The 71,401-nt window shown below is 34.7% G+C and overlaps 6 protein-coding genes and 1 long non-coding RNA gene across 10 annotated transcripts; 4 read left to right on the top strand and 3 right to left on the bottom strand.

Annotated features, from left to right (window-relative positions):
* Positions 1 to 602: 602 nt before the first annotated feature.
* LOC107619652 (protein IQ-DOMAIN 3) lies at positions 603 to 3,763 on the top strand. Its single transcript, XM_016321943.3, has 6 exons — positions 603 to 747; positions 1,288 to 1,371; positions 1,460 to 1,819; positions 2,170 to 2,397; positions 2,561 to 2,677; positions 2,782 to 3,763. Exons 2-6 carry the CDS (start codon positions 1,303 to 1,305, stop codon positions 3,499 to 3,501), a joined length of 1,494 nt encoding a protein of 497 aa, XP_016177429.1. The 5' UTR covers positions 603 to 747; positions 1,288 to 1,302; the 3' UTR covers positions 3,502 to 3,763.
* A 273-nt stretch (positions 3,764 to 4,036) lies between these two features.
* LOC107618844 (pentatricopeptide repeat-containing protein At4g18975, chloroplastic) lies at positions 4,037 to 7,354 on the top strand. Of its 4 annotated transcripts, none has more exons than XM_088499600.1 (8): positions 4,037 to 4,619; positions 5,314 to 5,597; positions 5,710 to 5,795; positions 5,892 to 5,975; positions 6,049 to 6,159; positions 6,245 to 6,388; positions 6,470 to 6,682; positions 6,862 to 7,354. In XM_088499600.1, exons 3-8 carry the CDS (start codon positions 5,763 to 5,765, stop codon positions 7,057 to 7,059), a joined length of 783 nt encoding a protein of 260 aa, XP_088355726.1. In that variant the 5' UTR covers positions 4,037 to 4,619; positions 5,314 to 5,597; positions 5,710 to 5,762; the 3' UTR covers positions 7,060 to 7,354. The 4 variants fall into 4 exon arrangements, with proteins under 4 accessions (XP_088355726.1, XP_016176505.1, XP_088355725.1 ...); XM_088499599.1 differs by having other exon boundaries at positions 4,086 to 4,619; positions 5,051 to 5,597; XM_088499601.1 differs by adding an exon at positions 5,051 to 5,202 and having other exon boundaries at positions 4,086 to 4,619; positions 5,314 to 5,795.
* A 2,048-nt stretch (positions 7,355 to 9,402) lies between these two features.
* Positions 9,403 to 15,480, top strand: SAMTL (mitochondrial substrate carrier family protein). The gene is made up of 7 exons (XM_088499602.1): positions 9,403 to 10,977; positions 11,866 to 12,283; positions 13,156 to 13,300; positions 13,451 to 13,566; positions 13,686 to 13,764; positions 13,936 to 14,169; positions 14,866 to 15,480. The coding sequence occupies exons 1-7, from the start codon at positions 9,855 to 9,857 to the stop codon at positions 15,187 to 15,189; spliced, it is 2,439 nt and encodes an 812-aa protein (XP_088355728.1). The 5' UTR covers positions 9,403 to 9,854; the 3' UTR covers positions 15,190 to 15,480.
* Positions 15,481 to 15,664: 184 nt separating this feature from the next.
* On the bottom strand, positions 15,665 to 20,759 carry LOC148546760 (uncharacterized). Its single transcript, XR_015899813.1, has 2 exons — positions 19,770 to 20,759; positions 15,665 to 19,717 (listed from the first exon to the last, which is right to left on the bottom strand). It is a non-coding gene; the product is annotated as an uncharacterized LOC148546760 (long non-coding RNA).
* Positions 20,760 to 21,031: 272 nt separating this feature from the next.
* On the bottom strand, positions 21,032 to 23,427 carry ATPQ (ATP synthase D chain). Its single transcript, XM_016321046.3, has 5 exons — positions 23,110 to 23,427; positions 22,531 to 22,612; positions 21,558 to 21,622; positions 21,379 to 21,465; positions 21,032 to 21,304 (listed from the first exon to the last, which is right to left on the bottom strand). Exons 1-5 carry the CDS (start codon positions 23,278 to 23,280, stop codon positions 21,203 to 21,205), a joined length of 507 nt encoding a protein of 168 aa, XP_016176532.1. The 5' UTR covers positions 23,281 to 23,427; the 3' UTR covers positions 21,032 to 21,202.
* Positions 23,428 to 33,370: 9,943 nt separating this feature from the next.
* On the top strand, positions 33,371 to 34,109 carry LOC148546761 (uncharacterized). The gene is made up of 2 exons (XM_088498359.1): positions 33,371 to 33,460; positions 33,527 to 34,109. Exons 1-2 carry the CDS (start codon positions 33,371 to 33,373, stop codon positions 33,974 to 33,976), a joined length of 540 nt encoding a protein of 179 aa, XP_088354485.1. The 3' UTR covers positions 33,977 to 34,109.
* A 29,192-nt stretch (positions 34,110 to 63,301) lies between these two features.
* Positions 63,302 to 65,175, bottom strand: LOC107616798 (LOB domain-containing protein 1-like). Its single transcript, XM_016318718.3, has 2 exons — positions 64,806 to 65,175; positions 63,302 to 63,690 (listed from the first exon to the last, which is right to left on the bottom strand). The coding sequence occupies exons 1-2, from the start codon at positions 65,118 to 65,120 to the stop codon at positions 63,316 to 63,318; spliced, it is 690 nt and encodes a 229-aa protein (XP_016174204.1). The 5' UTR covers positions 65,121 to 65,175; the 3' UTR covers positions 63,302 to 63,315.
* Between the last annotated feature and the right edge of the window lie 6,226 nt (positions 65,176 to 71,401).

The raw sequence follows: 71,401 nt of genomic DNA on the forward strand, positions 1-71,401 counted from the left end.
TTTTTTTTAAATATTTCTGTTGACTAGTCCATCTATATTTTAAAAATTAATTTTGATACAATATATGTTCTAATTAGTTAATTTTGATACTATTATTTTAATAAATTTAATTTCAATATACTAATAATATAAAATAATTTTATATGTATATCCAATTATAAAATATCATCTACACTTTACATTGATTATATATAAATAATTATCTAAAAAAAATATAAATTGGACAATATAAAATATTTTACACTGTCTACATATAAAATTTAAATTCTTATTTTATAACATTGTCTTCTAATTATATGTTCTAATTAGTTAATTAGATATAACAAGTCTTTAACAAAGATTAGGCTGAGTTGCAAACAATGTCTGTTAGATTTTCTAAGTAACTGGTTTTGAAAAGAAGCCAAAGTTGTACGAACCAAGAAAATGACAACTTAGGAAACTGTTAATTTAGTTACATTATGATTTTCTGTCCATCTGTTTTGGAAGAATCTGTTAACTTTTATTATTTAAAATTGAGAAAATAATCAAGGTTAAAATTAGTAGTCACAATTGGGCACAATGGGATCCTAACACCAAATCCTGGCTTGTAATTATTCGTGTTTATTAACGTAAAATAGGTTTCTTTCTTCCATTTGTTGAAACTTTCTTTCTTTCTCTCTTTTTCCTTTCTTTCCTTCCCTCCCTTTTTGTCCTTTCTTTATCTTCACCTTCATTTTGCAGAGACATCTCTCTGATTCTCATGCAAAGGTGTGTTCTTTTTCCATCTATACCTTCAATTTAGTTTCAAGGTTTTTCCATTGGATTATTATATGCTATGTGGGTTCTTAATTCCCCATTTATTTGTTCATTGTGTTATTATTTTTGTTATGATTATTATTACTTCCAAAATTTGCTTCATTGCTTTGGTTTTATTGTTCAAAATTGGAAATTTTGACCTGGGTTTGATGGCTTTTTGAAATCTGTTATCTGGGTTCCTCCCACATTTCATATTTGTTCATTGAATTACTGAAATGGATGAATGCATGTCATCGGTTGTTCTTCTTTCATAATTTGTTTCCATTTTCTAATCATATTTCTGTTTCCTTATAACATTTTTGCTTGGAATTGAATTCAATCTGCATTAGATTTTATTTGGTAAGTATTACATGGTTTTGTAACGTGGTTGAATTTAATTACTTTCAACACAAGCTTCTTTTTCCGAATTCGCTTTGGTTTCCTTTAATTGATTGAACTTGGTCCTTTCTATGTTAATCAAAATATGATTTTTCCTTCTGCATTTTCTTAAAGTTAAAGGAATTGGAGATGGGGAGGAAAGGGAGTTGGTTCTCTGCTGTGAAGAAAGTTTTTGGTTCTGAAAACAAAAAGGACCAGGTTTGAATAATCTCTTCATCTTGTTTGGAAATCAAAGGAAGGTTCTAGTTTCTCAATTCTCATTGAAACCGTTTTGTCTTTGTTTCAGGAAAAGAACACAAAACCACAGAAAACCCATAGTCATGGCCATAGCCATAGCAATAGTAAGTCCAAATTAGGATGTTTTGGACACCATGATCACAATGAAGCCGGAAATGAAGCGCAGGGAATAGTAGTTGTTCCGGCGCTTCCGCGTAAGAAAGAACCAAAACAAGCAAGAGTGGCAGGTCAGAATGAGCCGAACCAGCAGGCTTTCTCTTTGGTCTTGGCTACTGCTGTCGCAGCAGGTGCTGCTGTCGCGGCCGCGGCTGAGGCTACTCGTCCCAAGACTGTGACGCCTCGTCGCCGTGAAAAACTGAAGGATGATGAAGCAGCAATCATGATTCAGACAGCCTTCCGCGGATATCTGGTATTGACTTGCATTGTTACCATCCTATTTGGATCATGTCGCATGAACAATTGATGAAGTTTGTTCATCAATTATTGGTTGAAGGGGATTATTATACATTTTGCTTTGCTCTAAGAAGTTTGTTACATTTGAGTTTTCTTGCATTCATTTGAAGGACTACTTCCAATTAACTTTCTACCAAACAAAATTTTGGTTGATGGATAATATATATTTAGGATCTGTTGTATGCTATTATTCAGTGATTGTATTGGAATGTTCATAACAATTTCAAGTAGATATTGTCTCTAACAGCAACAGCACTTTGGTTTGATTTCTTTTCAATAAAACAATCATTGTTTTGGTGGTTTTAGGCGAGGAAAAAACTGCGAGGCTTGAGAGGTTTGTCAAGGTTGAGAACATTGGTAAGAGGGCAATCTGTGAAAAGGCAATCAGCCTCTACCTTGCAATGCATGCAGACTCTTTCGAAACTGCAGTCTCAAGTTCGCGCGAGGAAGATCAGAATGTCTGAGGAGAACCAGGCTCTTCAGCGCCAGCTCCTGCAGAAACGGGAGAAGGAGCTTGAGAAGTTGCAAGCTGCTGTAAGCTGCATTTTTGTGATTTTTATGAATGTTTCTTAAGCATTCTTGATCTGGTGTTTTTTCATTATGGTTTTTGTTCTTAACAAAATCTTGGAATGCATGATATGTGATTTCAATGCTTCTTTTACATTATTTACTGATGAAGTGATAAATACTTGTATAGCAAGCTGAATGGGATCATAGAAAGGATTCAAAAGAGCAAGTTGAAGCAAAATTGTTGCACAGGCAAATTGCTACCATGAGAAGGGAGAAGGCTCTGGCTTATTCAATGACACATCAGGTATACTACATTTTAGACTAATTTTCATGTAGAAGCATAAACAGACTTGAAAGAATTTCTTTGATTTTTTCATTTATGGATAACTGAATCACTTTCTCCGACAGCAAACTTGGAGGAACAATCTAAAATCAGGCACGAACGCCTCGTTTATGGATCCAAACAATCCTCACTGGGGCTGGAATTGGCTTGAGAGATGGATGGCTGTAAGGCCATGGGAGGGACAAAGCACATTCCAACACAATGAGCCTGCACCTCTAATTAGCACAGCCAGAAGCACGCTATCAGTTGGCGAAATAACCAAACTGTATACTCTACGCGACGATGCTAACATTAGCAAGAACTCCCCTAGGGCCATAAAAACAGGCCGGTCGCGCAGCGGCCTTAACTCGCCCTCAAATGTACTCACCCCATCAAAGTCCACAGCCTCTTTTACAGCTTCCCCCACTCCAAGGAGTCTCAGGGCAGCTAGTCCTAAACTTGGTTCCTGGGGTGGTGATGGAGACAAGAGGAATGCATTTGGCATTAGGAGGGAGGGCAACCGTAGGCACAGCATCGCCATTTCGCCTGCGAGGGATGATGAGCTCCTTAACTCACCTATGAACAGATCACCAAAGAAAGCAGCAGCAACAAAGGCCTCAAAATCCTTCAATATGGCAAAGAGCAGTGTTAGCTCATCTGAGAAATCAAGTCCTGCTACTGCAGCAAAGAAGAGACTCTCTTTGTCTCAATCTCCAACTTCAAATTCAAGAAGGCTTTCTACTCCAGGCAAGGTGGGGACAATTTCCAATAAGAGCAATGCTGCTGGTGCTACTATGAGAAAGTGAAGAAAAGGAGGGAGCAGATAGATTATTATGCCATCACCATTGATGAAGAAACTAGTATACATGACTGAATTAACCATGAAGAAACTATAAAGTTAAAGGTGGTGTATATGATAATTGTATTTATCAACCTTCTTTCTCTTCTTTCAGTTCATACATTCAGTTGTTTTCATAATCAATGTATAAACAGCTTTTTTTTTTCTTGTTTTCTTAACATATATGTAGATATGATATGGTATATCACTTGTTACCTTCTGCGGTGCAATTATTTTAATTGTGTGATTTGTATTTGCATATATACATCTAGTTTCAAGCTGTGATCATGTTTGATATATAAAATTAAAAACACATTACAGAATCATAGATATGTGATTTACCATAAGAAAACATAATGTTAATCATGTGGAGTGGAGCAACTTCATTTTTTATCTATTTATAATAGAGTAAATAATTATTTTGGTCCAAAAAATTTCGATTTTAACAAAATAATTCTCATAAATTGATAACGATAAAATAACTCCCAAAAAATATTCTGTTTGACAAAATGATCTAAGTATTTTACTTAGTTAACTATTGAAGCCCTAATTGCTGAAGATCACCACCCCCAGCCCTCAACGCTCTCTCCTCTCTCGACTCTCTTTCTCAGTTTCTCGCCACTCTCTCCCACGAGTTCGAGCTCTCGTCAGCTCGTCTCATCTCCGGTCTCTCGCCTCTCGTATCTAGTCTGACAAGCTCTCGTCAGCTCAAGCACTCCCTTCCCTGCGCTCGCTTCGCCGGCGGCAGAAGCAGACAGAACTGGCATCTGGCCCCTCGGGTGGTAGTGGTCGTCGTCTTCTTGCTTCTCACTGTCTTGGTCTCGCACTTGGTCGTCGTTGTCGCTCTCTGTCGTCACCGTCTGGGCGCGCCTTCCCCGCTATCGTCGTCGCCGCGGGACTGGTCCTCATCGTCGCTCCCTGCCTCGTCATCGTCTCGCACTCAGACGCGCGACTTCCCTTCAACCTTCGTCGCCGGCAGCAGAGGCAGCAGGTCCCGGTTGGCTGGTCTTCGTTGTCGTCTTCTTGCTTCTCGCCTTGCCGTCAGCTTCTCCCTCGCCGTCAGCTTCCTTTGCGCAACCCGATTTGGTGAGTTCAACAAATGCCACTGTTTCTTTCTATTTCAATTTTGTTGCTGTATCACTGCACTCTGATTTTGTTGCTGAAAGCAATTTGTTGCCGAAAGTTGAATGTGTTGCTGAAATTTTTTACTGATTATCATGAACCTTGAATTTGTTGTTCTTAAAAGGCGCAATTTTTTCATAGATTCAGTCCTAACGTAATTAATACCAAACATTTCTTATTTTCTATTTTGGTTGAAGATTGTAGTCTTGTGAGTTTTCCGACGGTTGAAATGTGAGAATTGATATGTTGTCAGATTTGAATAACAAACTGCTTGAGCAAAGACAGAAAGAATTGCGGCAGTGATTATTTTCAATGTGATCCTCAAATTGTAGTCTATTACTTAAAATTAATAGATATTGTTATTTTAATGGCGACATGTGTATTTCTTTCTTCAGTTTCAATTGTAAAAGACACATTGTTTTGGCATCAAAGTGAATTTGGATGCATCGGTGCGTCCAAATGAACAAACTACGCTTGTCACCACATAATGCAAACATTCTAGCAGGATACCTGACTTTTATGGCGCACAGAGAACTGAAGATAAACAGTGAATTTTCTATTTTTATTATTATTATTGTTGTTAAGAAAAATAAGGTGGGTGAGATTTCATATCTCTTTAATTTGAAGCATATAGTTTAACGATGTGTTTACTTTTTAGGCTAAGAAAGTGAAGAAAGCTCTTCAGCCAGAGTGGCTTAAGTCTCTTCTGAAAAGGACTTTTTTTGAATCTTCCTGTGCAACTCATCCCCTGCTTAAGAAAGAGTTAAACCAATACTGCATAGCTGTACCGATTCAATTTGCCAAAATTGTGCATCTGGACCCAAACAGAACCCGCAATACATTCCCAAATTGCATAGAAACAGCGCAATATCTTTCTCTCCTAGCTTCGAAGATTAGAGAGTCCCACACCTACTGCTCAATTGGCAACAAGGTGACTAACAGGTAAGATTATGCTTCCAATTTGCCTCCTTAACTTTAAGACTCTGCCGCTTCCTCAATCTGCTTCCAATATTCTAATCTCCCTTCTGGGCGTGGCGGGTATCCCATTGCCAAGGTTCATTTCTTGTGTTGCTGTGTTGATCCCGTCCATCGCTGCAATTGCGAACAATGATGTGGAGGTCACCTTGCTTTTCTCATCTTGTCAGTCCCACTCCTCTCTTCTATGTATCTTGTTTGTCCAACTGAACTGAATGAAACTAGCGTGCTAAGCTTGCTTTGGATATTTATTCTCTATAGGTTACTAGATTCACTCAACTTCATCCTAAGCATGCCTCTCACCGTTACTACAACTTATCCCGTTTCAACCCCGCACAATCACAGGTACTGTTCTCACTCATCAACAATTTGTCCCCTAACTCTTAAATACTTCTACAAAATAACGCATTTCTCGCAGGCTATTTCTAATCCCCCTCCCCAACAAAAACCTACACATACAGATGCACCAAATCATTATATTGGCCACAACGTTTCTAGGAAGGATAAAAACAAGTATCTTCTCTCTACTGTAAGTATCTATCGTCATGCCCAGTCAAGCTCGTCTTTTTTCTTGAATTGCTTTTTTAAATACCAAATAATGCGATGCCACACAGCTTCTTGATCTGAACGACACTAAGGAAGCGATTTATGGTGCCCTTGATGCGTGGGTTGCATGGGAGCAGAACTTCCCTATTGCCTCTTTGAAACTCATATTGAATGCTCTCGAGAAGCAACAACAGTGGCATAGGGTTGTTCAGGTACATGATATGATTTGTTGCTGATTAAATGGAATTTAGCTTGACCTCACTTTTATTCAATAAATTACTCTGTTTCTTCAGGTGATTAAATGGATGCTGAGCAAGGGGCAGGGGAACACAATGGGAACATATGGTCAATTGATACGAGCTTTAGATATGGACCATAGAGTGGAAGAAGCGCACAAATTCTGGCAGACCAAAATCGACACTGATTTGCATTCGGTTCCCTGGCAGTTGTGTCATCTCATGATATCTGTATATTACCGAAACAACATGCTGGATGATCTTGTTCGGGTATGTTTTCCAAACTAACCATATACTACAATTTTGTTGTCTTCTACTGATGCTCATTTGATCGTTATGGACAATTTGTGCAAATATTCGATTACAATGTCATTGGACCGTCACTGATATTTTATTTTAGATTGACGCATTGACATTTGCATCGTAATTTTGTGTTCTTTCATCAACAGCTTTTCAAGGGATTGGAAGCTTTTGATCGTAAACCTCGAGATAAAACCATCATTAAGAAAGTAGCAAATGCATACGAGATGTTGGGCTTACATCAAGAGAAAGAGAGGGTACTGAAGAAATATAGCAATCTCTTCACAGAAGAAGGATCGATTAAGAAAGCTAGGAGGAACTCATCTGAGAAAAAATTAAAAAGGTAGTCTTATTTGTTGTCTTCGCACACCAGTATTTTTGTAGTTGATTGGTTTTGATTTTGGACCGGCATGGCTCCAAAGTACGGCAAGAACCAAATTATTTAGAGCTAATACATCCATATATAACTGGTAGTGTTAAATTTAGGGTTGACAAAAACACTGTACATGTTTCACCGAATTCAAGTCGTGATTGAAGCATTGCCAAAGCGAATTACCATCAACTGAAAAGAAAACATTTATAGAAACAAGTAATCTGAACATCATCAATTTTATTAGTGAATGAAACAACTATTTATGTTTTCGTGTATGCCTAACTTATTACTTTCATGTGCTAATTCACTCAACCGTGTTGTAATTGTATAACTCTGGCATTGAGATCAGAGCATATGGCAATACAGCTCAGCTTGAGACTTCTCAGTTGACTTGTCACAATATCAGTTCAAATACTTAGAAAAATCTTGTTGAGCTTCTAGAACCAATTCATCGTCATCACACTCGTCAGGGTATGACTCAGGTTGCAGCCTCTTGTTCTTAGATGCAAACTTGTACATTTCCATCCTCCATTCTTCAACACCACGAATCCTAGACTGATTAGCAATCCAGTTATCGTATTCCCACAGTCATTACCATATATAATCCCAAACGCACAATATAAGTCTTGCTAATATATATTCTTTCCGGTTCACAATATTTTCGTTTTGATGTATTTAATCATTATCATTAAAATAGAATTGGTTACGAGTCCATTGAATTTTAAATGCAATAGAAAATAAAAAGACAACTGTTACTATGAATTGGGGAAGCAAGTATATGATTTGAGACAAGCTAAAAACATTCATCGCTTTTAAGTTTTAACTTTAGAAAGCACTTGGTAATTGGCCATATTATCAGTGTAACGCTTAGAAGTGCCAGAAGCTTCAAGTGAAGAGTAGAATGCTTCAGGTCTCAGGATCTTGAGTCATTTCTTCTTTGGAAGGAAGTGCAAGGCGATTTGACAAAGCTCCTGCTATCCATTTGGTCTGCAGTTTGAACATGGGGAAGGGAACAACCTTCCAAGGCAACCCAATGGGGCCAATGCTGGTGGAAAAACATGCTTCTACAATGGTCTTACACAGTTGTCATCTACACTTACTTCCCCATTTGTTTCAAGGAATGGGAAATCATACTTGTACCTGCTAAACGAACAAAAATGGTCATCAATCATCAACATTTATTCAGTTCTCTTCTCCAATTGCAGGGTCTTGAATTAAACTAAATGGAGAATGCTGAAAATACCTTGTTCAATGTACTATGATTTTCGCACCAACTGCGTCTCCATCTTTGAAAACCACACGAACATCTTGATGAACACTGTCAATCTGCATGTGCAACAAATACCAGCGCGTAAGATAAACCATTCAAGAGAAAAGTTGTCAAATAAAATGATGGATACTAGTAATCATAATTGAAATGGAAAAACCAGATTAGATTATCCAAAAATGAAGGTGATAATCAACTAAAAAAGAGATAATGGAGGTGATATGCTAAAAAATATCAAACGTAGAGCAACAACATATTTCCACGAACCAAAGAATTTAAGCCTTGAATCCCAAAAAGGATTATGATAGTTTAATGGAGTTAGAGAGTATTAGTAGTATAGTACTGGCCAAAAAATGCTTTTGCAAATAGTCAAAAAGCAAAGGAAGCAGGCACATACTTGATCTTGAAAAGATTCAGGTGTCCTATAATTGTGGCTGTGCATTTGCTTCCCTCGCCATGCACTAATTCCCGCAAAGATTTTAAATTAAAACATGAAACGAAACAAAATATGAGCATAAATAATGAATTTCATCTCATTCTCTTGTTAATTATGAAAATTTGAGTTCCATTTAAGGGTTTGTTATTGGCCAATGAATTGCTGCATGACAAGTGAGCTGACCACTCGAACAACCTAAATTGGTTATTTTTGTGTGAAATTTGTTTTTTATTTAAAAAAAAATCCCAAAAGTAGAGCAATCTAATAACTATTTTGCCATAGTTTGGTTTTGGGCCAACTCTTGGAGTATAGCCCGTATTTTCCCAGGGTAGATTTGACATTATCACAAATATTTAGGCCCCAGAAAAACCATTATTTTTTCGCGAAATGCTTAATGCTTTCTTTCGAGAAAAAAAATAATAGACAATGTACCAAAAAAAAAAATGAGAAATAATAATAATAATTAATAGACAAATCCCTCGTAAGTTCCAACACAAATGATAACTCAAGACATAAAATTATTAAAATTTTAAATTAAGTTTAAAATAAATACTTCAATAATTATTGAAAAGTGAAAGGCTCAAATAAAGAAAATATGATTATCCAGAATAAATACTTCAATAATATATTAATATTAATGTGCTTGTGTTAATGAGTTGATGTTCTTCGTTTCTTGCTTTCTTGTTCCTCTGCCACAATATCGGTCTCAACGCAAACTCTGTCCAAAACCACCGCTTGATTCTCTCTTATCTCTTCCCAATCTTATCCTAATTCATTCTTCCCGCAAATTTCTCTTCTTACACTCTTTCTCTCTCTCACTCTGCTTCCAACACCAATAAAGCTGTCTTCTTCTTAACCCAGAAAAGGAAAAAAAAACATGGACCTTTATGTAATAAAATCTTCATGTATTCTGTATTGTAAAAAATGATTTCTTTTTGTTAATTTCTGAGCTTAATTGGTTCACCTCATTTCAATAAAATTCTGATTTTTTGTTTAGTTGTGTTGATTTGGGTTTTCTCTGCACACACACTCAAAGGCTGCGACTTTTTCAAGGGTTGATCGAAAAATGGTGTCTGGGAACGACCCAGTTGAGTCCTTCTTCAATTCCATTCAGGTTGTGAAGGAATCGCTGTCCCCTTTGGAAGTGGGTATTCGGAAAGCTGCAAAGGATCTTGAGCACTGCTTCCTGTCAGGGCACAAGAATAAGGGCACGAAAGGTGTTTGTTTGATTGCCCAGGTGAAGCAAGGTGGTGAATTTCAGATCTGCGATGTGAAGAAGAAGAAAGGGTTGTCAATGAAGGTTCCCTTGAAGGCTTTCTTGGGTATTTTCTCACAAAACCCAGTGAGTGGTAATGGGAATGTGAATGTGAATGGTGATGAGGTGGATAAGAAGGGTGATGGGTCTTCTTCTTGCACCAATTGCTTGAAGTTTGCAGTGACTTGGTCTTTGCTGGTTAATGGTTTCCTTCAGGCTCTCCCAGCTCCTTTCAAAGCTGGGAGAAAGAGGTCTCAGAAAATGGCTGGTGATGAAGATGGCAAGGTATGTTCATGCATGAAGCCAAGTGTTTCATCGAGTGAAGTGACGCAGAATGAGACCAAGGGCCAGTTTATTAGGACAGTTAAGGAAAAAGGTGTGAAGTGGAAGGATGGTAAACATGTCTCACTTGAATGTCTTATAGGTTTAATCTTTGATCAGTTGAATCAAACCATTCAGAGTCTTGATCATGGTCTGCATGGAAATGACCCTGAAAATGTGAAAACTTCACAACCTTCTATGCCACCTCAGATTGGCCATGTCAATGCATTCACAAACTTCTTGGAAGGGCACAAAATGGATGTGAATAGCTTCTTGGGAAATTTGAATTTTGCAAAGGTAGGTGGTGTGCCATCGGGTGTAGCTGGAGAAGAAAGCCCTTTATCAAGTGAAGAAGGATATAATGGTAATAATGCTAATAGTGGTAATGATGATAACAAGGAGGACGCTGGAGGGATTTCGCCGCAGAAGGTTGCCTCTAACATATTCAGTATTCCTCTAACAAATGTGGAGCGTCTAAGGTCTACACTTTCCACTGTTTCATTGACAGAATTGGTTGAGCTGTTGCCACAGCTCAGGAGAGCATCGAAAGAACACCCTGATAAGAAGAAACTGATCTCTGTACAAGATTTCTTTAGGTACACAGAGGCTGAAGGTACTAGTTTATAATTGTGCTTGCAAGGGTTGTTGATAATAAAAAATCTGTATGCTACTAGTTTCATTTTTTTTGTTTGCTGCTTTTATATTCCTAATACTCAACAGCAATGATGCATATAGGCAAATATGGATTAGTATTATCAATTTTGGTTGTCTAGTCAGTAGTAACTAATTACATCTAGTTTAATATTCAAGTTATTCCAAGTACGAACTCTTGCTCGGCTTACGTAGTATGTAAGCATCAACAATGTTAGTTATAAGTTTGTTGATAGATGAGCTGAGTCATTGATGATAGTTAGACTAGATATTTATGGAAGTAACTGATTAGTTAGTTGGTAATATATAGTCACGTGTGTATATGGCGAATGAGTGTATATGATGAATATATAATTATATATAGAGAAAATGTGCAGGAAGAAGAGAATGATGGGATTCACTCTTCTGATTTCTCCCAATAGACTCGGTATATGGTCAAAGAGCGACATTTTTTACCACTAGCATCTGCATATTAATTCATAGTTACAGAATTCATAGTTGAGCATATACCATTGACATGATATGACAGGATTTAAAGTTCCATTTCTGAAGGTTAAGATCAGTTAATAATGCAATACATCAAAAATAATTTTATTGGTCTTCTTTTACCTTAAAGAATGCAGAAAAAGCAACCAACACACATTTTCCGGAACAGTGTTTGCCATTATGACGTCCAATCCCTGCACGAACAAATTTGCAGTTATTGTTAGTTGTAGGACATCTTTTCACTGCTCTGTTTGATGTATTTGTTTACAGTATTAAGCTAATATTAACTGTTAATTGATTGTGTATGTTGTTCTGTTTGTGTTGTTAATGACAAGTTCACAGTTTTCACTTTTATTTTCTACAGGGAGGAGGTTCTTTGAGGAGCTGGATAGAGATGGTGATGGCCAAGTAACCCTGGAAGATCTAGAAATTGCAATGAGAGACAGAAAACTGCCACGAAGATATGCCAAAGAATTTATGAGCCGTACAAGAAGTCATTTGTTTTCTCGGTCCTTTGGATGGAAGCAGTTCTTGTCATTTATGGAACAAAAGGAGCCGACAATTCTTCGTGCATATACTTCTCTGTGTCTAACCAAATCGGGGACACTGAAGAAGAGTGAAATATTGGAATTACTAAAGAATGCAGGGCTGCCTGCAAATGAAGACAATGCAGTAGCTATGATGCGATTTCTGAGGGCAGACACAGAAGAATCTATTTCTTATGGACATTTTCGTAATTTCATGCTTCTGCTTCCCTCTGACCGTCTTCAAGAGGATCCTAGGTAAGATAAATATGGTCATTTGGTTATTTTATTTATGCTTTTTCATATATTAGATACGAAGTCCATCATTACTCTTATTTTTTTGGGAGAGAGAAAAAAAGGGGGGGGGGGTGTTTTGGCCTTAATATCCTTCTGTGAAGTAGCTATTCAACTTTGGTTCATGCCTGCATTTAATTCCCTATTAAAATTAAACAATGGCGTCTCTACTACATAACAATAGAAAAATAATTTTCAATCCTTTCATCAGAAAATTTGAAATGCATTTTGGAACATGAAGCAGACATGGGCAAAACAGACTGCAGAGAAATCGCCTGTTAATTCCTATGACCAAGAGACATCCTCCTTTAAGATGTATACCTCTGTTTCCAACCAAATGATTCAAAGAATTAAAGCTACATATTGCAATTTGGAATCCTGGCTTTTATGGAAGCTTTATTATAACTATTAAAAGGGCATCTCGGTGTAACGCATCCAGGGAATGCAAGCACCCAAAGGATGTAATGTGGGCAGCCTAATCTAATAAATTCATTTGTGGCTGTCATGACTTCAAGTGAAGTTACACGAAGACAACTCAACCCTTGCCCTCTCTTGTGCCTTTCCAATATAACTCTTAGAAAGTGCTTTAAGAAGGGCGTCCCTATCTTTTCAACAATGAACCAACAAAATGGTTCTTGCTAGTGCTTACAAAGATCTTTCAAAGTGTGTGTCTCCTTTTTTGTTGCAGGACTAATATTATTTCATTAAGTAGTGGTTACCTTAAAATGCAAGGAAATTACATTAAGAACATTACATATTTTAATTTCCTTATTATCCAATCTACCGTCAGTCACTGGTCATGAAATATTGTTATGTGCTTATGGCTATATATTCAGGAGTATATGGTTTGAAGCTGCAACTGTAGTCGCTGTCCCACCACCTGTCGAAATTCCTGCTGGAAGTGTTTTAAGATCTGCACTGGCTGGTGGCCTTTCTTGTGCCCTCTCTTGTGCATTACTGCATCCAGTTGATTCAATCAAGGTAAATTCTCTAACTAGATGGCTTCCTTTGTTCTTAGGAATATCATGTTTCAATAATCAATATGGACCCTTGATTCCGTATTTCTCTTATAGTTGTATGATTTGTTGTTTCCTTTGAGAGACCTCATCATTGTCTTATTTGGCATGCTAGACTCGAGTACAAGCATCAACCATGTCCTTTCCTGAAATCATTGCCAAGCTGCCACAGATTGGAGTTCGGGGTTTATATAGGGGATCAATCCCTGCAATTCTTGGACAGTTTTCAAGGTATTTTTACATAGGAGATAAGCTTCTTTAATGCTTTCAATCAATCATCGCATAATGATGTTATTTTCCTTGCAAGCTCATGTTAGTTTTATTTATTTATTTATTTATTTATACTGTAGCCATGGCCTTCGAACTGGGATATTTGAAGCAAGTAAATTGGTGTTGGTAAATGTAGCTCCTAACCTACCGGAACTCCAGGTAATTTGTATATCCTATTTGCTGTTACTTATATACTCGGCAATTCCTGATTATGCATTACGTTCTTAGTTCCATGATGTCTGAAATGCAGAGAGCATAAAGTAAATGACCTCCATTCCTTTGCATTCAGCTAATTATACTTATAAGCTTTGCACATTATCATTTATGTAGGTACAATCTATAGCATCATTTTGTAGCACGTTTTTGGGAACAGCTGTGCGGATTCCATGTGAAGTATTAAAGCAGCGGTTGCAAGCTGGTCTTTTTGATAATGTTGGTGAGGCTCTTGTTGGGACTTGGCAGCAGGATGGTCTTAGGGGTTTCTTTCGTGGAACCGGGGCTACCCTTTGTCGTGAGGTTCCATTTTATGTTGCCGGCATGGGACTTTATGCAGAATCTAAAAAGGTATGTAATTTCCGTCATCCAGCTTGCTTCATGATCCTAGCGTTTGTTTTTGGAATTCACTTTGAGAGGTTTATGAATTATAAAATTGTTTGAAGCTCTTGTATGTATATTAAAATGAACCTTCATGTTCATCCAAATAAAGAGGAACTTTAGCTGGATTATGTATAAGAATTTTGACTGTCATGAAAAAACACTTTCAAGTTATTCACTGAACTAAGCTATTACACATTTTTGTTCCCTCTTTTCTTTAGGTAAGTCAAGTCTTTCCATTTAGAGGGTCCTATATTAGTATTCATTATATGGAGGTCATTGTCAATTGTTTAAGATAAATTTTATTCATTAATCATGTTGGATGGTGCTTATTGGTCCCCCCTTTAGAGGGTCCTACAAATGAAGTAGTTGAAGTGATGTAAAGTTGGTACAACAAAAAGTTATGACAATAACAAATAGTATTTTATTGTTTAGTTATTCCATATATTCCCTACGCAACAAACTGCATCAATGCAATCACTTAAGAAGTCCCCTCTTGGCAAGTGGCAGAGCAAACCTAAAAAAAGATAAAAATAAAAGATGCTTGAAGACTTAGCCTTATATGTATCCTTATATATTTCCACACTGAAATGGTATAAATATAATGGTTTGTGGTAATTAATATTTTTGACAATGCGTCATGCTGGTATTTCATTTTGATTTTAGGGTGTCCAAAAACTGTTGGGGCGGGAACTAGAGGCCTGGGAAACAATAGCAGTCGGAGCTTTATCCGGGGGGTTGGCTGCCGTTGTCACGACGCCATTTGATGTCATGAAAACTAGAATGATGACTGCGCAGGGTCGGTCTGTGTCGATGACCATAATAGCCTTCTCTATACTACGGCACGAGGGCCCCCTGGGGTTGTTTAAAGGAGCAGTGCCAAGATTCTTTTGGATTGCTCCCCTAGGTGCCATGAACTTTGCAGGCTATGAGTTAGCAAGGAAGGCCATGAATAAGAATGAGGAGCTAGCTGGTAAGGCTTCGGAGTAATGTTAATTAAAACCGGAATTTAGCTGCAGCCCTTGGGGAATTTCTTACTGGGAAATTTTTGAGCACTTACTGAGTTAATTGCAGCTCATGCCTGGATTTTCTTTAATCTGCTGGTCATTGATGCTGCACTGAAATTCACATTTTGTTTCCTTTGTTCATTTTGTACTTTTTTTGAGTCTGCCATTTGTAGCAGCAGAATCAACAAAATTTTCTTGTACTTCCAATTGATTTCTTCATCTAATGTATAGATTTTAAATCTATCATAATCTTTCTCAGGTTTCTTCTTTTTGATTTCCTGGCTCACTTAATTGTCGTCTGATTTTGCACTGCCTGAAATCATTGTTATGATTATTATTATTATATTAGTAATCTTCACTATCAGCTTATCTTATGCACTGTATGTAGTATGTACTATGCAATCAAAATTGTTAATTAATTAACCTGAAACTACTGTGCACTTTGATAGGTTTAGAGATTAATAGAATTGGTAGGTTTTATTGATGAACTAGGAATTGCAAATCACAACCCCTTATTAGAATACACGGTTGGAACTACCAACTGTGGAGGGAGTTCAACCTCTCGAGTTCTAACAGAAAATTCACAAAACTAAAAACTAACTAATCAACTAGTATTTATAGGCCGCAGCTAGGATTAAGACTACTGCCCTCAGGGCTAGTTTAGCTCAAATAGAACAAACAAATAGCCAAATAACAGCAAGTAGGAACTAAAACTAGCAAGTAGACTATTTACCTCTCCTTGTAAACTAAACAAAACTTGTTTCTATCATTACTCCCCCTTGGACAACCACCTTGTCCTCAAGGTGGAACTCAGGAAAGGAGCACCGCAGTGCGGCAACCTCTTTCCAGTTGTATTCGCACGACAGAAGTCCCTGCCAGCGGACCAAGTACTCCAAGGAACTATCCCTTGCTGATCGAGACGCCAAAATACATGAGGGTTGCACGATTAGTTTGCCATCTGCCGCCATCATTAAGGGTGAAACCTAAGGTTGCTGTGGTTTCGGGACAATCTTCTTTAATTTGCTCACATGGAAGACCGGGTGCTTGCACCCTTTTAGGAGTGCCAACTTTTATATGCCACCACCCCCACTCTCTCAAGTACTTGAAAGGGTCCATAAAAGCAGGGACTGAGCTTTTCATTCATCCTCCGAGCTAAAGAACACATTCTAAGGTTGCAGCTTGAGATAGACCTAATCACCTAACTCGAACTCCACATCCCTTCACTTCTTATCCGCTGCTTGCTTCTTTCTGAATTAAGCTTGAGCCAAATGCTGTTTTAATTCAGCTAAAATCGCATCCCTGGTGGCTGTCAGCGCAGCCACATCCTTGACATGCAAAGGGTATGTTTTTCCATGGAATAGAATCGGGCATACACGGCCTAAAATGGCATAGTCTGGGCGGATACGTTAAAGGTTGTGTTAAACCAATATTCTTTCCATAGTAACCACTCCAACTACCACTTCGGATACCACCCACAAATCATTGGAAGTAAGTCTCGAGGCACCTATTCACCACCTCTGTCTAACCGTCGGTCTGCGGATGAAATGCGGTGTTGTATTTCAGCTTAGTGCCTGCGGCATAAAACAATTCAGACCAGAATCTGCTCATGAAACCCTATCACAGTCAAAACAATCAATTTTGGAAACCCATGAAGCTTCACCATTTCCTCAATGAAAATGCAGCCACTTCCTTCGCCAAGAAAAGGTGTGATAATGAAATAAAATGGGCATATTTGCTCAGCCGTTTGACCACCACAAAAATGGCGTCTATGCCCTTCGACTTGGGTAAACGGACCATGAAGTCCATCATCACATGTTCTCATATCCTCTCCGGAACCGGTAAGGGCTGCAGCATCCCTGCCGGCTTAAGAGCGGCACACTTGTGACTTGCCTTGTTGGCAAGTAGAACAAGTTGCAACATAATCTTTCACACGTCGCCGCATCCCTTACCAATAGATAGCCACAATGAGTCTCTTGTAAGTTCGAAAATATCCAGAATGTCTTCCAACCCACTGTCATGATGCTCGGGCAATAAGGAGGGTATTTGAGCAGAATTTGCCGGCAAAATTGCTCTTCCCTGATAGAAGCAGAACAACCTCCCCTTCTTTAAGGAATAGCCTGAAAAATCCTCAGATTCCTGCTGCAAAGCCATTATTATTTTTTGCAGCTCTAGATCTCCTTGTATCTCAGCATCCACATTTTTCCATAGACTCACGTGCATTACCGAAGCAGCATTGGCCATCATCTGCCGTGAAAGAGCATCTGCAGCCTTATTTTCCATCCCCAGACGATATTTGATTTCAAAGTCCAAGTCCAGCAGCTTTGTTGTCCATTTGAGATGAGTCGGATCCATCACCCGCTGATCAGTGAGGATTTCAAACTCCTCTGGTCAGTAAGCACAGTGAAGTGACTTCCCATCAAGTAGTGCCACCATTTCTGGACTGCAAGCACAACCACCACTAATTCCCTCTCATAAGTAGATATTGGGCGAGCTCTTGGTGACAAGGCTTGACTTAAAAATACAATCAGTCTCCCCTCTTGAGATAACATAGCCCTCACCCTTCGCTTGAGGCGTTGGTCTCTATGACAAACTCTCGTGTAAAATTTGGGACAACCAATGTAGGAAGTGCTGCCATGAGGGATTTAAGTTTTCAAAAGCCGTCATAGCCCGATCATTCCATTCAAAAGCATTCTTTGTCAGATCTATCAATGGTTTGGCAATAGTGCCATACCCTTGCAAAAACTGACCATAGTGCACTATGAGGACTAAAAATCCCCGCAAGGCACGTAGGTCCTTAGGAGGCGCCCAAGCATGCATGGCTTCAGTTTTGCTAGGATTTGCAGCAATTCCCTCAATCGAGACGATATGACCTAGATATTCAATAGAAACTGTAAAAGTGCACTTCTTGGCATTTAACACAAGCTTATTAGCGATTAATATGTGAAAGACTTGTTGCAAGTGATCGGCATGGCTCTCAATGTCTCGGTTGTAGATCAAAATATCATCGAAGAAGACCAACACAAACTTCCGTAATAGTGGCTTAAGGATGTCATTCATTAATGCTTGAAATGAAACCCGGTGCATACCATGAACTCATAGTGTCGCTCATGCGTCTAGAAAGCAGTTTTGTGAATATCCTTGCCGTGCATCCTAATTTGGTGATAGCCCGACTTTAAATCCAGCTTTGAAAAAACCGTGGCTCCGCCCATTTCATCCAAAAGTTCATCAATGACCAAAATCGGAAACTTGTCTGGCACGATTATCCCATTTAAAGCACAGTAGTCCACACAAAACCTGCAACTCCCATCTTTCTTCTTGATCAGCAAGATGGGACTAGCATAAGGGCTCATGTTAGGCCAGATGATTCCCAAAGCCCACCTTTTCGAAACCATTTCTCCAATCACCGCTTTTTGGTGGTGTGGAAAGCAGTAAGGCCTAATATTAATTAGGGACTGCAGCTTCTTCCTTTGAAGGAATAGCATGATCATGTGACTGATGCGGCGGTAAACCTAGTAGGGTTGAAAGACTGCAGCATGTGCATCCAACACCATTTGTATTGGTTGTGGAACACTTGTGACTGAGGCTGAGTGCAGAGTTAGACCACCATAACACAGTTCCGGATCACCCTTCAACGTCAAAGCCTCCCCACCCTTGAATATCTCTATCCGAAAATCCTTAAAATTGGCTCAAATGACCCCGAGCTTATTTATCCACGCCAGCCCCAAAACAAACTCAGCCTCATTGATGGGAAATAGGTAAAAATCCGCGGTTATGGACAGCCCCTGGAAGCTCAGTGTTACCTCCTTGCATCTGCCCTGTCCCTCTGAATTGCACCGATCTGCCACCTTTACCGAGAACCTAGGTGTGGTATCTACAATCAGACCCAACTCCGCTGTGATTTCTGGTTCTATAAAGTTATTCAAGGCACCACAATACACCAGCACCCGCAAACGACACACCTTCACCTCGGCCCACGCCTTGAACGACCTATGGTGGCAATTAGAGCACGGAAGTTTGAGCTTTAATTGCTCCACTGCCTTTGGAACAGCTTCGTGCTCCAACCAATCCCCCTCCTCAGCCTCAGGTTCCATAATCAGCAACTTGAATTCCTTGTTCTTGCACACATGCTCCGCTGAGTAAGGTTCACTGCAGAAAATGCATCCCCCTCGTGCACGTTTAGCTTTGTAATCCTCATTGTTAAGATGCCTCACTTCCCGCCGTTTCGGAGGCTCCATCAATGATTCCACATCCTTGCTTGCTGGGACCGTCGCTACAGATGCAAGCACCGGCATGTTAGTAAAGAAGTTCTGTGGCGCTACAGATGCTGGGACCGCAGCGCCATGCTACAATTCTCCACCTTCTGTGCCAATTGACCAATTCCATCAACTCATCCATGGTCTGGAACGAGAACAACCTGCATTCTTCACTCACCTCAAGTCTCAACCCATTCAAGAACAAGTCAATCAACAATTTTGGAGCCAGACCTCGAAGGGGACAGCGTGCAACACAAACTGATTGACGTAGTCTCGAACCATACTTGTTTTAGTTTCAAGTTTCAACAACGATTGATACGGACATTGCAACCGCTCAGGTTGAAAATGACGCAGAAACGCCATGTGGAGGGACTGCCATTGCAGCGTCGGCGCAGTTGCCTCCCACCACCGAAATCACGTGAACTCCCGACCTTCCATGGCGAACGTCACCACCACGAGCCACTTCTCCTTCGGCACTGCTCTGAGCAAGAAGAACTACTCCATACGCTCGATCCACGTCATCGCATCCTCGCCAGGAAAGATCGGGAGCTCGAGTTTCCGCCATTGCTCTGGCGCGCTTCCAGTTTCCTGTCAACCACCGGCAATCTATTGCAACCCCGAAGATCCCCACTCGTGATGGACTGGCTATTCTCCATGGAATCCACGCGCGCGTCGATCCACTGCAACATCTCCTGCAATGCACGACAGAGATCTTCGGCGATCAAATCGCAATTCCATCACATAATTCGCTCTTCCATTTTTTGCGATCGTGGTTGCACTTTTCACCACAAGCTTTCAAGATCCGAGGACTTCTGATACCAGTTGAAAGGTTTAGAGATTAACAGAATCGGTAGGCTTTATTAATGAACTACAGATTGCACATCACAGTCCCCTAATGGAATAGACAGTTGGAACTACCAATTGTAGAGGGAGTTCAACCTCTCTAGTTCGAACAATTAATAGAAAATTCACAAAATAAAAAACTAACTAATGAACTAGTATTTACTATTTATAGACAACAGTTAGAACTAAGATTACTGCCCTCATGCCTGCTAGTTTAGCCCAAAATGAACTAAATAGCCAAATAACAGTAAGTAGGAATTAAAACCAGCAAGTAGACTACTTCTCTTCTTGTAAACTAAACCAAACCTGTCAGAACTGTGGTTAAATATCAGCCATTTATATTCGAACAAGAGAAGGAAAGGGTTTTCTGAATTACCCTAGGAAGGCCATCATGATAGTTTTAACCAAGTTGTTGGGGGAGATTGCTTCTACTCATATCGATGGTTGAAGAATGTTGGCAACATCCATAGAATCCTATTTCATGAATTTAAGCCCAGTAACGATTAAGACGTCCAGAAAATGTATTCAACCTTTTCTGTTTCAATTAAATATGTTTTCTTTCGAAAACTTCTCTCCATTGCCATCAGAAATGTCAACCTCCGTATTTATTTAATAACAATTATAATTATCTCTTGAAACATTGCCAGCTTGAGCCGACTCTACGATTTCTAATCGGTTGAACAGACCCGAAAGAAAACACAATTTTATTGAGAGCCGCGCAAAGCAGTATTTTCTTGAAATGATGCACCAAAATTATGGTAACTCCGAAATGGGTTTATATAAAGAACTTGGAAGTTAAAAAAGAGAACAGAGTTACAAAGAAATCACTGCAGTAATTATTAAACCAGCATGGGAACACCAGCTTCTGATGTTTTGCTACACACTGAAGTTTTGAACAATTTAATAGCCCCAGTAATCGTTCCTGATTTCATCTTCATACTTCTTCAACAGTTCAGGATGCTTGGCAAAGTATTCATCATATGTCATGGTATTAATCTTGGCCTGCCAAAAAAACGTGTGAGAAATCATTCAATTTTATTAAACATCAAAAAGTTTGTGTAGTGATTTCTAATTACCTTCATTTCTTGTACATCAGCTATTTCCTTCTCTAAACGCTCTGACTCCTTGAGAGACTTCTGCTCGGCTTCTTTAAGCTCAACTAACTGCGTCAGAAATACACATACAGCACTTAAATTGACAATGTCTTTCACTGAGAAACATGAACAACTATTATCGTTTAGACAAAAGTTCTTACTAGTTGATCGAATTTAGTTTTATATTGAGGAGTCACTGTGTCAACATATTTGGGGATCTCTATGCCTGCGGAGAACCGTCAAAAAACATCAGAACTTGAATTGGTTGGTATATAAATATGTACAAAGATCCAATTTTAACTGCCCTAAAAGAAAAAGCAAAAAACAAAAAAAATTGTAAAAAAAAGTTATCCAACACTGTATTATGACATCAACAAAGGTTTGTACCTCTTCGATAACTACCTCACAATCTATATCCGATTGGTTGTTTCAATAATCTCATGCGTGTAAGAATGTTTGTGCTCTCATTTTCACAAGCATCCCAATCTTAATTGCTAGTTTAGTTTGCTACATTAAGCCACATTAACAATTTCTTTCAATGTACATTAAAATATGTTTCAAGTTAGAAAATTCACCACTAGTTTACTGAACCTTATCCACCATTCAATAAAGGGTATTTGGTACCCTTCGTAGGAATATCCATATATATCAGGCCCAAGTTTGAACAATAAACAAACTTTTGCCTGATAGGGATTCAAACAGAGACGGATTCATGTGTAACATTGTGGGGCAAGTAACTCCCCTAGGATTTGGAAATTTATTTAGTAGTACATAATAGTGATATTTATTTGTCCCTATTACGTTATTAAATTTGACCACACTATTAAATTATTATGATAATTATTTGCCCCCACAGTCAATTTTTTTAGATCCATCACTGGATTCAAATGCAGGTCCAAACCAAATTAGAGCCTGGTATTAGGCACTAGCCTGCTAGGAAATCAGAAGCATAAAGCTGAAGTACTGCTCTGCATTGAAGAAACAAGAAATACCCGAGCTTACATGAAACCACATGCATTTCAAATTCCAGTCCCCACTAAATTGGTCATATAAATAAACAATATATTATGAATGTTAAAAGAAAGCAACACACACATATGAAAGGGTATTCACAAACAGAGTTAATGAACATACTCTCGTAATGCTCCTTGTACATGTCCACCAAACGAGAGCCAATTCCCTTCCTATAATACTCCCAGTCTATGGGCTCTGGCTCCTGCACAATCCAAAATAACAATTAAAAAAAAGTAATAACCTTTTTCCCCTGAACAATGATTAACTAAGCAACCTCTGTTACACACACAAGATCTTCTGATTTTTCAATTAAGTCTCCATTAGTCCTAAAAAATTTCTAGCATAATCAGTTAATCACGTCCAATGACAAAACCCTAATATCAAACGAAAACAATTAAAATAACAGCAAATAAATTATGTACAACAATTATTCAGAAATGTGTCCCAAACTACATCTAATCCCTAGAATAATAATAACTAATGACGAAGAACACTAACGAATTGGTAATATTTCCGAATTCACATCAGAATAACACACAAGTCACAAATCGCTCTAAATAAGTGATTACTTTTTCATTTTCGCTCTAGAATCTAATCGATCTAAAAGTAACAGGAACAATACGAATTTTTGTATACACAATCGAAATTATTCAATGCGAGGAAACGAGAGATCCGTGAGGATCAGAGAAGAAAACGAACCTGGCTAAACTTGGTTTGGAGCTGGGAGTTAACCTCGTCGAAGGTACGACGAAGGTTATTGAACTCCCTGCGAGCCTCGTCGGAGACGATGAGCCTCGCCATTCCGTCCCAGTCGATGTTCTTTCCGGCCTTGAACACCACATCGGTAACCTTCTTCACCGATCCGCTCATTTTTCCTTCCTCTTTCTTTTCTTTTCTGTTGCTCTGAAATTTTCTCGCTGATTTTCTCGGCCACCAAACGGCAAAGGCAAAGAGATGCTGTTTTTGGGGAGCTGTGTGAGCTCAGTCTCCAAAACACCCTGATGCTATCACCCCACTATGGGCCGGGTTCTAACACTTGCATCTTTATGGGCCAGTTCATTTCTGAATTCTGTGTAATAGCCCATTTATGATCCAAACCATAATAATCCTGGCCCAAAAAGTAACAAACTGATGGCAATTTCTCCTTTTTGTTTAGATAGAGATTTTGTTCGGTTTTATACTATAACCGAACAAAGATATATTTGAAAAATAAAAAATATTTGTCCAAAAAAATATATATTATATGTATATTAAAAATAAGCTATTAAATAAGTAATTATATGTATACATTGTTTTACACAATTTTTTATATATTTTTTATATTTTAATATGTATTTTATACTGATGATTAAGTTCATAATTACTTTTTATTTATACCCTGATCTAAAACAAAGGCCAGACCCAAAGCAGAGAAAGCTCAGAAGACAGCTATCGAGTAACCGATCTCCCAAAAGGTCGGACAGAATGCTACAAAGTGATAATTCCCCCTTAAAGGAGTTATAACTAATCCCTACTATCTCTCACCTACTTCTAGAAAAGAGATCTCAACAATCTCTAGAAAAAGGGGATGGTTATCCACCACCAATAGTGGAACTACTCCAACAGTGATTATTGGCTCATCACTTATAAATACACTAACATCCCTCAGGTATACTAAAGTTCCAATATATCAGAAACCTGCTTAACTCCTTACTGACTTAGGCATTGGAGTGTCTTGCAGGTACCACCCGCACCTTTTCAAAACACACAACTTGGATGATGGCTCTCTGACGTAGGACAAGTCGGAGACCACTCCCTTTAGCATTTGGGCCTAGCTTTCGAGCCCAAACATCATCCGATTTCAGGTAACCCCCGGAACATTGGCGATGTTGTCGGGGACCTGGAGTTCAACCCTTGATAATGGTGGATGATCAACATCTAGAAAGACGAATTACGTCCAACTTCAGATAAAAAAAATAGAGACCCTTTGGAAAACGAGTTAGAACGACGAAGAGAATCGGAGAGCCAACTCCGAAAAGAGCTGCACAACAGAAGAGAGATTGAAGATAAACTAAGAAAATCAGAATCCAAGCCAAGGAAAAAAAAGTCGGGATGACAAAGACTTAGTCTTTATTGGAGGGGACGATCTTTTCTCTAAAGAGGTCATGCATGCAAAGGTCCCAAGAAATTTCCAACATCCCAACATGGATTCCTATGATGGATCCACTGATCCACATAATCATCTCAGCAACTTCAAAAAAGTCTACCAGGTGGGAGAAGATGGTACAAAATCTGACATCTTCTGAGGATTCAAGTCTACAAATAAAAATCCGACCTCCTTTAGAGCTTACGAAGAAAATTCAACCTCTTTTAAGGGTCGGACTACAATAAGGTTGAAAATCTCTGAGCTTATAAGAAATAATCTGACCTCTTTTCGGAGATACGACTTCTTTTGGAGCAAGATTCCAAGTAAAAAATGGCCATAAGAAGGTCATACGAAGAAGTTTCTCAACTGGTGATCTCATCCTAATCCGAAATGATATCGGACCAAAATTGGACTAAGAAAAGCCGACAACAAAATGAAAAGATCCCAACAAAGTCACTTAAGACTTGGAAAAGAACTACTACAACACATCCGACTTGATAGAAGTATTCTAAACCATAAGGCATTACAGGATGAGGCTAAATTTCACAAAGTGCACCTTCACTGTAGAAGCAGAAAAATTTCTAGGGTTCATACTCAACCAAAGGGGACATTGAAGCTAACCCGACCTGCTTGAAAGGAGGTTCAACAATTAAATAATATACTTGTAGCTCTAACTTCGTTCTACTACGAAAGAGTTACAACTTCACATGGACCCAGGAATTTGAACAAGTCTTTCAAGAATTCATAGTCTCAACCTTCAATTCTTACCCGACGTGAAACGGGAGAATAGCTCATTTGATATTTAGCTGTGGCTGACAAAGCAGTAGCCTCTGCATTATTCAAAGACGATGACGATGGGCAAAAGCTTGCCTACTTCACCAATAAGGTACTACAAAGAGCTTAGCTCAATTATTAGAAAATTGAGCAAGTTGCATATGCTTTGATCCTAGCATCCTAGAGATTGTGACCCAACTTTCAAGATCAAACCATCAAAGCTCGAAATAATCAACCATCAAAGCCCGAACTAATCAACCCAAGAAGCGTATCCTCCAAAAAATGGATAGTGCAGGGCAGATGCTACAATGGAATATGAAGCTGTCCGAGTTCAATTTGAAGTTCGAAACTTGGACGGTCATCAAGTCGAAATACTTGACCGACTTTCTTGCAAAAAAAACAAAAAGGGAGCTCCACGACTAAGAGATGAATCATCAAACAAAGCTGGTAGTGGGGCAGGGATCATCCTCAAGAATGAAGAAGGAAAGGTTAGGCATATAAGCCAAGAGCAAAATGGTCAAGTTGATGCCCTCTTCAAACTAGCTAGTACAAAGCCGGAGACAATAATAAAATCATGATTCAAGAAACACTACAATCACTTTCAAGATGGACATCCTCGCAATCTAGGGATGGATAACTCCAAGCGTTGAATATATCAAATTCAACATTCTTCCTTAAGAGTAAAAAAAAGGCAAGGAGATTAATGAAAGAAGCTCAATACTACACCTTAGTTTGTAATATTCTCTATAAAAGAGGAATCTCAACACCTCTATCAAAGTTTGTCCCGACTTCAAATATAAGAGGTTCTAGATGAAACCCAAAGTGAAATCTGTGGAATTCATCTGGGGGCAGGTCACCGGCAACAAGGTGTTACGAGCTGGCTTCTACTGACAGACTTTTCATAGCTCACACAAATACTACAAGCATATGGAACGACTCAAACCACCACTAAAGAATCTCCCTTCCGACATGCATATGGCACAGAAGTCATGATTTTCATTGACATAAATAAAGAAAAACCAAGGGCAACATTCTACAATGAAGTTGGAACACAAAAGAAGAACTCGACCTCTTTCCATAAATTTGAGAGCAAACTCAGATAAGAGAAGAGGCTTTGAGAAATTCTACAATGAAGTTGGTAACATTCAAGCTCAAAAAGAAGAGTTCGACCCCATTCCAGAAATTCGAGAGCAAACTCGGATAAGAAAAGAGATTTTGAGACAAAGGATGATTACGAGATTCGCCACAAACGACCTCATCCTGATGAGAAATAATATCGGACTATAGAGGTCGGGTGAAGAAAAGCTGACAGCAAACTAGATACGACCCTACAAGATTACTGAAATCTTAGAAAAGGGCTACTATAAAATGTCCGAGCTCAAAGGTGACGAACTGCCAAGGTCACGACACACCTCCAACATAAGGAGATAATACAATTTCTTATAGAAATTGATTTTTTACAATTAAAACACACTAATTGAAGCTCAACAAATCGCAAAAATCACGGGATGATTCTATAGAAATCGCCCGGATGAAGCGACGAGGAACCAATTGGTAGAAAGAAGTTACATACGCGAATTGGAAAAAAACAACAACACCTCGAAACAGCTCGGGCCAAACGGGTTGAAAAAGTTGTGTTTAGAACAAGTCGCAAAAGTAACTTAACTAAATATTCCCCTCGAGGCATAAATACGACTTAACAACTCGACCCACACAAGTAACAAATGAATCGTACAAAATTTCAAGCCCACGATATCATCTCTACAAGTTCTAAAAATAAACGATCTAGTCGTATAAAATGGAATAGTTTCACAAAAACAAGTTGTCCAAAGAAAACTTGTTCTAGCATCTACAATAACATAAGGACAACTCAGATTAAACGAGTTGTACCAGTCAACCATATTTTCAATGAACTTGTGTCAAGTACAAGTCGTATCTATCTGAAAGCAAAGCTTTAAAAGTGATTTGTATCAAAACAAATCATTAAAGTAAAGTATTAAAAAGTTATTTGTATCAAAATGAATCACTAAAGTAAAATCAAAACAATCATTTAACCAAACAACTCGTATAGAAAAGGATTTGCAAAAGAAAGAAAGGATTGTAAATATTTCGAACAAAATCGAAAAAATCCTCTAATTAAAACAACTCGGGTAAAACGAGCTGTATCACACACAAGGATAAAACCCTTGTAAAAACTAGAAAGGGAAGAGAATAAGCATATAATTCATTCACTTAAGGCGCCAATTTATACTCGACAAAGCACAAAAATCACGAGCCAACCTTTTTAATGGTTGCTTGGATAAAGCGACGAGGTTCAAAATGGTGTCCAATGGTTATAATACGGCTTGATGATTTAAAACAGCTCAAGTTCATGAGTTGAACGAAATCGAGTAAAAAATAACCATATGATCTAAGTAATTTGTATTAAAACAAATCGCGCAAAACAACTTGATATATAACGAGTTGTGTTTCAAAAAAGTGACTTGTATAAAAAATAAGTCATCTATAAAAAACTCGGAATGAACAAGTTCAACAAATCATTGAAAGGCTTCATTCGATAATCCGATCTGCTTGATTGCTCGAGTCCGACTTCATAAAGCTCGACCTCGAGCAGGGGGCACAATGGATAAAGCAACGAAGTTTGATGACTATAAAGATGATATGATATTTTAAAAGGACTCAAAGTAAAAAAAGTTGTACTTAAAACAAGTTGTGAAGTCCTAAAAACAGCTCGAACTTAAACGAGTTGCATGAAATTAGATCAAGAAATAGCCACGTTTTAATTAAACGATTTAAAATGAAACAAATCAAACCTTAAAACTACTCATATAGAACAAGCTAGACAAGGTTATACTCAGAAATAATTACGAGTTTTGAAATAAACGATTTGTATCAAAACAAGTTGTACGAAGTCAATACTATAAGTTTCAAAAATGATTTGTATTAAAACAAGCCACGAAGCTACTCGAACTAAAACGAGTTGCATGAAATCCGATCGAGAAATAATTATGTCTCAAAATAAACGATTTGTATCAAAAATAAAGTCGTTCAACAAATCTACAATCTTCAAAACAGCTCAGTATACGAGTTGTATAAAATCAGAATAAGTTTCAGAAAGGTGATTTATATTATTAAAACGAGTCATGCATCCTCAAAACAACTCGAACTGAACGAGTTGTACGAAACTAGGACAAAAAATATTTTCTGGTTAAGCAAGATGTGTTAAAACCAATCATACAGAGCCTACAAGCCTTAAATAAACTCGGAAAGAACAAGTTGTACAAATCAATTCTAGGAAAAAGGCTAGGCCAAAAAAGAGAGCAAGTCAATGTGAAAACGACTTATAATATCAGGTCACCAAATGACAAAGTAACAACTACACTACAACAAAGTGATAGCACACGAAAAAAGTGTGCAAATGGTTACGAAGTAACATTACGAAAACGGTACATCATTCAAATAATATTGAGTTGACCGATCTCCTTGACTTCAGACCTCAAACTACAAACAACTTCTCCACAGCTCAACATTTTGACTTGATCATCTGATTGCTCGAGTTCAACTTCATAAAGTTCGACCTCGAGCAGGGCACTGTTCATAACCTGGCCCAAAACATAAGTCAGGCCCAAAGCAAAGAAAGCCCAGAAGACAGCTATCGAGTAACCGACCTCCCAAGAGGTCGGACATCGGACAGAATGCTACAAAGTGATAACTCCCCCTTAAAAGAGTTATAATTAATCCCTACTATCTCTCACCTACTTCTAGCAGCGAGATCTCAACAATCCCTAGAAAAAGGGGACGGTTATCCACCACCAATAGTGGAACTACTCTAACGGTAGTTATTGGCTCATCACCTATAAATACACTGACACCCATCAGGTATACTTAAGTTCCAATATATCAGAAACCTGCTTAACCCCTTGCTGACTTAGGCATTGGAGTGTCTTGTAAGTACCATCCCCCACATTTTCAAAACACACAACTCGGACGACAGCTCTCTGATGCAAGGCAAGTCGGAGACCACTCCCGTTAACATTTGGACCTAACTTTCGAGCCCAAATATCATCTAGTTTCAAGTAACCTCCGAAATACTTTTTTTATACGCGTAACATAATTGTCAAAAAATATGGAGAAAAAATCCCAAAATATAGGAAGAAAGAAAAATATGATACGTACACTATTGTCCAATAAAATGATTGTGCTTATACAACTTTGTTAAATGTAGTACCATTACCAATATATAATTTTACCTTTTTTACATTTATATAACATACAATTTTTTTTTTTTGATACTTTAAACTCACAAAGTTTCCAATAGAGGAGGTGAGCGACTTACAAATCAATAATCCAATAACAACAAAATCACACCCAAAATCATCTAAACAGAAGAAACACAAAAATCACAATATATATAAATATATATATATATATATATATATATATATATATATATATATATATATATATATATATATATATAAAACATACCACAAACACAAATCTAAAAATTTTTTCCTTGCAATTAGATCACCTCGTCGGTACGGTGTATACTATCTATCTGACTTTATTGAGTATCTATCTGACTTAATTATTATGTTATATTATAAGAAAATTCGTGTGTATTAATAGTTATATGAAGTTGGTCTCTTTAATTTTGAATGTTAAAACACAATGCTGATTAGCAATAATTAATCAATATTTTGCTAATTAAGTGAAACTTATGTATGGTGCTCAAGTGTGGATTATATCAGAACATGTCTTCCTCTAATCTAAGGAAGAATGTTTTATAGATGATCGTGCTATACATCTAACAAAATGGCATATATATACATATAGATAGATTAATAGATAGATATTAATGAGTATCAAGTAGTTTGAGAATTGAGACTATATTATTATATGTTTAAATAACATGAGATGAAACCAAAATACATGTGAAGATTGATTTGCACTTCATAACTATCAATGCTCACATACACTCACATTGCAATATTTCTTTATTAATTTTCTCATTACAATATTTCTTTTGAAAAATGAAACCCGTCAAGCAGGCCAACCATACACCACACTAAAAGTTTAGAAGAAAAAAAAAGAAACAGCTAAGGAAATCTCCATTATTCCCCTTTATGTAAACTATTGTTCACTCCGTCCAAGATGCCATTATTGACCTTAATTTGCCATGTTAATGTCTATTGACTTCAAGACGATGAAGTCAAAAGGTTGGACTACTTGAGACTTAATAATTTATATTGCATGTATTGTATCATCTTTAATTAATTCTTTCTGTTTCTATTATTTTCTATTTCCTTGTTATGTTTAATATGGTTATATATATAAACTTTACAAGAAAATAATTCAAATTTTAAATTTTAAATTTTTTTCTTTTACAAAAGTTTAAAAAATAACAATTCAATAAATAAGGCACAAACCAAATAAGGGTTTAATTAGATGTTGATATATATACTTTGAGAGACGGACAAATCGATTCCTAATTTTTTAGTCTGCGTATTTGCGGACATTTAAGTCTATGAGGTTTTAATAATACATTTAAGTTTTTGACTTTTCAAAATCTGGACACATCGATTCCTGAGTTTAATTTGTCCCATTTTAAAAACTCTCCCACGTATACATTCGTATTGACCAGGTCAGTACAACGAGAGTTACATTTGATTCTTCCGTTAGATCTGACAGATTCAAGTGAACATAAGAGATCAATATGTCCAAATTTTAAAAAAGTCAATAACTTAAATATATTTTCAAATTTTGAAAAACTTAAATGTCCACATATCAACACAATTTAATAAAGGGAGGAAAATTATAAAGTAATAAAATAAAAAGTTAATCACCTGTAATTTTCATGATGTATGAGTTTTATTATTTTAATTTAAAGGTAACTAAATTTTTATTTTTTTTCATTTTAAAAAAGAGTGTGATTTATATTATTATATAGACAGAGATATTTCAATTTAGTTTAATTTCCGTGCATATATAGTAGTTTTCAATTACAACTGTGATATGTTCCCAAAATGTCAACATATAATAGCTTTTGAATCCTTCACAAGACAATATTGAAGACTCTTGTTTCTTGCGAGATGAAGCTTTCGAAGTGTGATCGGCTACGAAGTCTCTCAGGGGTTCGGAAGTATTCTCCTCGGAACTGGTAACCTCGGCGTGGAACCTGCAAAAAGAATTCCGACGCCCAAGTTAGTGCTCGATTATATAAACTTCAACAAGCAAAAATAAAAGTAAAGGGATCTGCCGGGTTTGATGCTATGGAGTGACTTTTTCTAGTAGCTAGTGATTGTTCTTTTTCACTTGCCTTAGACGAGGTTTGCTCGTCTGTTTAAATAGACCGCGTGGTAGGCAAAAGTGGACGTTTGAGTAATGTTCGGCTTTTTAGGGTTTGTTACCGTGAATCAATGTATGAGTTTGATTAGCGCGAGATTCTTGGCACTTGCGACGTGTTTGACCTATTCTCGGTTGTGAGTTTGTTAGCCGAGGATATCGGTTAGGTACACAGCCCCCAAGCTCGGCATGGGGAACATGTTGAGCTTTCTATATCCTCGGCTCATGAAATAGGTCTGTTTGGTTGGATGTAGTGTCTGGGTAGCCCCCAAGATCAACGTGTTTCTCTGGCTGGGCTTGCGTGATATGGGCTTTGGATATTGGGCTTGCACAATGCTTGTTGTAGGTGTTCTACGTGTTGTTTGTTTCTCTGCCTTTTTTTTTGGAATTAGGGTTGCGTGAGCGGTTTAGTTAATGGGAAGTGGAGGGGCTTCGTGGGATAGTGTGTCATAGTAACGCGTTGTCCCCAGTCTGTTAGGCTTCCTGGGAGCTTGGCTTTTGTTTGGCATGATGAGCAAAAAAGTATGTACTTTTAATCTTTTGTTTTCTTCTGCACCTTCTCTGTTTGTCTTCTTCTCTCTATGAGAAAGAAAGGAGTTGTTGTTGATGAAAACGACCCTTATGGTTAGGTTGATAGCGATGTTAAGTCACGGGTGTCTGTATTTGATACTGTGAAAATGTTGTCTCAACTGAATGATGCCAGGTGGGTCAGGGGTGGTGACAGTCTGAGAGTGAAGTTCTTACCTTGTAGTAAAAATGATAGAGTGTGCGAGAAAATGGGTGATTGGTCGTACTTCTATATTTATACATGCATTTTGACTGAGCTTGGGGTTCGCTTCCCCTTTACTGATTTTGAGTGTGGTGTACTGTCGCTGCTGAATTGCGCCCCCATACAGCTGCATCCTAATTCATGGGCCTTCATTCGTGCCTTTGAATGTTTGATAGAGTATTTGGGGTGTTACCCCTCATTGGGGGTTTTCTTTTCATTGTTCCAGGCGAAGGGGGTGTGGAAGGGGGGTTAGGTTAACTTAAGTAGTCATCCAGGCCGGGTAATCTTTAGTTTGTACAAGTCCTCTTTCAAGGATTTTAAGGAAATGTTTGTTAAGGTTCTGGTATGTGAAGATTGTTACCCGTTCTATCTTAACTCCCTAATGGAGGAGAGGTTTTCTGTGTTTTGGTTGGCTGAACCTAGGCAGGTGTTAGAATGTGAGAAGAGGGTAAGGAGTGAGGATTATATCATTGGGTTCTTGATTTCGGTGATGTCTTCGGCTGAGTTACTTTCTATTTCTGCTCTGTTGAGACTTGAAGGGGATAGAGAAGCCTTAGATGAGTATTTAGGTATATCTTGTCTCTTTGTGTTTCTGGTTTCTTGCTATATTTAATTTTTGACTGAGTTTTGTTATGGTGTTAGGTGAAAAGGCGTCAACTTTGATGACTGCCAACCTTAAGGCTTACGTTAATAAATCTAAGAAAAAAGAGAAGGAGGGTTCATCTACTAACGTGGTTAAGGAAAAAGGTGGGTCCGTTGAGCAGGAGATTCTCTTGAAGAGAAAAAGGGGTAGGGGTCCTTCAAAGATTGTGGGTTTGACTGATCAACGGGAGGATGAAGCTATGTTCTCAACCAAGGAAATTAAGTCCGCGCATTAGAGCCAGCTTGTTTTGCACGGGTATAAGGATGGGCCGAAGAATTCCATATGGTCAGCCTCGTATTCTTTCATGGCGGTGGCTGATGAGGTGGCTCAAGTTGATGTTGATATGAAAATGATTCATGAAGCTGGGAAGATAGGGGTTGCTCGTTATCTGGAGGTTAGTTGGTAATTGTATTTGTTTGCATTTTATTTTTTGTGTTGTAATGTCTTTGTTTTTTTTAAGGTTATTGGTACTCGATTGTTGTCTATTGGGCGGACGTCTAAGCTTGACGCCATCTTGGAAGCGCATAATGTTGTTGCTATGAAGAAACTGAAAGAGTTGTTGCAGGAGAGAGATTCGAAGTTGGAAAAGTTGAGGGCTGAGTTGAAGAGCTTGAGGGAAAAGGCGAAAGCTTCCGATGCCGAGGTTAAAAAGATGAAGGGAGATCTGGAGGCGGATCTTGCCAAGAATGAAGGATTGAAGTCGAGGGTTGTTGAACTTCAGGAAAAGGTATTGGCTGTGTTCATGATGGGTTTCGATCGTGCTGTTGCTCAGATTGGTGTGGTTGCTCCTGAGGTTGATGTCAGCTTGCTTGATGTGACGAAGATTGTAAGTGATGGTCGACTTATGGATGATGGGACGTCGGCCGGGAATCAAGACGAGAGCGTGTCGGTTGAGAAGGGTGGAGATTAGAGGATCTATTTGTATTCTGAATGTCTAATTTGTATTTTTTGAATTTGAAACTTGTTAGGTTAGGAGTTTGTACCCCTTGAAGGGTTTAGATTGTTGTTTTGTAGTTTTCGAGACTTGTATGGATTTTGTACCCGATGAGGGTTTGATATCGAAATGCGCGCATATGTATTGTAAAATATTTGTTTATTGCATTTGGATTGATATACATAGATATGATATGGGGTGGGGGACCTCATTAAAACCTCTCCAAGAGAAACTCAGTGTGGGAAAAACCTTGTGAGTAGGAAAAAGAGTGTCTCCCCTTGCCCATATCATGTTAGGATAAGTAAGACTTTAATGAAGATACATTCCAGATTCCAGGGATATTGATCCCTTGTAGTGTTTGGAGCTTGTATGCTCCTTTGCCGAGTATTTTATAACTCGGTAAGGTCCTTCCTATGTTGCGGCAAGCTTTCCATGGGATTGTGGTTTACTTGCTTCTTCGGTTCGTCATAGGACAAGATCATGTTCGGCGAACGTTCTGGGCTTGACCATTTTGTTGTACTTTCGCTGCGTTATTTGTTGCATAGCTTTGTGTCTTAGATCGGCTTTAGCTCTATCTTCCACGATTGTGTCTAACTCTATTTGTCTAGTGCTGGTATTGTCGGTTGCTTGTGCGATTGCTGCTCTTGTTGATGTGATGGCAATTTCGACTGGGATAACTGCTTCCGCTCCGTAGACAAGTCGGTAGGGAGTTTCTTGTGTTGTGGTTTGCTTTGTTGTATTATAACTCCATAGAATTTCTGGTATTAGGTCGGCCCATTCGCCTTTGGCATCGCCGAGCTTCTTTTTTAGTGCAGTTAAGATTACTTTGTTTGCGGCCTCGACGAGTCCATTTGTTTGTGGGTGTTCCACTTATGAGAAATGATGTTTAACCTGAAAACCCTGTAGAAATTCTGCCAGGTTTTGGTTGGTAAACTGCCGACCATTGTCAGTTATGATGGCTTGGGATAGACCGAAATGGCAAATAATATTTTTCCAAATAAAAGATCGGACCTTATCGGCTCCTATTTTTGCCAAAGGCATGGCCTCGATCCATTTTGAGAAATAATCAATTGCTACAATTAAATATTTCACCTGGCCGGGGGCTTTGGGGAACGGACCGAGGATGTCAAGCCCCCATTTGTCGAACGGCCAGCTTACCTCCGAGGTGTGTAATAGCTCGGCCAAGTTATGTATTAGTGATGCGTGCTTTTGGCAACTATCACATCTTTTTACTTTGTTGATACAATCTTTTCTCATCGTCGGCCAGTAATATCCAGCTCGTGCTATCTTTGATGCTAAGCTCATTCCCCCGGTATGGTTGCCACACACTCCTTCATGGGCTTCGTCCATGGTGACTTTTGCTTCGTCTGCACTTAGGCATTGTAAGAAGGGTTGCGAGAAACCTCTTTTGTATAGGTCGGTCCTTATGAGTGTGAAAGACGCTGCCCTCCTTTTAAATGCTCTGGGGTCCTTGGTTGTTGTTGGCATACTTCCCGTTTGTAGCTTTTGTATGGTGTTCTCCAGTCCTGATCCTGTGATATGAATAATATCATTTTGCTGAAACTTGGTTCAGCGAGGGTTAGTTGAGATATAATAGATTCATGCATGTTTTTCCAAGTTGTCGCTAGTTTTGATAATGCATTTGCTCGGGTGTTTTGTTCCCGAGCTATATGTGTGATTTGTATTGAATGAAATTGGGGGATGAGGTCTTTACCAGTGTATGATATTTTTCTAATAATTGATCTTTTACCTGAAAATGTCCTGTTACCTGCTATACGACGAGCTGTGAGTCACAATAGACTTGGAGGTGTGTTATATTTAGGGATTGTGCTAGTCGTAATCCGGCGAGCAATGTGATAAGCTCCAATTTTGTAGTTTATCTTGTACTTAATTTGGGGGATTTTATCACCTTTTTCCACATTTATTCAATAAAATAGCATGGTTTTGTAATTCTCCCTAAATTTGTGCTTAAATGTAAAAACATGCTTTTTAGGCCTTAAAATAGCTAAATTCAATCCACTTTAATTCCATTCGATGCCTTGATATGTTTGTTGAGTGATTTCAGGTTCATAAGGCAAGTATTGGATGGAAGAAGTGAGGAGAAAAGCATGCAAAGTGGGAGAACTCATGAAGAAATGAAGGAACCGTAAAGCTGTCAAGTTTGACCTCTTTGCACTCAATCGATCATAACTTGAGCTACAAAGGTCCAAATGAGACGGTTCCAGTTATGTTGGAAAGCTAACATCCGGGGCTTCAAAATGATATAAAATTTGCCATAGTTTATTCACGTTTAAAGACGCACACATGCACTGTACGCATGCGTGCTGATGGAGCAGCGTGATTCACTAAAGTGAAATCGTGGCCAGCGATTTGTAGAGCATTTTAGGTCCAATCTAACTCATTTCTAATGCTATTTCATGCAAAATTCAAGCTGGGGCAAAGGAGGAGCAATTGTTTGAAGTGTTAGCATCATGTAGAGTAGTTTCTAGAGAGAGAAGCTCCCTATTCTCTCTAGAATTAGGCTAGGTTAAGTTAATCTCTTCTAGATCTAGGTTCAATCTCATGTTTTCATCTTATTTCCTTTATGAATTCTTGCTTCTAATCTTTTATTCTCATGGTTTGTAGTGTTAATTTCCCTCTTTGCTCTCTTTTGTGATGATGAACTCATGTTGGATTTGGGTTACATTTAATGCAATTTGATGTTGATGTTTCTTTCATTGATGAATTAAGTTGTTGATTTACTCTCCTTGCAATTGGTAGTTGTTAGATTTTATTATTCTTGCATATTTACCATGCTTTCCTTTATTACCCACTAAGTGTTTGACAAAATGTTTGGTTGGGTTTTAGAGTAGACTTTGAGCATTCTTGGCTTGGAAAGAGTAATTAGGCAATCTTGAGTCATGAAAACCCAACCTATGTTGGTGATCTAGAGTTGTTAGTTAATATCATTTTCATTGACTCTAATCTATTGCTAATCCAATTAGTGAGTTGATTAGGACATTTGGATTGAGATTAGCTAGTCTTGTTAGACTTTCTCTCATGGAAGATAACCTATATCTTCTTCATCATTGAGGATGACATAATAAGATAAATTCTTGTTAATTATTGTTATTAGTGACTAGGATGGAAGGCCTATGATCTCAATTCTTGCCATGAATGTCTCTCTTTATTAATTGCTTTTCTTTATTTTGCTTTCTTTAATTGCTTGCTTGATTTACTTTTCTTGCCATTTATTTTTCGCCCCTTATAAATCAAACCCCCTTGTTCCTTCATAGCCAATAAGCATACACTTCATTGCAATTCCTCGTGAGACGACCCGGAGTCTAAATACTTCGGTTAATTCTTATTTGGGATTTGTACTTGTGACAACGCAAATTTTTTATGTGGGAATTTTTTGTTGGTTTAGAACTATGCTTACAACGAAGTAATTCTTTTCTATAAGAAGAAAATCTAGACCATCGAGCAAATCTCATTATCACAATGCCTCGTATTCGGCCTAATTATTGCTTGTTTGGAATGAGAGTCTGATTGACTGCTCGGTTTGAAGATCATGTTTGTTGGTGAGGTATACGCCTGCTCCTGATCCTTCCGTATTTGAGGCGTCGTCCACATATAGCTCCCAAGTATAGTCTTGGTTTGGCTGGTCCATCAGTTCTGCTAGGAAATCTGCCAAGAACTGAGCTTTGATAGCTGACCTCGGTTCGTAAATGATGTCAAATTCGGAAAGTTCTATGGACCACTTGGTAAGTCTTCCTGAGACCTCGGGTCGTATTAGGATCTGTCTCAGGGGTTGATTTGTTTTGACGATAATTTGGTTGCTTTGAAAATAGTGCCTTAACTTTCTTGCTGTGAGTATTAATGCATAAGCTAGCTTTTCCATCAGTGGGTATCTTAGTTCTGCATTTTGCAGTGACTTGTTGACGAAGTAAACTGGCTCTTGTTTGTCTTTGGCTTCTGTCACGAGTACTGAGCTAACAACATTGGAAGTTACTGATAAATATAGGAGTAGGGGTTTACCCGAGCTTGGTTTCTGTAGGATTGGGGGAGAGGATAACATCGTCTTTAACCTTTGAAAAGCTATTTCACAATCTGTATCCCAATTAAAACGTGTTTGTTTCTTGAGTGCATTGAAGAAGTGTTGGGAGTGTGTAGATATTGCTGGTATGAAGCGGGATAGTGCGGCTAGTCTCCCATTTAGTTGTTGTATTTCCTTTATTGACCGAGGAATCCTCATGTTGATTATCGCCTCACACTTCTCGGGGTTTGCTTCGATGCCTCTTGCTGTTAGCATGAAGCCGAGGAATTTGCCACCCTTGACTCCAAAAGCACATTTCTCCGGGTTGAGCCTCATGTTGTGTTTTCTGAGCTGCTTGAATACCTCTTCTCCCTATTTGTTTGCTAAAAACATTGTCCATCAGGCGTTTATAAGTGGCACCTGCATTCTTAAGTCCAAAAGGCATAACTTTATAATAATAGTTCCCTAATTCGGTTATGAAAGCTGTTTTGTCCTTATCATTTGGGTGCATTAGAATCTGGTTGTATCCAGAGTATGCATCTAGGAAACTCAAAATATTGTATCCTGATACATTATCTACCAGTTTATCTATGCATGGGAGTGGGTAAGCGTCCTTAGGACATGCTTTATTTAGGTTAATGAAGTCTACACACATTCACCACTTACCTGATGTTTTTCTTACCATGACCATATTCGAGAGCCATGTTGTAAATCGTAGCTCCTCTATGAATCCTGCTCGCAAAAGGTTTTGGGTTTCTTCCAAACAAGCCGCTCTTTTTTTGTCACACATGTTTCGCTTCTTTTGGGATATTGGCCGAGCTTTTGGATCAATTTGTAGTTTGTGGCATATGAGGCCGGGGTTGATTCCAGGCATATCCGCGAGTGTCCAAGAAAACAGGTCGGCATTAGCCCGCAGTAGGTTGATGATTCTTTGTTTAGCTCCTGAAAGAAGAGAACAACTTATGTAAGTAAAATGGTCATCGTTTTTATCTAATTGTACTTTTCAAGTCGTCTGTTGGTGCGGGCCTGTCTTGAAGATCTTCTCTGGGATCGAGGTCAGTGACACTGGTGACGTTGGCGATATCATATATTTCCTTGTTGGTATTGGCGTTCTAATTGTTTTTTTATCTTATCTTCAGGCTTTCGTTGTAGCATTGCCGGGTTTCGATATGATCGGAGTGTATAGTGGCTATTTGATCCCCCTGTACCTGAAATTTGACACAGAGATGAATTGTTGAAACAATAGCCCCAAAAGAATTTAAAAAGGCCTGCCTAAAATGATGTTATAGGGGCTATTGCAGTTGACAACTAAGAATTGCATATCCTTGGTTTTGCTCAGGGGATGGTCGCCAATGGTTATTTGTAACCATATGCTGCCGAGGATAGATACACGTTCTCCCAAGAATCTGACTAGCTCCCCGGAGGATGGTAGCATGGCTTGTTCGCTGAGCTTCATTTTCTTGAAGGTGGAATAGAAAAGTACGTCCGCGCTACTGCCAGGGTCGAGTAGGACTTTCTTCACGAGGAGATCTCCTGCTTGGACAGAGATTACCACCGGATCGTCTAGGTTGTCCGTCCTTGCTTGGTAGTCGAATTGTTTGAAAGATATGTTCGGTGTTTGTGGTTTGTGGGTTGTCGCCTCGTTTGTTTGTTGCATTGTTAGCCTTTCTCGGAATTGGCGTTTGCATGCCGAGTTGGTTTGACCACCACTTGCAAATCCTCCTGAGATGCAGTTTATAACTCCTCTTGGCGGTGGAGGTTGTGTTATGAGTTTGTCTGATGTGTTTGTTGTTCGCTCTTGATGTCAGTCATTTTGACTTTCTGAAGGTTATGTATTTATCCAGGTGTCTTTGTCTCGCCAGTCTTTCTAGGAGGTCCTTGGCAATGACGCATTCGTCAGTCGTATGCCCGAAATTTTGGTGAAAAGCACAGTGTTTCGATTTGTCGACAAACCTCTGGTCTTGATATGAGCCAGCCCTGCTTGGTGGCTTGATTAGCTTGTTGTGTAGTATTTCTTTAAGGATGTCTTCTCTTGTTGTATTAAATCTCGTGTATGAGTCAAACTTCGGGGTTAGCCTGAAAGGCCTCTTAGAGTCCCTTGTTTGAGATTTGTCCTCCTCCTTTTGGGGCGGTTGTTTCTCGTTCCTCCGGGTCTCACGCAGCTCCTCAATTTTGATCTGTCCGGTTGCTTTGTCTCGGAATTCCTCCAAAGTCTTTGGTTTCGCGACGGCTATGGCCTCCTGGAACTTTCCCGGTCATAGACCGCTCTTGATGGCGTGGAGCTGTACTTCGGGATTGAGGTCGGGGATTTCCATGGCGGCTGTTGTAAAGCGTGTCATGTAATCTTTCAGGCTTTCATGTTGTCCTTGTCTGATCGTGCTGAGGTAGTCCGAGTCCCTCACATAGATCTTTGAGGCTGCAAACTGATTGATGAACAACTTAGAGAAGTCGTCAAAGCTGGTTATTGACCCTGCAAGTAAATTAGAGAACCATAATAACGCAGCACCATCTAAAAAAGTGGGAAAAGATCGGCACAGAATGGGATCGGAGTCACTATTCAAGAACATCATAGATTCAAATTTCGTGACATGAACTTTAGGATCTCCGATCCCTTTGTACGGTGCCAAAGTCATAGGAAGTGTGAAATTTTGAGGCATTTTAAAACTCATGATTTCTTCAGAAAAAGGGTTAGTTCATCGTCTCCCTGTTTTCAGGGGTGTTTCCCCTGTTTTTGCATTGGATTCTGATTGATGCTCCTCATGTTGTTCGGTATTTGCCTCTTTGTTGACGTTTTTCCTTTTGCCACCATTTTGTAGTGTAGCTAACAATTCGGCCATGCGCTGATTCTCTGCGAGCAAAACAGCGTTGGCCGCCATGAGATCAGCATTGGTCCGAGAATGTGGTTGGGTATCCGACTGATCCGTCATGCTTCGATTTCTGAAGAGAAAAGTAGAGCACGAGGTATGTGAAACAGTGTTATTACTAGGAAGAGAAATAAAGGGGGTTTAATTAAACTCGGCCCCACGGTGGGCGCCAAATGTTCCTTGCGAGATTAGGCTTCCGAAGTGTGATCGGCTACGAAGTCTCTCAGGGGCTCAGAAGTATTCTCCTCGGAACTGGTGACCTCGGCGTGGAACTGCAAAAAGGACTCCGATGCCCAAGTTAGTGCTCGATTATATAAACTTCAACAAGCAAAAGTAAAAGTAAAGGGATCTGCCGGGTTTGATGCTATGGAGTGACTTTTTCTAGTAGCTAGTGATTATTCTTTTTCACTAGCCTTAGACGAGGTTTGCTCGTCTGTTTAAATAAACCGCGTGGTAGAAAAAAGTGGACGTTTGAGTAATGTTCGGCTTTTTAGAGTTTGTTACCGTGAATCAATGTATGAGTTTCGTTAGCGCGAGATTCTTGGCACTTGCGACGTGTTTGACCTGTTCTCGGTTGTGAGTTTGTTAGCCGAAGATATCGGTTAGGTACATCTCTAGATATTAATTATTAATTTATTTACATATAATAATAATAATAATAATAATAATAATAATAATAATAATAATATGTATATATAAAAAATTAATAATTAAATCAATGATCATATATATTATTTAATTTATTTTTAATATATATTTTATATTTAAATATGTATTTTTATTTTTAGTGTATACGCAACATATATTTGTAATAATGAATATATAGTTGATGAACATGTTGATTGTATAATTTAGTATGCTATTGATTGTTAATTACAAACCTAAATATAATACACGACTATGTGGGGATGTAACTAACTATATATACATAATAAACCTGAATGTTTTGGTGGCCATTGATAACATGCCACTAATACATACCAACTATAGGGTATAGGGGGAGTCACATTCTTCGGCATATAGAATCATTGCCATTTTGAAAACTACAACACATGACCCCTTCTCCCAAATTCAAGGAATTCACACAAAGATCTCATTATACATATGGATACATCTATCAAGACTAAGATTAATTGGTCCATTAGGAAGATAATAAAAAATCTAAACAACGTGAATAATAGGCTTTGAATTTAGTTCAATATAAAAAAAATAAAAATTTTTTAAAAAAAAAATCATTCAAACACCCTCTTTTACCTTAAATTGTCTGCCACTCCACTCTCATCAATCATCCACCTCTTTGGTATTAGAAACTCCTTCACCGGTCATCATCGTTCACTTCAGTAGCCCTTTTTCTATCACTGTCGTGGAATTATCATCAAACAACCATCCACGTAGTTATTAAAATAATCATCCGACAACTTAGTGAAATAATTATCCAGCATTTGTTAATTGTATATACTTAAACTGAATCGAACAAAATAACCATCCAATTAATAATTAAAATACTATCTACATACCTAGTAAATTGAACATCCAGCACATTTGTGGAGTGGAAAGAGTCGACGGTGACGCATAGAGGCAGGGGAGGAGATCCGGCGACGGAGCAACCACGCAACGACAACTTCGGTTAGGCGAGGTTGCGAATCTGCTCCATGAGCTTCGAACTCGAATGCGCAGCGACCAGAGATGGAAAAAGGAGGAGGAGTCGAATAAGTGAGAGGAAGGGTGGCATCGATGAGGTGCGGCACAGCAACAACAGCAGCGCAACAGAAAGGACAGACGACGAGGATAACGTGCGTCTCGAACAGCGCGACGGGAGGCGGCGGCCTGTGGTGAGACCTGCACGGTCGGCGACGGGTGGGCAACGGTAATGAGGACGCACGGGCCTGCTGCGGCCCCGTTGCTACGGCGCGCAAGCGGAATGCGGAGAAGCTGGGCGTTGTCAGCTGGGCGGTGTCGGACCAGACAGTAGAAAAGTGCAGCCGCGCCGAGATGACACTGCGGACCGGAGATCGTAAATAGAGAATGAGAGGTTAGCGTGATATTAGGAGTAACTGTGCCAATTATTATTTGGTTCAATTGCAAATTCTTATTTTTCAAATTTCAAAATTTGAAATTAAAAAAAATTAATTAATAATCTGATTTACGATTTTAATTTTAATTTTTTTTACTCTATTATTCACATTATTATTCACGTTGTTTAGTATTTTCATTTTTTTTCTATACTTTTTCTAAGACTAAAAAGTAGGTCATGTATGTGGGGCTGCAAATAACATAGAAAATTATAGGAAAGAAGCTAACAAGGCATTACTTCTTGTTGCACGCAGTCAATGTAGAAGTTCATTTTCAGTTTCAAGAGTATTATAATGATTCCATCAAGACTTAGAAATAATAATCAACTAATTCATTTCGAGTGACGTTAGGATTTCAACTAAGCTGCCGTACCGAGGGGGAAGCATCACTTGACTATACATAGCTTAGTGGATGAACTTGGAAAAAAATAAAATAAAATAAAATCTGGCAGTATGAGAATTGAAATTATCAAAACAAGACAAAGTATTTTAGGAAATGTTTAACAAGAGTACATAGATTGCGTAAATGGATTGTGTCACGAAATTAGCTAAAAGTTAAGGAACACTTTAATTTGTCGAGTCTATCTGAGTTGATACAAGAAATATACCAATGTGAGAAATGTTTTGTTTTTGTATACTGCTGATGCGAACTGAAATACAAACACTTCAATCCATGTAGATTTTAAAGTTTAATATTAATGAGTTAATTTGTTCATTTTGAACGAAAAAAAGTTAAGAGAACTATTATTAGAACGTTTTAAAAGTTTCTAGACAAAAGAGCACATAACATAGTGTAAAATTGAAGGGTGTAAATTAATTTAAAAAATATATTTATTTTATTCAAATATAATATTTAATCTTTTATATTTTATAATATCAAATATTATTTATATATTATTAACAAATTGAATTTATATTTCAATGATACTAAATATTTGTGGATGTATATATATTTTACGAATATGCATATTAAAAATTAAAAATATGCATAAGAAAATATTTTTACCATCTTCATTTGAGTAATTGCCTTTTTTTTTATTGTATGCGGTGAATGTATGTATTTATTTTTAAGTGCTTTACTATTTGCTTGGAAAGTATGAGCTTGGAAAATCTTTGAGATGGCTTTAATTTGCACATTGAAAAGTTAGAAGAGGATAACATACGTTCCAATAATATTTTTTTTTACAATGTAAAGAAGTAGCATTTATTCATGAATAAGACCTATGATATCTGAATAAATCAAATTACATATAAATGGAGGTGCATCTTCTATTTACACTGTATTTAGATTAGTAAGAACTATTTAAGTCAATTTATAATTTTTGTGAAAGAATTTGAGATGAGTTAATTTGTCTAGATAGCAAGAGAATTTAGTATAGTAGAAGAAAAAGAAGTTATAGATGAGATGAGAAAGAAGCAAAGATACAAAAGGATCATTCAGTGAGGGAGCAACTTGGAGGGCGAATGTAATAGAACTCTCTGACTCCAAAAAAACTAACTTGTAACATAATCTCTACTCACTCAACTAACTAGGTCTAGTTGCTCTAATTTTTTTATATACAAAGAAGTAAAGCTGTAATTAACTCGGTAATTAGCTTGCTAAGTTTGGCAACTTGGCTAATCGGTAACAATTTTGATTCCTTCTTTATATATTGTGATATATACATAAACAACAATGCTAGGAACCAAGATGGTATTAGTCAAAAACCAGCCAAATACTTCTGGGTGAATTCAAAATCTCTACGAATTAATATATATGAATGTTTCTTCTGCCAAATATCAGAATGTTTCTTTTTCATACTAAATGGATGTTCTTTTATATATTTTTCGAATTTTTTTGTATTGCAAATGTGAATGTCTCTATCTCTTTAAGAATTTCATATTTTTTTTTAAATTTTATAGATATTTAATTATTTTTGCTAAAATATAACTAGATATTTCTTTTGTTAAGTATTAGAATATTTTTTTTATATTAAATGAATGTTTTTTATATTTCTTTTCAACAAGATCAATTAGGCATGCATAGTGCTCTAAGGTTAATTGAATTTTACAATCTGCACTCGCTTGTTTGAATACCAGTTGCGTCTCAGTTACAAGACTGGCATGATTACAAGCAGATAATACGGCGAGTAAAGTAATTGCGTCTGACTTTACTCCTCTCTCTTGCATTTCATGAAAAAGTTGCAATGCTTGGTCACCACATCCATAAAGACCGTAGGCACTGATCAAAGTGCTCCATGAAACAGAGGTTTTCAATTTGAGGACATAGCCATGGAATGGACAGCCATGTTTCAGTGAAGATAAGTTTTTGCGGCTCCAGTAACACATCTGGTTCACGAAAGGGAAGCGGTTCTTGTCGACGGTGGTGAATCCGACGAGCCAGATGTCGGTGATAGAAGATGAGTGGGTCGCGGTGGGGAGGCGGAGAGGGCCTGACGGTGGGAGAGAGAGAGAGAGAGAGAGAGAGAGAGAGAGAGAGAGAGGTTTGTATGTGTGATTGTTGGAGGTGGGTAAGTTAATGTGAGAGAGAAGAGGAAGGTTTTTAATTAGGTTTACTTAATCAATTTTAAATTTTTAAATTTTGAATTTAAAAAATTTAAAATTAATTATTAATATAAATTAATGTGGTTTTGTTTAGTTTTTGGCTGGTAACCTCTTGATTCCATATACTTTTCCATACATAAAACCAAGTAAAACATATACGTACGAATAATTTATTTAACTTAATTAATTAGTTGAATGTAAGTTATTCGTAATGACAAATAGGCTGATGTTTATACCTTTATCCAAAACATAAGTTAAGCCCAATAAAATTAAAAGGTCCAACTATAAGAATAGCCTCCATCACTCACCCGACTTCCTATAGAAGTCGGATTCGACGAAAATGGGCAGCTCATGCTTACCCACGAAAGTAACTACTTCTCCGAATCTCTCACCCACTTTTAGAAGAGAGATTCCAACAACCCTAAGGGTGTGTGTGGTTCAAGTATTACTTTGTTACAAAGATTCCATTCCCATGGGAATCACATATACCCAAGGAGAAGGTGGGAATTGAAATGATGGTATTTTGATTTCCTAGAATCAAACTTGCTTGAAAATAGCTTTTCAAACTTTGAACCAAACATAGACATATTCCCATCTTAAAATTCCTAGGAATTATTCATAATTCTCCCAACCACACGCACCCTAAGATAAAGGGGCGGTTATCCACCATAAGAAGTGGAACTACTTCAGCGGTGATTATTGGTTCATCTCCTATAAATACCTTGACACACTCAGATACATTTAAGTTCCAACACATTTAAACCTACTAAACCCTTGCTGACTTAGACATCAGAGTGTCTTGCAGGTACCACCCCCACCTCCTCACAAACAACTCGGACGACGGACACACGACATAGGACAAGTCGAAACTCGCTCCATTGAGGATTTGGGCCTTACTTACAAGCCCAAAGGCAACCCAGTTTTAGGTAACCATCAAAACAGTTGTATTTAATTTTAAAAATAGGACATGACAAGATACTGAAAATAAGATATAAAAAACATATAAAATACAAAAATTAAAATTTTAATATTTCATTTTGTGATAAACTAAAAGAAATTATAAATTTAGTTTATTTTCAAATTTTTTATACAAAAAACTTGAAAAGAAAAATATAATAATAAAAAAATATAATCATAAAAAATTAATACAAATAATAAAAAAATAAAAAATAAGTTATTTTTTATTAATATCTTTGTATCTTTTTTATCCAAATACAAAATATATTAATTTAATATTTTTAAATACAATATTTTTATTTTTATCTTATTTATTAAATATAATTTTATTTTTTTTATATTTCTCTACTCTTAATATTCTATATCTATAAACAAACAGCTATTGTTGTCTTATCCTATTTTATCTCGTTAATTTGTTAGTTGGTGTGAAATCGATGCTTCTATTTTGTAGTCCTGCCACGAAAGTGTGAGGAACAAGAAAAAAAAAAAAATATATATATATATATATATATATATATATATATATATATATATATATATATATATATATATAAATAAGAATCTTTGTCCAAAGTTAACTTCTTGAGATTTTCCAGTTTGGTAGACATAATTCAATGCTTCATAAGCTTTAACCTAATTTGGTTGTCAATTTCCATATAGATAATACTACTATATATTTATATAATGGTGAGTGGCTAGTAATGATATAAAGATGGACCAAATTATTGCAAGTTCAATTTCCAATGATGCGGTATCTGAGTTGAGGTGGAAATTAAAACTAGATCCTAATTATTATTATTCATTACATCTTTGGTTGGCGGTGGAAGAAAAAATTAAAATGGGGATGGGGTTAGTTCATTATTATTTTTGCTACAGCCTACATGTGTTTTGAAAAGTATAAAAGAAACAGCCGAATTGTTAATTACAGTGACTATACTACACAAATTGTACAAATTCAAGTCTATATCTTGACTTTGAATTATATGTTACATATATCTCTAATCTCTAATCTTAATCAATTGATAGCTAAATGCTATCGATGAAATAATTATATGTATGTGAAGGTGTCGTCTTGGCTTTCAATCTTTCATCCACATGTACGGTAGCCACATGAGATATATACACATAGGTTTTTCCTTGTCTCTTGTAAAAAATTTTTCTAACAAATTATTATTGAAATAAATATTTAATTAACAGAAAATAATTGTGTTTCTTTTAGATAAGCCTTGAATTTCAAAAACAGAAAAAGACCCAAGCAAAATAGACAAAACTTACACCATCCTAATACATGCATTATATTATTTGATTTAGGGTTTTTTTTTTTAAAAAAAAAAATAGTTTTGGGATCTGATTTATTTTAACTATCGGTTTGTTATGCAATATTATCTATCTAATTCGTATTTAAATTCAACTGGCTTTAATTTTCGTTCAAAATATTTTTAATAATTTCATCTTTAAACTTTTTTTTTCCTGAAGATAAAGTATATATACATACATATAAACATCTTTATTTAAATAAGAAAATATATGTGTAGTATAATTAATAATAAAAATATTATCTATATACTAAAAAACAGTCACTAAATCGGTTATTAACTTATTATAATAAATACATGAGTTGTTTGACTTATTTTTAATATATTTTAACTAATCAAAAGTTAGAAAAAAAACCAAAATTTTAATTTGAAACTGTGATACCGAAATTTTTTACATATCTTCGTCTTTTTTTTTTATTTTATCTTCTTTGATTTTTTTCTCCTAATTCTTCTCCTCCTCCTTCATATTTTTTTATTGATACAACTTTTTTTGTATCTTATATTTTATTTAAAAGTAAAAAATTTTATCTACATAAATTTATTTTAATGTTGAATTGTAATTATTGTATATTCTTAAGTCATAAATGACGTATTATCTTATAATATGGCATGACGTGGAGATCAATTCAAATTTTATGTTTTATCGTGATAAAATTTTTATATTTTAATATAACAAATTTTATTATTATCTTAGAATTCTTCATATCCCTAGACATTTCTGCCATCTGTACCACAACAGAAAATGTGGAAATAAAATATGATCGATTCATAAATTCCACATTGATTTCGACTCTATTAAGAATATCCTCAACGATTCTTGTCACCTGATAACGTTCACCACATTGATTAATATGCATCTTAGCCACCATTTTATCTGCATTTTGATCACATCGAACTACATGAGTAATATCTCCATCAAGATTCATATTATCATCTCTATTCCTAAAATTAGTCCCCAAATTTTTTGGGTCTACTTCTATATTTTGACAATCATTTTCACCACAATCGACTATTCGAGCAATCGTTCAACTTGCCTAGCCAAACACTCGAATTTTGTTTCATGATCAACTATCATGGAGTTCAAAATAGTAATCATCTATTGAGTCCATAAATTGACTAAATCATGATGACTCTCATCGATATATTGTCGAACTACTGCCATCAAACCAATATTATTCGATGTCAATCCTACTTGATAATCACGGGCAAATTTAGGATGGTGTATTGGTGGTTGGTTATTAACTTCTCCTTGTGCATTTCCAAACCTAATTGGAGGCACGTAACCACTCATGGATAGGATATAACCAGGAGGAAGACCAAAAGGAGTCTAATTAGTGGTTATAGGCAGTTCTGTTTAGGGATGTCAATGGGGCATGGCGAGGGCGGGGGATGCCTCCCTGCTCCCCATCCCCGCCCCGTTCCCCACCGTGGGGGAATATTGCTCCCCATCCGCATTCCCACGGGGCCCCATTCCCTGCGGAGACCCCATTCCCCATGTACATAATAGTTCTAACTAATTATTAATTTCCATATGAATAGAGCTGCAAGTATCTATCTTATACAAAAACTGCAAGATTTTATACAAAAAGTCTAAATGACACGATGGTGACTTCTTTCGAAATAACGCAATGGGGATGCAACGACGAGCCAAAGGACAAAGTAGTAGACGAGGTGGGAGACGCGGCAACAGAGAGGAGAATGGACACGACGACAGAGTTACGAAAAGGAACGCCACAAAAAGAAATTACGACGCGGTAAGGGTGATGGCACGGTGAGGTGTGATGATGCGGTGAGAAGGGTGACGAGGGGGTGGCTGCAGAGAGGTTGGATGAAGTATGGACTGCCTTAGGAATCTCTGAATTGAAGAAGGGTTATGCAAATAAAGATTAGGAGTTTTGGGTTTCTATAATATGTGTGTGAGAAATGTCTAAAAAACATATATGAAAAATAAACTATTAAGGATAATTCAAGGAATTCATAAATTTCGGGGAATAGCGGGGACGGGGTGGGGATCCCCGCTCAGGTCTCCGCGCCTGTTTCGGGGGAATTTTGTCCCCCATCCCCATTTCCGCGAAAAAAATTCCCCACAATCGGATCCTCATTCGGGGCAGTCCCCGCAGGGATCCCCGTGTCTCGGGAAATTTTGCCATCCCTAGTTCTGTTTGTGTTTGGGAAGTTCATGGGCGTGGATTACGTCCATTATTCTCCATGGGTGGATTATTAACTACTACATTTTTTCCAGGCCCAACTCTTGGGTTCTGAATGCTACCTTCTGTATGCGACGTTAGTTCTGTAGAAGTTTGAGCAACTACTATAGGAATATTATCATTCGTAGATGATCCAACACTAATATTAAAAATATCAACTGCTATATGTATAACTTTTTCACTTCTAAGTCGTGTAAACTAAATCATTACAAAAAAATTTTTGACACACTTTATTTTTAAAACTGTCCCATTAGCTTGTGCCATTTTGTTATGCAGATTTTTAGAAAATTTGAGTTAGTTCGATATCAAATAATCTAGGAGTGAAACCTACTCCTCTCTATGAGTATCAGTTTATTGTGCACAAAAAATTTCGTTTTGAATTGATAAATAGAAAATTTGAAATAAAAAGAAAAAATTTAAAAAGACTAGAAAGAAATAAAATAAAAAAGACATCAAAGATACGAAATAATTGATTTACGAATCAATAAAATGCCTCTAACATGATTAAAGGACATTAAATTCAAGTATAATGTATAACTAGAAAAGAAAGTAAAGAAAGGAAAAGGTTTGCAAATAAAAGTAAATTTACAAGAAAGAATAAAGATTATGTAAAAACAATGAAAGAAATTCTACGAAAAAATAAACTCTGAAAAAGATCAGAAAGTCTTTGGAAATGTAAAATTGTAAGAGTGTTTTTTGAAAATGAGTTTCAACCCTTTTTTTTTGTTTAATTATTCTGATCTTTATAATTTTATAAAATTTTCAATTAGATCTCTATACTTTTTTTCTTTTTAATTGGATCCCTGCACCAATTTTTTTTTTAATTGAGTCCCTATACTTTTTTTTCTTTTATTTGAGTCCCTACATTAATTTTTTTTTAGTTGGGTCCTTATAAAATTAAACCAATTACTACTAAGAGGGACCTAATTGAAAAAAAACATTTGATGCATGAACCCAATTAAAAGGAAAAAAAAGTATAGGAACCTAATTGAAAATTTTGCGAAACTATAGGGACCAACAGAGTAGTTAAACCTTTTTTTTTTACTAAAGATAAAAAAACTCGAACTCTAACCTTTTAGATTTAAGTTATAACTTGTTAGTAAATAAATTCCAACCCTTATACTTTTTAAACTTTATCTATTTATAAACCCTCTTAACCAATTAAATTTCATCACGTACTTTATATGCAAAAAAATTAAGTGTAACCATTCTTGCCATATAAATGATAGAGTAACGGTCTTCAACCGTCTTTATTACTAGCCTTCTCACTGCCTCGATCACAAGATCTTGCCATCGACATGAGTTATCGATCAGACCACTTCGTTCATCGATCCTTTCTTCGATAAATCCAAAACCTGCTCGACATAATTCGAACTAAAAATATTTCCGATATTCATTATGAATTTAAATTATTTTGCATCAACAGGACCAATTTATTTGTACTTTTTAATTCATGGACAAATTTGTTACACGTTTATCTTTAATATGAAATTGACGAAAATGGCAGTTGGATTTATCGACGCTTCCCAATTGTGATGATGATAGATGATGATCGATTTGACAATTCTACATAAAGGCCATCAGTTATTTTGATCGAGTTTTGGGCTTTAATTGACCTCATGTCAATGTTTATATACTTGAAGATCAGATAATGAACCTTCTACGTAAATATGAATCACACTTTATCTTGTAAACAATAAAAACATTTTTAAGGTTTGAAATTTTATATTTATTTTAATCTTTTAGAAAGATTATTCTTTTTTTTTTTCTATTTCATAGCATAATTTTCTTTTATTTGGACTCTAACTGTTTTTGTTTAAGTTTTCATATGGAGGAAATAAAAAAAAAAGTAATTTACTTAACTAAATAATATATACCATACACATTAGTTTTGTATATACACATTTTGTAGAACAACATTTCAGCTAAAGTTATTGATTTATATATTTTTAATTAAATAATAAACTATTATAATAAACGTTATAACATGCAATAAATATGAACAAATTTGGGAGTAGTTAAATTTCCTCTTCTCCCAAGACTTGGTTTCGAGTTCTTGTAAAAACAATTAAATTAGATGAATAATTAAAATGATGTATAATAGTATAATAAATTTTTATAAAATATAAAATATGTATTTTTATACACAATAATTAATTAATAAATAATTTTTTAGTATACATATGACAAAGAATAATGCTTTATAACCAAGTTAATTATTCAATCAAGTCTAACTAAGTTGATATAATCTAATTAGTATTTACGCACCACTATCTTTAACTGCCTTTTGACTAAAAATACCACAATATATAATTGTCTTTTGACTACTTCTTTCTATGTGAATTTTATATATATTTTTTTAAATTACTCTTCTTCTCTTCCTCTTCCTCCTCTTTTTTCATATTTCTCTTTGATTATTGTCGATGATACCACAACCACCACGCCACCTCCTCCTCCTCCTCCTCCTCCTCCATTATTATCATCATTATTATCGTTATCGTTATTGTCATCATCTTCGTCTTCTTCTTATATGTATAACATTTCAAATCCAGAATGCCTCAAAATTCCTTAATGATGACGACACAAGCAAACTCAATTCAAAACAAGTTTTGACCAGAAATGCACCGAAATTAAATATAAAATGCACCGAAATTCAAATTCAGAATGCATCGAACTCAAAATTTTTTCTCTTTCTTTTTCTTCATCATTATCATCATTTTCTTCTTTTCTTATTCATCATCTTTTTCTTATTTTATATTCTCATTATTCTTTTGGTTTTATTCTCTTAACAAGAATAAAAACAAAAAAAAATAAAGAAGAAGAAGAAACGCATAATACTGCAAAATAACTAGAAAAAAGAGGAGAAAAAAATGCAATAATAACAACAATAATAAAAGAACACGATAAAAAGAAAATACACAAAGAAAAAGAATAAAGAACACAAAAAAATACGAAAAAAAAAGAAAAAAAAAGAGAAAAATATAGAAACATTCACATAATTAAAATATGTATTTACGCTTTTATTAAAAGAATTGATTTTTTTTAATTTAGACTAATTTAATTAAATTTAGTTATTAACAAAAATTGAATATGTAACATAATTCTATGACAAATGGTATAATAATATGTATAATTTTGGGTGACTCTATCCCACTAATATATATGTATGAGCTTTCGGATTTCAAAGCCACTTTATTTGCTTGGTGATAACTGATAAGATATGAGTATGAGTATCGGATCATGAAGCAGTTGCCTAATTATCAAACATATATATATATATTTTCTTTAGCGTAAAATTTAAACAATCTATCCCTTAAAAAGGCATGAAACCTCTCTTAACTTTTGTGTCTCTCTTTTCTTTCTGATGTTTCTTTTTTTTTTTTAATTTATTTTTTTCTGAAGGCTGCAGTGCTGCCCACACTTGGAAGATGCACGTGACATGAAAGAAGGCACGTGGAATAAAACGACACAGATACATTTTTCGTTTTTGGGAGGGGCTTATAGAGAAATTTTAGAGTTTGCAGCGCGGTTTTTGGGTAACTAGAGAAAAGGAAAAAGAAAAGAAAAGAAAAAACAACATTCAGGAATAATAATAGAGGTTATCGATGCAAATTGAAAGATTGAAAAAACAAAGCGTGTTCATTTTTAAAATCAGAAAATTTTGGAAAATTTTGGAGTGAGAAATTTTTAATAATTGAGTCAGTATAGTATAGTATAGATATTAAATTATTTTTAATACATAAATATTATTATAAATATAAATTATATATTTTATATGAACACTACTATATATACAAGTCTTTTTGACATACAATTCATACAAGTTAACTCTAACTCAACAAAATCCATTTATATAACACGTGCGTAAAAATTACGTTACTCTTTTTTTGTATTCCGCATTCCTTCTCTTCCTTCTTCTTTTCCTTTTTCTTTGTGTTTTTCCTCCTTTTTCTTCGCGTGTTTCATTTTCATCGTCGTTTTTTTATTATTGTTATTATTGTTGTATTTTTTCCTCCTCCTCTTTCTATTGATTTTGTAATATTATATATTTTTTCTTCTTTATTTGATTTTTTTCTCCAAAAAAAAATTATGAGAATAGGAAATAAGAAGATGAAGAAGAAGCAGCAGAAGATGAGGAGGAAGAAGATGAAGAGTTTTGAATTATGCAGAATTTATCAACACACATACACAAAAAATTCTTAAACAATGCATTCAAATATCTTCATATTACACTCAAATATCTTCGTATTACACCTAAATTTGCTGTAAATACAGAAAAATGTTTCATCTAACGCCGTATTTTTTCTTCTTTTTTTCCTTATTTTTTTCTTTCTTTTAGTTGAATGAATGTAAGTTTATCATCTTCTAAGTAATTTTGCAGCATTATATGTTTATTCTTCTTCTTTGTTTGATTTTTTTATTTTTATTCTTGTTAAGAGAGTAAAATAAGAAGAAACTTGAGAAGGTAAAACAAATAGAAAAAGATGAATAAGAAAAAAAGAAGAAGAATATAATGATGATGATGAAAAAAAGAAGAAGAAGCAGCAGCAGTTGAGGAGGAGGAAGAGGAAGAGTTTTAAATTATGCAGAACTTATTAGCACACATACACCGAAAATTCTTAAACAATACACTCAAATATATTCGTGTTACATCTAAATATTTTTGTGTTACACCCAAATATATTCATGTTACATCCAAATTTGTTGCAAATACAAAAAAAAATATTTTTTCTAATGCTGCATTTTTTTTTCTTCTTCTTCTTTTTCCTTATTTATTTATTTCTTTTAGTTGAATCAATGTAATTCCATCCTCTTCCAAGTAATTTTGTACCATTATGTGTTTCTTCTTCTTCTTTGTTTGATTTTTTTATTTTTATTCTTGTTAAAAGAGTAAAATAAGAAGAAACTTGAGAAGGTAAAACAAAAAGAAAAAGATGAATAAGAAAAAAAAGAGGAAGATGGTGATGATGATGAAAAAAGGAAGAAGCAGCAGCAGAAGTTGAGGAGGAGGAAGATGAAGAGTTTTGAATTATGTAAAACTTATTAGCATACATACACCGAAAATTCTTAAACAATACACTCAAATATCTTTGTGTTACACCCAAATTTGCTGCAAATACAGAAAAATGTTTCTTCTAATGCTACATTTTTTTCTTCTTTTTTCCTTATTTATTTCTTTCTTTTAGTTGAATGAATGTAAGTTCATCGTTTTTCAAGTAATTTTGTACTATTATGTGTTTCTTCTTTTTCTTTGTTTGATTTTTTTGTTTTTATTCTTGTTAAGAGAGTAAAACAAGAAGAAACTTGAGAAGATAAAACAAGAAAAAAAAGATGAATAAAAAAAAGAAGGTGATGATGATGATGATGATAAAAAAGAAGAAGAAGTAATAGAAGATGAGGAGGATGGAGAAAAAGAGTTTTGAATTATTCAGAACTTATCAACACACATACACAAAATTCTTAAACAATACACTCAAATATTTTCGTGTTACATCCAAATTTGCTGCAAATACAGAAAAATGTTTTCTTTAATGCAAAATTTTTACATTACATTCAATTCAAACCATCAACGATGAACAACAATTTTCACAAACAAAAACATTATTCACCTACAGAATCATAAACTACTAACGAAAACATTAACTAGAATTGAACCACACCTCAGCCATTTAATTGGATTCAAAATAATAATCAATTTCGTTATGGTTCATTTGACAATTTGAACTTGAATTATTCATTATCTTCAATAAGAGATAACTGATGATGGAGGAGAAGAAGAAAAAAGAAGGAGAAGAAGAAATTCCAATAAAAAAAGAAGGAGGAAGAGGAGGAGGTGGTGGTTGTGTTGGTAACGACGATAACAAAAGAAAAGAAGAAGAAGAAGAAAAACGTCACGGCACAAAGAAAAACGTGCGCGCATAAATATAAATGACTTGTATAGACTTGTATCGAAAAATGACTTGTATCTGGAGAATAATACATTTTGTATATATAAATTTTTATAATACAAATTAATCCGTTTGCTATAACTCAGCCTAGGTAAAATTATAAATCAAAATCTGCTTAAAACTAAATAAACACGTGCTACATTAGGAGTACGTGTTTGGATCTCACATCACTAAAGAGAAGTTACCACATAAATAGGCTAACATCTTCAACAACTCTACAATATTCATTCTTACTAACTACGCAAGAGGTACGTTATTCATTCTGAACAACTTTACATTTATGTTCTACTCTTACTAACTTGAGCGTTTGAGTGCATTTGTAGGTACCCCCGCTGCCGTTCTTGAAGAAAACCGGTATATCATTCTTTTTGTCCAAGAAAAAACGAGTCTGAGCATCAGAAAAATGAACTATACCTTAGAATCGGTTATTCACGCAGGAACATTTGGTGCCCACCGTGGGGCCGAGTTTACTTAACTCCACTATCATCTTTTTTATCCAATTACCTACTTTCTTTTACAGGTTTCAATCAATGACAAAAAAGCAAAATAATTTACCTCCTCAACTCCCTATTATAGCCAAAGTATTGATGATCAAGGGATCATTGAAGGCAGATATTCGAAAGTTAACCGAACTTTTGAACCAAAAAAAACAATGTCATGAAAAGGATCAGAGAAATCCTGGTAATGCGACAGCGGTGATGACCACACTTTGAGAATAATGACTGTGGTAATAGTCACTCCAAAACCCATCAAGAGGAAACAAATTATGCCAAATGCTCTGGTAATATTATCTAACGGTACACACTTTTAATTACATATATGCATTTTTAGTTTTCATGTTTTTGTTAGAAATTTTTAATTAGCACAATTATGCTAGCATTTGATCAAATAAATTGATTTTATTATTTCTGATATATAACAAAGAGTTGACTCATATATGAATCTAAGCCAACTTACAACAAAATTTTCTCGTTCTTGTTTACATTGTCATTGCTATAATTATTATTTTTCTTTTCAAACCACGTTTTGATTGCTCAGTATTTAATTCATGCTATTTTATTCAAGTTTTTTTCCTTTCATTTTTTTTCAATTATTTTGCTCCCATAATAAAGGGATTTAGTTTTAGTTTTAACTGACGAATTCAAAATATGAATTTACAATACAAGAAGAAAAAGAACCCAAAAATTAAATTGAACGACAATTGAGAGACGAATAATCTCAACATATAAAATTGACAAGTCCTATACCATGGAGAAACAATCCATACACATGACCTAACTTGCTTATATAATTTCTTTACTTTAATTTTCAATACGATATGGCTTCTTATAAAGTAAACACTAACGACTTTACTTTTACGTATCTTAACATTTTATATACCAATATGCTATACCTCATCATGAATTACCAGTGTGTATCTCATTTTCGATTGACTTTTCTTAAGCATATCTAACACTGTTGTTTTTAGTATACATTTGTGCACGGAATTCTATTTACCGGACAACACAATCACACCGATCAAAAGAAAATCAGGCAATGCTATAGACCATCTCACCAAAACAACTCCGTAGCAACACCGCCAGACGGACTATAACTTGGACAACTTACACCTAGCATAAGCCCACTTTTCAAATCAACATATAAGACTAGTCTAAGAGTGCATTACAGATAAATTCATAAGTCGAAACACGGTGATATTCTACTCTTCCATTAATAATTTTTATTCATCTACTTCCAATCTTATTTATTAAATTTTATTCATTATTATTCATTGATCTATAAGTATTTTATACATAATCGATCAAAATAAATGGCCCTACCACAAATCTTCAAAATCACATATATTCAACTCACCGAATCTCCGATCGAGATATACTCTTTATAAAGCACTAAGATTATCAAGTCATTTACCATCAATTTTTTTCATACCAACAAAAAATTACACTTCAAACAGTAAGATCCCAAAACCAAAATACAAATCAATCAATTAATCAATCCAAAAAAAAAAAGACATTTCAGTATTTTACCAATCCAAAAACAAATTCAATTAGCAATTATTTCAATTAAAAATTATCGTTACTTGATATATGGGTGATTGGCTCATCCTTTTTATTTTTTTATTTTACAATAATTTATACATATTTACTTTAATTTCAACACAATTTATTTATGTTATAACATCTTTATTATTTACTCAATATTCAATAATTAATTGCTTTGAGCAAGAAATTCGTCAATAAGTTGTTGTGGGCTAAAAGACAATTGATCATTATATCGATCATACAATTACAATCAATTTCATCAACGAATACATATTTTCGAATTTTTTAATTCACGTTAATCAAATACTATATGCATGCCATGAAAAATTGTTCTCGACCCCCACACAATTATATTGATCGAACAACTCTTACCATTCAATTGGTTTTTGAATAAATGTCGATTAACTGACTAAGTCTGGGGGCTACCACTCATTGCATAGCCGATTTATAGATAGACATAATAATCTCACTTTCTAATCTTTTTTATCCATCTTTATTTATTTGTTTATCTATTTCATCTATTCGATCGTTCACAATCTTTTAATATAACTTTTTTCAGTATCAATTTTTTTTCTTTTTTCTTTCTTTTCAATCTAACAAGTTGAGCTTGGAGGCTGTTATAATCACAATTCCAATTTATAAGTCGGAAGCTCAACCTGTTTAATTAAAAACTTTCACAGGTCAAGCTCAGGGGCTATGATCCGTTGGCTATACCGAAATCTGCTCAAAACTAAATAAACACTGCTACATCAGGAGTACGTGTTTTGCTTTCCTAACGAGCACATCACTAAAGAGCAGTTACCACATAAATAGGCTAACATCTTCAACAATTCTACAATATTAGGCCCACTAAATAACTGTCTGCAACACAATAATTTTATAAATACAAAACTTTAACTATGTAAGAGGTACTCATATTTGTCTTCTACTCTTACTAACTTGAGCGTTGAAGTATTTTTGCAGGTGTCCACAGCCCTTGAAAAAAACCGACGTATCATCCTTCTTATTCAAGGAAAAGCGAGCCCAAACATCAGGAACATGAGTTATACCTTAAAATCGATTATTTACGCAGGAACACAAATATAAATTATTATTAATTAAATATTAATTTAAATTAATAATAGTTATTAGTCATGTAATAATATTTTTTTAATTTTATACTTAACCAAATGATGCAATGTCTCATTTTCATCTATAGTGTCAATTTTATAAAGCTTCCGTATCAAAATAACTATTCTTAGTCACACTCATGTAATACTTTTAATATTAATGTCAAGGAGTTATAAATTAAATGACATAATCTCTTTATCTTTATTTAAAAGTTTTGGATTCGAATCTCACTCCTATTTTAAAAAAAATATAAATATTTTAAAGATGGACTCTTTTTATATAGATAAAATAAATATTTTATATACTAATATGCATAATATTCAATAAAATTTATGTATTTAAATATTTAATTATATACTTTAGAAAAAATTAAAATATATTTTGAATCTAATATTTAAATTTGTAATATTTGTGTTTAGTTAAATTTGGATATATGTGAAAATTTAAATAATTATATATAGAATCGATATAATTTGTTAAAATTTGGATCATATTAGTTTTATTTTTATTTTTTATTTAATTTTATTTTATTCAAATAATTTAAAATTATAAAATTTAATTTAAAATTTAAATAGATATAATTTAAAATATTTATATAATTTAATCTAATAAAAATAACCATACTCATATCATTATAATCATTTGGTTAATTATGTTTATTCAATTTATAAAAAAGAACAACTTGATTTTTTGTTAAGTAAAAAATTAAAATTTTAGATATAAACATAACCTTTTTTTCCAAAACTAGGAGAGAGGTTCAAACTTGCAACTTTTAGATAAGTATAAAAACTTAAAAAGACTATACGATTTGAGATATAGCTAGTTGATAAGCATAACTTATTTAAATTCAGTTTAATTAACATGAATATCAAAATTTTTAATGATATTCCTACTAGGCACGAATCTATTCATTAAAGTTTGGGGACATTTGTTCCCATTGAGCTTCTAAAAAATAAAATTATATGCGTATGTATATAATATCTTTGTTAATGTGTATTTTTATGGTTGAATAATTATATTATTTTTTTATTATTTTTAACATTTTAGGTTCTTTAACATCAAAGGTGAACTTTGAATGTTTTCCTTTACTAATGGAAAAGTATAGGTAGACAATAAAAATATTAAACAATGTGAATAATAGATATATCGGATATTTATTTCCCTAGGTGTACGAATAATTATTTTAATATTAAAATTTAGGTAGGTAATTTAGAGGTGTAGTATGTTTTTATTTAATTAGTAGTTATTAATGTTGTTTAAGATAGTCATTATTTACTTAACACTCCCTTTTACTATATAAGTTGTTGATATTAATAATGATGTAAGTATATGTTTAATTTTTTTTAATTTTATTTAAAAATAAATTAATGATGTATATAATATCTAAATTTGCAACAACTAATTATTTAAAATTGTTCCATTATAAAAAAGGAGTATTATCACTTATCTATGATCGTCAACCAAAATTTATTATGTTGTTATGTTAAAAACTTTTTTAATTTGTATATTGTTTTTTTTAATGTTTATGTTATTTTATTAAATGTGTTTGAATTGAGTTTAATTTGATATATTTTAGTTAAATTATATAAAATTTTAATTATTTTATCATAATTGTGTATTTTTTTATTTTTTAAAATTTAATATCTATAAATATCCACAGGTATTTACCTTTTTCGTAAAAAAAAATAAATAGAGACCGTAATAAAAATGGAACAAAAACAAATAATTTACCAAACAAAAATGAGATACGAAAAAAAGATCCCCACCCTCATACATATCCATTACCAATCCTAATCCTGCCAAATAATTCAAATTCCAAAAATAGCATTATCATGAGATCGTACACCACTTACCAACAAAATCCATAGCTTGAATTCACCATCTTCTTGGCTTGCTGCTTGCCTCTCTTATGGTGAAAACATGCCCATCTCTTTCAACCTTGTAGTCCGTCTGTCCAAATTTTAAATATGAACACTACCAATTCTAATTCAATTTAATTGTGACAGTACTTATATTTAAAATTCTAATTCAATTTAATTGACATGAGTATCAAAATTTTAATGATATTTTTGCCAGATAAATAGTTTGTCACTCCATGTTTAAAAACAAGTAGAAGTTAAATTATGTATATCAAACAATTCATACTCATGAAATCGGAGACCACCTACACAGGATTCACAACTTGAATTCTCCTACTTCTTCTGAATTGCAGCTTGCCTCTATCTCGGTGAAGACATGTGCATGCTCATCTCTTGCAGCCTTCATGCTGACATTTTAAATACGTGTATTATTCTCTATTTAAATTCAGTTTAATTGACTATTAAATTTAATTTAAATAAAAAAATATTCATATTTAAAATTTTTATATTTTTTAATTTAAAGTTTTCAAATTGTTAATTTTTCCAGTATGTTTATTTTTATTAAACTAAATCACATCATTAATTTGAATTATTTCTATCTAAATATTAGATTAAGAATTTGTAATTTTAGAATTTTAAATTATTTAAATAAAATTAAATTATATATATAAATATAAATATTCATCCAATTTTATATATGCAATAAGTATTATTATATTGTTAAATAATTGAATGAGATGTATTTTATATATTTGAGCAGATTATTATTATTATTATTATTATTATTATTATTATTATTATTATTATTATTATTATTATTATTATTATTATTATTATTATTATTATCTCAAATTCTATTTTTAATTTTAGAATGGAGGTGAAACGATGAAATATAGGTTTATGAAAAAATAAAATGATCTATGGCAATAGGGGCGTTATTTCGTTTTGTATTCTAAACAAATTATGAGAAATATATATTTTTCTGCGAAATTTTTTTATCGAACATAATAATAATAAAATGATTTTTGTGATTTGCAAAAGGTTTTTGTTAAGAAAAAATATTAAAATATACTTTTTTTTAACTATAAAAAGCTTTTTTGGACAAAAGAATAATATAAATCGAGTAAATACATTTAAAATTTCTCTAAAAAATTTTAGATTGAAAATTTGGTTTCAATAATTTTTTATTATTATCTTATAACATAATTTGCAAAAAATTTATTTATCTAATAAATATATTAAAAATTAGATTGAAAACTACAGAAAAACTAATCTATTTAATGAAAGTAAGTTTTTCTCAATTTATATAGTAATTAAAATTTTTAAAGACCAAAATATCTTTTGCATTATGTAAAAAGTTTTTCTTCAAAAAATAAAAATATATGTTTCAGACTCCATGAAAAATCCTAATTTATATTCTCATAATTTTCATGTCCATTCTAATATGTGACATTTTTGCACAAAAAAAAAGTTTGAGAATTAGTAATTTTAATTTATATTGATAAATATTTTTAAGTAATAGTTTAATATTTTTAGTCTAACAGCTCAGACTTAAACTTTTAACAAATACTTTTAACTATTATTGATTAATTATTAATAAAAAATAATAAATTATAATATATATTTTAACATTGCTCTTTTATATACATGTAATTCCCATGTGCATTCTAATGCGTGACATTTCATACAATCATTTGCCGGGATGGTTCTCAATTTTTTACATAGCATTTTCCAATTAAATTTGAACTCAGGATGTTATACTATTAAACAAGGAATAAGCTTTCATTTTGTTCATCAGTTGTGCAAAATTGGTTTATTTGACTTAAAATTTCGTTTTCTCAAATTATTAAAGATAAAATTAGGTGTCCCAAACAGATTGGTTTCAAAGCAATTCTGACTCAAACAACATATCTCTATCTAGTACTCAATTTTCTTCATCTTCTATTAACCTTTTTTCTTCCTTGAATAATAATGATACTGGGGGAACAATTATCAGCTTTTTTTTTTCTCCTCCTTTAATTATTTTCTTTTTTCTCATCATCATCTTTTTATATCTTTTCATTGTCAAAGGTTTGGCTATTGAGATGACTAATGAAGTAGCAAGCACCGGTGATGACCCATATCTACCAAACAACTAATTTGTGACTTTTTATTGAAAATTGTCTCACTATGATTCTCTTCTTTTTTTTTTTTTCCCTCCCCTCACTTGGGGAGATTAATTAAAAGTTTAATAACAGTTACTATGGAATAAAATTAATCTTATCTATAATAATAATAATACATATAAACAACTCTAAGAAGCATGATATTATAAATGATATAAATAAGAATATGACATATATAGTTGAATGATTATTATTAGTTTTAAGATCATTAGTTAATTATGTCCATAGAGGCTCCCAAGCAGAAGCAAGATTGTTGTCATCAATGAAGCAAGACATATCAACATGATTATTATTGTTATTATTATTCTGAGGCTGAATCATCATCATGTGGTGTTGTTCCTGATGTGAAGATGATTGATGAGTATTACTAGTACTCATTTCCATGCAAATGAGTGCAACCAAATTGGTTTGTTGGCAGTGCATGTTAACAAGCTCAGCTTGTGCTTTTGCCAATTGTGCTTGAAGCTCACTCACTTGCTTTTGGAGTTGGCATATTGCTCCTGCACAACCATAAACTGGGTCCCTAATTCTTGCATTTGCCTCATACACCATGCTGCTCACTGCATCTGCCCTTTGGCTTTCTGGTAGTTCCTGAAAATTCAATCCAATTTTTCTTCTTAGTTGCAAAGAAATTCATTCAACTCTTTCTTGCTTATTTTGCAAACTAGCTAGCATCCTCTTTTAGATAAAATACTCATTTTTGTTAAAAATTATATTTGAGACCTTAAACGGGCGGAACTAGATTAATTTTTAGAGAGAGGCCAAGAAAAAATTTATAATTAACAAAAAATAAAATAAAAATTATTAAGAGGCTAAACTAAAATTTATGCATAATTTATAAAAAAAATTTGATAGTTGGAAGAGGTCATTGCTCTCCTTGTTTTGTATGAGGCTTCGTCTCTGACCTCAAATATTATTTTTTCAATAAGTTTTTTTCTTCTATATTTATTAGCAAAATTTTTTAAAAAATTAATCTTTTTCGAAGTAAACTACTCCTTTTAAATCATAAAAAGATTTAAGCGTTGAGTCATTGATAATTCTAATAATAAAATATTTTAATTAATTAAATATTAATAATTAGTGATAATTTTTACATGAAATTCACATCATGAATTATTAGATAATTCAATTAAATATATCTAATTAAATATATTAATTCATCTGACGATTCACTATGTGATAGATAATTTAAGTTTTATAAAGAGAATTATTAGGACTCAAATCTTTTATAATAAAAAAATACATAATTTTTAGTGGATAGATTCCAAATGTGGGCACCTAATTTTGACCTATGATCCCATATAGTGGTAACACCATGGGAAGCACCAAAAGAGATTGAGAAAGAAAACTGAAAAAGAGAGCTGAATTAAGCACCAACCTAACATGTTATTATTTGACTAACCCATTCTTCTTCTTTTTTTTGTTTAAAATTAATGAAAAAGAAAAAGAAAAAAAAAAGGAAGAAAGGAAAAGTGATTTCTACTTGGTAGAGTTGAAAAAAGAGGGGAATTATTATGCAAAACTTTTATTTGTGTTAGGAAGTTAGAAAACAAGCCATCATCATCAACATGATGTCCATCAATTAGGTACATATTTTGACCAAAAAACCCCTCTTGAAATGATGATGACACCATTCAATTCAACTGTTAAAATTCTTTGTTTTCTTTGAAGAAAGAATTAAACTGAGATTTTGATATGTGGCGTACCTGCAAGAACTTGATAATGTTACTTGCTCCAAAGACTCTATGGGCAATGGTGAACTTGAGTGGATCAGTTGGAGGGAAGTAAGGAGCAAGAACACACTTCTCAACGCAGCGGCGACGGAGGATCTTACAGGCGGCGCAAGGGCTCACCACCACAGGTGGAGGCGGCGACGGCGGAGCACAGGAAGTTGGAGATTGAGATTGTGAATTGGGAGGAGAAGAAGAAGGAGGAGGTGGAGAATTTGAGATCTTTGTGGGGACGTGGATTATTGGAATTGATGGAGAAGAATTGAGTTTGTATTCCATTTTGTTTTGCATCGTATGTGTTTGATTATTTGTCTGAGAGAAAAAAGTTGGAAAACAGAGGAGTGTTTTTTTCTGGGTTTTAAGGATTTAAAGAGAGACGGGGGTGTGGGGGTGCTATTTATAGGGACCAAATTGGTGTGGGGTCAAAATTGCTGACTTCATACTACGTATTTAACAAGCTAAATTAATCTTCATCTTCTTCTGTAAAGCCGTATCAAATGTGTATAATCCAGCGTGCTTATTAAGATTACTGTTAATATAAGTTTTTAATTTTTTAATAAACTTTTCTAATTAATAATTTTAAGTACTTTTGACAAAACTCTTACGTAGCGTTTGGTGGAGAGACAGAGACGGAAAGATTGAGATTGAGAGACAGAGATTAAGAGACATGGATTGAAATAAATTTTAATATTTTTTTGGTGCAAAATAAAAGACAGGAATCGAAACAAGAATGAAATTCTAATTTAATTTGTACAAAGGGTAAAATTAGAATTAATTAATTGAAATGAAAGTATTTTAGGTATAAAATGTTATTAAATTTTCAGTCTCTATCTCTAAAAATTTCAGTCTCCTATATCTCTATTTTTTGGAGGTATTAAAATATTAAAATTTTAGAGATAAAGACAGAAATTTTAGTACCAATTTTTGAACTAACAAACACAATATTAAGTCTTAGTCTCTCAATCTCTGTGTTAATATCTCAAAACAAATGCTCCCTTAAAGATATACGATGGGGTTATATAGAGATTTTATGACTTATATAAGAATAATTTAATATTATTTTAATGGCCATTCATTTCATGTAACTTTCTTTTTTTGGATTTTAACATATAATATATACATTTAATGATTTAAATTTTTTATATATTATGAGTATAAAAAAATTAAGTAAAAAACTAATAGTATATTATCTTAATAGGTTAATGGCCTAACTCCAATTCAAATTTAACGAGCGATAAAAATCAACAATATCGATTCTAAGAACAGGAAAACAAATATTTTCTCAGCAGACTGTACTTTAATTTATAATAATTATAATTATTTGTTTAGTTTATTTTAACTTACAAATTGATTTTCATGAATTAGAAGCATAAATCAATTTTAAATTTATGACTTCTAAAGAAAACATTAACAAAAACAAAATAATTTTATAAATATCAATTCTAAAAAGACATCTATTTATTCTATTTATCTATTTTATTATATAAAATCAGATTTTTATACTTAATAATGGAGCTGACATGACATAATTTTGATAATATTTTTTATTTATTTTTTAATTCATTAAATACAATTTATGACGCTAAATTAATTATATCAACTAACTAATTTAATTAGATATTTAAATATCACACAATTTATTATAATTTATATCAATTTATTTTGGTAGTATTTTTTAATTTATTAAACTAAATTAATTATACTAATTATGTGTATTAATTAATTGATTTGATTAATTTATTAATCATTAAAATAATAAATTTATAAATAAAATAGGCAGCTAAGATATTTTTAACTAATAATTAAATTAAAGAGTTAACCACCAATTATACCCCCAGATTTTCTAAACGCTGATAATAATACCCCTCACTTTTCGATAAAAATATCGTTGGATAATTTAAAAACGTGCACCAAATGCCCGTCCGGCAAGTGATGCCTTCTCCGCTGATAATGAGGTTAGCTTCAATAAAAGTGATGCCTTCACACACTTCCGTCAACAGAAAAGGCATCACTTGCCGGATGAGCATTTGGTGCACGTTCTTAAATTATCCAACGATATTTTTGTCGATAATAAAAGTGAGGGGCATTATTGTCAGCGTTTAGAAAATCCGGGAGTATAATTGGTGGTTAACCCTAAATCAAATCAAATCAAATTATACGTATTGAGACAAATTCAAATCATGTGAGAGGGTTGGAAGAGTTGCATATAGATTTCTATTAGCGCTGCGAAGTCGAGGGTTTATTAGCAGAATATTTTGGATCGAAGTTGATCAACATTTGAGGGTAATATTCGACATACATACTAGCACTACAAGAAAAATATTGAGAACCGTCGGATTTACCGTCGGATGTGACAATAAATTCATCACCCTAAAATATTACCGTCGTTGATGTTCCGACAGTAACATTGACGATAAAATTTGGAGGGAAAAAAGAAACTTTAGCGTGCTAGCTACCGGCGGGTAAATCCGACACCGAACCTTGTTTAGTAAAACGTAGTATTTTGGTTACACGCAGTGACGGATCCAGAAAATTTTGGTAGTGGAGACAAAATTTATATAACATGATAATAATTTTTATAATAAAAATAATATGTGTATATAAAAAATTAAATATTAAATTATCTATTAACCACTATATATCTGTGTATAAATATATGTATTATTTAATTTATTTTCAATATGTATTTTATATTTTAATATATATTTTATACAGATAATTATTTTTTATGTACATATAGCATGATTATTGTCATGATTATATTTCGTTATTGTAAAATATGATTAGCCTTCAAAATATCTAATATACAAATTAAAACACTAAAATAGTAATTTAAATAATAATATATAATTTAAAATTCTATTCTTTTAGGTTTTATATTTTTAAAAAACTAAGTAAATTTTCTCTTTAACACTACCATCAAAATTTCTCTCTTTCCATATATATTACTAAATAATTATTTAAAAATTCACTTCCCAACACAATTAGAAGCCAACTCTTATTGATATTCATAGTTAAAAAAGTTCTTTCAATTAAATAGTTGTTACGCAAAAATTAAAGCTAATTTGAAAAGAAGATCAATAATATTTTTTTTAGTTGATTTTTAAAAAAGAACACTAATTTCGTTTAAATCTAAGAATTGATCATCTTAACGAATATCTAATATAAATTTTTTAAATTAACGATTAAGTACCAAAAGTTGAGTAAAAAATTATTGTGGGGTCAAATTTAATAATCTAATAGGGACAAATAAATATTATTATCATATACTACTCAAAAAAATTTCAAATTGTAGTGGGGGCGCTTGCCCCACACCACTGCACTTGGAACCGTCCCTGGTTACATGCACCACGTTACCGTCGGATTAATCCGCGGTAAAACCGACGATAATCGTGCCCTAAATTCGAACCGCAAACCCTCTTCCCCTTCATTTCGAATTCATTTTCTCTCTCTAATCTCTCACTTTCCTCACTCTCTCTAATCTCTCACCTCTTAGTCTCTCTCTAGCCCCTGCCGCCGCCGCCGCTGCTAGCTTGCCCTGTCGCCATTGGAAAGACTGCCGTTGTCGCTACTCGAAATGGCCCCTTCTCTCTTCTCTGTTCCTGCCGCTGCTGCCCTGCCGCCACTGGAAAGGCTGCCACCTCCGCTACTCTAACTTCCCACTTCTGTCTTCTCTCTTCTAATTGCTTAGCATTCCAGGTTTTCATTGAATCTGTTTTTCATTCTGTTTAATTTATTATTAGTTAATATTAATTTCATTCAGTTAGTTGATTTTTAATAATTAGTTTAGTTAGATTAATTTCTATTTTAGTTGATTTTAGGTGGTTAGGAGTTTTCATTGAATCTGTTTTTTATACTGTTTAATTTCTGCTTAGTTAATCTAAATTTCATTTAGTTAGTTAATTTTTTGTAATTAGTTTAGGTAGATTAATTTTTGTTATAGTTGATTTTAGGTGGTTAGGTTAGGATAATTTAGTTAGATTGATAGGTTCTGGTCTCTGCTCAATCGCTCAATGTGTTTGGAATCATTATTTGAGATTGTCGATTCTTGTTGCTGAAATTATTTGAATTGGTCTGAATTATTAATTTTGCGTTTTACTATTAATTTGGTTGAGGAATTGTTGTTGAATTTGTTTGAGCAATGCTTAACTATTTTGATGATTTGCTGGATGCTATTGCTTAGTTAAGAAATTACTATTTTAATGTTTATTTTGCTGATTCATATTGTTGTTGGTTTATGCTGGTTAATTGCAGCTTTTTGCCATATGCATTGCTAATGATGTTTCATCATGTTATTTTGTGCTTTTCTTGAGTTTGAATTTCAAATTTTTTGGATTGTTAGAATGCTTTGAAAAATTAGAATGCTTTGAGAAATTGTTAGAATGTTTTGAAAGTTAGAATGTTTTGAAAAATTATTAACAAAGTTAGAAGGCTTTGAGAGTTAGAATGCTTTGTCAGAATGTTTTGAAAGTTAAAATACTTGGAAAAGAAAATAACATAGAAAATAAGATAGAATAAAGTTAGAATGTTTTGAAAGTCTAATTTAATTATTTTGAAAGTAAAACACTATGTACTTTCCTTTTTTCATTTATTAAACTAAACCACTTTTTGAATTATTTGTTATTTCTTAAGTTTCTTCTTATGTTATTATTTATTAGTGTTTGTTATGTTATTAATATATTTGCTGTACACACATGATGACAGGCAGCAGAGGTAGGTCAAGTGGGATACGTGGTCGTAATAGAGGGCGGGCTTCTATCGAATCCCCCAGGACTACCTAGTCATCGCCCTCTACTTTGGTTACCCCATCGACCCCTGTGATGTCACAGGTAGGTCCATCGGACCAACAATTTATCATGATCTTAAACCCGAATTGGGTACCACTTTCTACTACGCTCCCTGCAGATGCAGCGACAATGTCGACAGAGCTTCGGTGGGTGATAGCTCCAATGCCCTCGAGCAGGATTCCCCTCCATCACGGCCCGTCATCTGGCTGAGGATTTGGCTCGATGGCATGCAGTCGTGAGTTCAATTTTTTAATATTAAGTTTATTTATCTTAAGTTTGTTTATGTTAAGTTTGTTTATCTTGAGTTTGTTTATCTTATGTGTTTGTTAATGTGCAGTTTTTTCTTTGAAAGGTTTGCACCAAACCCCAATGCTTGAACACACGAGATATCTGAGGTCATTAAGTCCATGTACAACCATCTGTGGTCGACCTACACGCAGATTCCGGCTGAGACCAGAGAGCTCTGGTTTCAAAAGTGAGCGGTAAGAACCCAATTTGATTAGAATTGATGTACTGTATTTGAACTATATTTTATTCCAACTAATTAATGTTGGTGAATTACTTTATGCAGTTGAAATTCATATAGGATGTGGAGCATAACCTCATGATCTGGAAGTTCTACGACCACTGTATCAAGCTACTGGAGACTCATTTTTGAGATAACGAGGGGTTCAAGCGTCGCCGTCTGACAAACATCGCCAACAGGACTTCACCCAGGTCGTCGAGGTACATAGGTGGGTCGGCGACCTTCATGAAGACGAAGACGAGACTGGTAAAAATTTTGGCATTGTTTTATGTTATAGTAGTTACTTGAATTAGTTATTTAATTTGTTCAATTATTTTATAAGTTACTTGTTCTGTTGGTATAGAACTATTTTGTCAGTTTAATTTCTTTTTTTTATTATTATAAAGTTACTTAAGTAGTTAGTACAGTTTAGTTAGTTTAATTTTCAGTTTTAGTAGATTTAGGTGGTTAGGATAGATTAGAATAGATCAGATTAGGCTCTGAGATTATTGAAAAATGTTAGATTATTGAACTGTTTATTGATTTCTGCTGCTGAAATTGTTTGAAAAATGCTTGACTGTATTAATAATAATAGATATTTGGTTTTGATGGAATCCTTTAAGGGTGGCTAAATCCGAATTTATCGGGAGACTCTGTTGAAATTTTTATAAGATTTTCAGTTAAATCGAAAAAATTAAAATTATGTTTTCGAAATTAGAATTAATATTTCCTGCTTCATATATATTTATCTATCATTGTTTACTTTGTTCGTTTATTTTATTGCTTGGCTGATATATTAATTTGTAGTCTAAGTCGTTGGATCGTGAGGTGACATTGGCGGAGACCTTCAAGTATACCCATACTTTGAAGGCAAACAAGGAGAGATTTGCTGACGAGCGGTCTGCGGCCCATTATGTGAGTTTAAATTAACCCTAAATTTCAACTTTATTTTGGTTTAAAGTCAATTATTTAACTATTATCTCAATCACAACTAACGTGTGTGACGCAAGAAGCATATTAACAGAGGTTGGAGGCCGCGACCCAACAATCTGAGCCGCCTAGTGGAGCCAACGAAACCGGCTCCAAGACCTCAGTCGTGGATCGCGACAGGATTTGGCATGAGACCGCCTCTGAACCCCACAAGAATTGCTGCTTCGAGTTGGGCTCGTTCTTTGCCAGTGGCATCCACTCTTGTGCGTTGGCAGCTTCCTCTGCCACCAGCCCTGCTGATCCCCAGGAAGTTATCGACCTGAGGAAGGAGGTGCAGAAGCTAATACAGG

The sequence above is a fragment of the Arachis ipaensis genome, chromosome B9 (genome assembly GCF_059453495.1).
Source record: "Arachis ipaensis isolate K30076 ecotype BB chromosome B9, ASM5945349v1, whole genome shotgun sequence".
NCBI lineage: Eukaryota > Viridiplantae > Streptophyta > Magnoliopsida > Fabales > Fabaceae > Arachis > Arachis ipaensis.

Coding starts and splice junctions, on each gene's coding strand:
- LOC107619652 (XM_016321943.3), top strand. CDS start 1,303: ATGGGGAGGAAAGGGAGTTGGTTCTCTGCTGTGAAGAAAGTTTTTGGT. Junction 1,372..1,459: donor CTGAAAACAAAAAGGACCAG/GTTTGAATAATC, acceptor TCTTTGTTTCAG/GAAAAGAACACAAAACCACA. Junction 2,398..2,560: donor TTGAGAAGTTGCAAGCTGCT/GTAAGCTGCATT, acceptor ATACTTGTATAG/CAAGCTGAATGGGATCATAG.
- LOC107618844 (XM_088499600.1), top strand. CDS start 5,763: ATGATGTGGAGGTCACCTTGCTTTTCTCATCTT. Junction 5,976..6,048: donor TCAACCCCGCACAATCACAG/GTACTGTTCTCA, acceptor CATTTCTCGCAG/GCTATTTCTAATCCCCCTCC. Junction 6,683..6,861: donor TGCTGGATGATCTTGTTCGG/GTATGTTTTCCA, acceptor TTTCATCAACAG/CTTTTCAAGGGATTGGAAGC.
- SAMTL (XM_088499602.1), top strand. CDS start 9,855: ATGGTGTCTGGGAACGACCCAGTTGAGTCCTTCTTCAATTCCATTCAG. Junction 10,978..11,865: donor TAGGTACACAGAGGCTGAAG/GTACTAGTTTAT, acceptor TATTTTCTACAG/GGAGGAGGTTCTTTGAGGAG. Junction 14,170..14,865: donor TTTATGCAGAATCTAAAAAG/GTATGTAATTTC, acceptor TTTTGATTTTAG/GGTGTCCAAAAACTGTTGGG.
- ATPQ (XM_016321046.3), bottom strand. CDS start 23,280: ATGAGCGGATCGGTGAAGAAGGTTACCGATGTGGTGTTCAAGGCCGGA. Junction 22,613..23,109: donor TCCAAACCAAGTTTAGCCAG/GTTCGTTTTCTT, acceptor TGGATTGTGCAG/GAGCCAGAGCCCATAGACTG. Junction 21,623..22,530: donor GTACAAGGAGCATTACGAGA/GTATGTTCATTA, acceptor GGTTCTCCGCAG/GCATAGAGATCCCCAAATAT.
- LOC148546761 (XM_088498359.1), top strand. CDS start 33,371: ATGGCGGTGGCTGATGAGGTGGCTCAAGTTGATGTTGATATGAAAATG. Junction 33,461..33,526: donor GGGTTGCTCGTTATCTGGAG/GTTAGTTGGTAA, acceptor GTTTTTTTTAAG/GTTATTGGTACTCGATTGTT.
- LOC107616798 (XM_016318718.3), bottom strand. CDS start 65,120: ATGCAAAACAAAATGGAATACAAACTCAATTCTTCTCCATCAATTCCA. Junction 63,691..64,805: donor ACATTATCAAGTTCTTGCAG/GTACGCCACATA, acceptor TTGAATTTTCAG/GAACTACCAGAAAGCCAAAG.